Genomic DNA, 72089 nt, shown 5'->3' on the forward strand with positions numbered 1-72089 from the left:
CACAGTGAGTTGTAGGCTACTTAACACATACACAGTGAGATGTAGGCTACTTAACACAGACACAGTGAGCTGTAGGCAACTTAACACACATACACTTAACACACATACACAGGAAGTTGTATGTTAGCTTATACATACACAGTAAGTTACAGGCTACTTAACACATACACAGGGAGCTGTAGGCTACTTATCACATACACAGTGAGTTGTATGATACTTAACACACATACACAGTGAGCTGTAGGCTACTTAACACACATACACAGTGAGTTGTATGTTAGCTTATACATACACGGTAAGTTATAGGCTACTTAACACATATACAGTGAGCTGTAGGCTACTTAACACATACACAGTGAGTTGTAGGCTACTTAACACATATACAGTGAGTTGTAGGCTACTTAACACATACACAGTGAGTTGTAGGCTACTTAACACATACACAGTAAGTTATAGGCTACTTAACACACACACAGTGAGCTGTAGGCTACTTAACACACATACACAGTGAGCTGTATGATACGTTTAAACCACATACACAGTGAGCTGTAGGATACTTTACACATACACAGTGCGCTGTAGGATACTTAACACATACACGGTGAGTTGGAGGGTTCTTAACACATACACAGTGAATTGAAGGATACTTACACAAACACAGGGAGCTGGAGGATACTTTACACATACACAGTGAGCTGTAGGATACTTTACACATACACAGTGAGCTGTAGGATACTTAACACATACACAGTTAGCTTTAGGCTACTTAACACATACACAGTGAGCTATAGGCTACTTAACACATACACAGTGAGATCTAGGCTACTTAACACATACACAGTGAGTTGTATGCTACTAAACACATACACAGTGAGTTGTATGCTACTAAACACATACACAGTGAGTTGTATGCTACTAAACACATACACAGTGAGTTGTATGCTACTTAACACATACACAGTTAGCTGTAGGATACTTAACACACATACAAAGTGAGCTGTATGATACTTAACACATACACAGTGAGCTGTGCTACTTAACACATACACAGTGAGCTATAGGCTACTTAACACATACACAGTGAGATGTAGGCTACTTAACACATACACAGTTAGCTGTAGGCTACTGAACACATACACAGTGAGATGTAGGCTACTTAACACATACACAGTGAGCTGTAGGATACTTAACACATACACAGTGAGTTGTAGGTTTCTTAACACATACACAGTGAATTGAAGGATACTTACACAAACACAGTGAGTTGTAGGCTACTTAACACATACATAGTGAGTTGTAGGATACTTACACAAACACAGTGACCTGAAGGCTACTTAACACATAAACATTGAATTGTAGGCTACTTAACACATACACTTTGAATTGTAGTCTACTTAACACAAACACAGTGAGCTGTAGGCTACTTAACACATAAACATTGAGTTGTACGCTACTTAACACAAACACAGTGAGCTGTAGGCTACTTAACACACATACAAAGTGAGCTGTATGATGATTTACACACATACACATTTAGCTGTAGGCTACTTAACACATACACAGTGAGTTGTATGATTCTTAACACATACCCAGTGAGCTGTATGATACTTAACACACTTACACAGTTAGCTGTATGATACTTAACACACATACACAGTGAGCTGTAGGCTACTTAACACACACACAGTTAGCTGTAGGCTACTTAACACATACACACTGACCTGTAGGCTACTTAACAGATACACAGTGAGATGTATGATACGTTTAAAACACATACACAGTGAGCTGTAGGATACTTAACACATACACAGGTAGGCTACTTAACACATACACAGTTAGCTGTAGGCTACTTAACACACATACACAGTGAGCTGTAGGATACTTAACACACATACAAAGTGAGGTGTAGACTACTTAACACATACAGAGTTAGCTGTAGGATACTTAACACATACACAGTGAGCTGTAGGCTACTTAACACATACTCAGTTAGCTGTAGGCTACTTAACACATACACAGTGAGCTGTAGTCTACTTAACACATACACAGTTAGCTGTAGGCTACTTAACACATACACAGTGAGTTGTAGGCTACTTAACACATACACAGTGAGCTGTAGGATTCTTAACACACATACACAGTTAGCTGTAGGATACTTAACATACATACACAGTGAGCTGTAGGCTACTTAACACACACACAGTTAGCTGTAGGCTGCTTAACACATACACAGTGAGATGTAGGCTACTTAACACATACACAGTGAGCTGTATGATACTTAACACACATACACAGTGAGCTGTAGGATACGTAACACACATACACAGTTAGCTCAGGATACTTAACACATACACTGTTAGCTGTAGGCTACTTAACACAAATACACAGTTAGCTGTATGATACTTTACACACATACACATTTAGCTGTAGGCTACTTAAGACATACACAGTTAGCTCATGATACTTAACACATACACTGTTAGCTGTAGGCTACTTAACCCATATACAGTGAGTTGTAGGATAATTAAGACATACACAGTTAGCTCAGGCTTCTTAACACATACACAGCGAGCTGTAGGATACTTACACAGTGAGCTGTGGGCTACTTAACACATAAAAATTGAGTTGTAGGCTACTTAACACAAATACACAGTTAGCTGTAGGCTACTTAACCCACATACATAGTTAGCTGTAGGATACTTAACTCATACACAGTGAGCTGTAGGCTAATTAACACATACACAACAAGCTGTAGGCTACTTAACCCACATACATAGGTAGCTGTAGGATACTTAACACACATACACAGTTAGCTGTAGGATACTTAACACATAAACATTGAGTTGTAGGCTACTTAACACATACACAGTGAGCTGTAGGATACTTAAGACATACACAGTTAGATGTAGGCTACTTAACACACATACACAGTTAGCTGTAGGATACTTAACACACATACACAGTGAGCTGTAGGCTACTTAACCCACATACATAGGTAGCTGTAGGATACTTAACACATACACAGTGAGCTGTATGCTGCTTAACACATACACAGTGAGCAGTAGGCTACTTAACCCACATACATAGGTAGCTGTAGGATACTTAACACATACACAGTTAGCTGTAGGCTACTTAACACATATACAGTGAGCTGTAGGATACGTTTAAAACACATACACAGTGAGCTGTAGGATACTTAACACACATACGCTACTTAACACAAACACAGTGAGCTGTAGGCTACTTACCACACACACAGATCGCTGTAGGCTACTTAAAACATACACAGTGAGCTTTAGGCTACTTAACACACACACAGCTAGCTGTAGGCTACTTAACACATACACAGTTAGCTGTATGATACTTAACACACATACCCAGTGAGCTGTAGGATACTTAACACAGACACAGTTAGCTGTAGGATACTTAACACATACACAGTAAGCTGTAGGATACTTAACACACATACATAGTTAGCTGTAGGATACTTAACACATACACAGTGAGCTGTAGGCTACTTAACACATACACAGTGAGCTGTAGGATACGTTTAAAACACATACACAGTGAGCTGTAGGTTACTTATTCAATAACAACAAATGTATAATAAAGATGGAACTCAATCAAGGTTACAATTCACCGCGTGGCATTATTTCCGTTAAAACAGTTACGACAAGACATGATTACCTAACATTGATTGATCATATACGTATACTCTAAATACTCCAAAAATAAAACTGATCGTATACACAACAATAGTCTAGAAACGTGAAATGTATAAAAAGATTGGTGTAAAAGACAACATGGTCGACCTTCACATGTGCGTGCTTTACAATGATTAAGGTAATGTTTTCGATGCTTTGTGAAAACAGTCGTATTATATTGCAGAGGGTACACCTGCATACGAACAAAAGGTGAACCTGAAACATTGGGGAGGGACACACCGGTAAAACCGCACACTTTCTACATGTACATTATCTATAACAGAGGGAGAAGGTTTTTATAGGCTTTGCCTACTGTCCAATGCACTTTAAGTCTGATTGATTTAATGAAATATTTTGAATTGAAGTTAACACTCTATATGACGAAGAGGCAGAGGACCCCACACCCTCTATGACATAGAAACATATGACCGTACACTTTATATGACATGAAGACAGAGGACCGTACACTCTCTATGACATGGAGACAAAGGACCGTACACTCTTTATGACATGGAGATAGAGGACCGTACACTCTCTATGACATGGAGACAGAGGACTGTACACTTTCTATGACATGGAGACAGAGGACCGTACACTCTTTATGACATGGAGACAGAGGACCGTACACTCTTTATGACATGAAGCCAGAGGACCGTACTCTCTTTATAACATGGAGACAGATGATCGTACACTCTCTATGACATACAGACAGAGGACCGTACACTCTCTATGACATGGAGACAGGGGACCGTACACTCTCTATAACATAGAGACAGAGGACCGTACACTCTCTTCTGACATGGAGACAGATGACCGTACACTCTTTATGACATGGAGACAGGGGACCGTACACTCTCTATAACATAGAGACAGAGGACCGTACAATCTCTATCACATAGAGACAGAGGACCGCACACTCTCTATCACATAGAGACAGAGGACCGTACACTCTTTATGACATGGAGACAGAGGACCGTACACCCTCTTTAACATAGAGACAGAGGACCGTACACTCTATATGACATGTAGACAGAGGACCGTACACTCTCTATGACATACAGACAGAGGACAGTACACTCTCTATGACATGGACACAAAGGACCGTACACTCTCTTTAACATAGAGGCAGAGGACCGTACACTCTCTATGACATGTAGACAGATGACCGTACACTCTTTATGACATGGAGACAGAGAACCGTACATTCTATATAACATAGAGACAGAGGACCGTACACTCTCTATGACATGGAGTCAGAGGACCGTACACTCTCTATGACATGGAGACAGAGGATCGCCCTCTATAACATAGAGACAGAGGACCGTACACTCTCTATGACATGTAGACAGATGACCGTACACTCTTTATGACATGGAGACAGATAACCGTACACTCTCTATAACATAGAGACAGAGGACCGTACACTCTCTATCACATAGAGACAGAGGACCGTACACTCTCTATCACATAGAGACAGATGACCGTACACTCTTTATGAAATGGAGACAGAGAACCGTACATTCTATATAACATAGAGACAGAGGATCGTACACTCTATATGACATGTAGACAGAGGACCGTACACTCTCTATGACATGGAGACAGAGGACCGTACCCTCTCTATGACATGGAGACAGAGGACCGTACACTCTCTATGACATGGAGACAGAGGATCGCCCTCTATAACATAGAGACAGAGGACCGTACGCTCTCTATGACATGGAGACAGAGGAACGCCCTCTATGACATAGAGACAGAGGACCGTACACTCTCTATTATATAGATACAGAGGACCGTACACTCTCTTTAACATAGAGACAGAGGACCGTACACTCTCTATCACATAGAGACAGAGGACCGTACACTCTTTATGAAATGGAGACAGAGAACCGTACATTCTATATAACATAGAGACAGCGGATCGTACACTCTATATGACATGTAGACAGAGGACCGTACACTCTCTATTACATGGAGACAGAGGACCGTACACTCTCTATGACATGGACACAAAGGACCGTACACTCTCTTTAACATAGAGACAGAGGACCGCCCTCTATAACATAGAGACAGAGGACCGTACACTCTCTATTATATAGATACAGAGGACCGTACACTCTCTTTAACATAGAGACAGAGGACCGCCCTCTATAACATAGAGACAGGGGACCGTACACTCTCTTTTATATAGAGACAGAGGACCGTACACTCTCTATCACATAGAATACCAATACCAATATCATAAAAGCACCATCATTGATATATGTAATCACGAAACGAACAAATGCGTTTGTTGACCTCGCTCCAGGTCCCTTTCTCTATTGTATTCTATGTTTTTATCCTCGGTTTAGATTGGCAGTCAATCTCCAGAATATTGAGGATTGGTACTTTTCATGTTTGATTTGTTAAGGAAAGACCGGTAACAACGTATAAGCTAAAGCAATTGATTCGTCATTCAATTAATCGATCGAGATCTATAAGGATCTAGAGATTATTTTCTATGTTAACTTTATTAACTCTTACAATGGCGCGAGCCAGGTGTGATGAGCTTTTTATTAAAGTAGTTTACTAGTAAATCCCGTTTTGGGAAGCGGACCTTAGTGTTGACGTTCCCATGAGAAATAAACAAGAGAAGTATTATTAATATTTTTGATTTATCAGGCAATTAAGTGACGCCCCTGTTCACATTTCAAACACGAATATATGTCATGCTATCAACAAATAAAGTCCTTTTTGGGTTTGATACAAAAAAATACATTTGTTGCAGAGAAATTTATATGTATCGCTAACCCGCCGTTTTTGGAACATTCTCTTGCTTAAAATATTTGTATTACTGTATATCAGGCAATGTGTCTCAATGTCTTGGACCTTGAATATATATGATAGCACGTTCTTATTGGGAGCTTTGTTTAAAGCACGCAACACAATATCTAGAACCTGTTATATTCTAGTACCATCAAAAAATAGTAAGAAGTACACCACATACCATATCTCAGCAGTTCATTGTGTTGACTCATTCTAGAAGTTGTTCAACGTGGACTCAATCTAGAAACTGTTAATGTTGACTCAATCTAGAAACTGTTCAACGTGGACTCAATCTAGAAACTGTTAATGTTGACTCAATCTAGAAACTGTTCAACGTGGACTCAATCTAGAAACTGTTAATGTTGACTCAATCTAGAAACTGTTCAACGTGGACTCAATCTAGAAACTGTTAATGTTGACTCAATCTAGAAACTGTTCAACGTGGACTCAATCTAGAAACTGTTAATGTTGACTCAATCTAGAAACTGTTCAACGTGGACTCAATCTAGAAACTGTTAATGTTGACTCAATCTAGAAACTGTTCAACGTGGACTCAATCTAGAAACTGTTAATGTTGACTCAATCTAGAAACTGTTCAACGTGGACTCAATCTAGAAACTGTTAATGTTGACTCAATCTAGAAACTGTTAATGTTGACTCAATCTAGAAACTGTTCAACGTGGACTCAATCTAGAAACTGTTAATGTTGACTCAATCTAGAAACTGTTCAACGTGGACTCAATCTAAAAACTGTTAATGTTGACTCAATCTAGAAACTGTTCAACGTGGACTCAATCTAGAAACTGTTAATGTTGACTCAATCTAGAAACTGTTCAACGTGGACTCAATCTAGAAACTGTTAATGTTGACTCAATCTAGAAACTGTTAATGTTGACTCAATCTAGAAACTGTTCAACGTGGACTCAATCTAGAAACTGTTAATGTTGACTCAATCTAGAAACTGTTAATGTTGACTCAATCTAGAAACTGTTCAACGTGGACTCAATCTAGAAACTGTTAATGTTGACTCAATCTAGAAACTGTTAATGTTGACTCAATCTAGAAACTGTTCAACGTGGACTCAATCTAGAAACTGTTAATGTTGACTCAATCTAGAAACTGTTAATGTTGACTCAATCTAGAAACTGTTCAACGTGGACTCAATCTAGAAACTGTTAATGTTGACTCAATCTAGAAACTGTTAATGTTGACTCAATCTAGAAACTGTTAATGTTGACTCAATCTAGAAACTGTTCAACGTGGACTCAATCTAGAAACTGTTAATGTTGACTCAATCTAGAAACTGTTAATGTTGACTCAATCTAGAAACTGTTCAACGTGGACTCAATCTAGAAACTGTTAATGTTGACTCAATCTAGAAACTGTTCAACGTGGACTCAATCTAGAAACTGTTAATGTTGACTCAATCTAGAAACTGTTAATGTTGACTCATTCTAGAAACTGTTAATGTTGACTCAATCTAGAAGCTGTTCAATGTAGACTCATTATAATTATAGTAGCTGTTAATGTTGACTCATTCGAGAAGATGTTGAACTCGGAGTCATTCTAGAAACTGTTCAATGTAGACTCATTATACTTATAGAAACCGTTAATGTTGACTCAATCTAAAAACTGTTAATGTTGACTCTATCTAGAAGCTGTTCAATGTAGACTCATTATAATTATAGAAGCTGTTAATGTTGACTCAATCTAGAAGCTGCTCAATGTAGACTAATTATAATTATAGAAGCTGTTAATGTTGATTCATTCTAGAAGTTGTTCAACGTGGACTCTTTCTAGAAACTGTTCAACGTAGACTCATTATACTTATAGAAACCGTTAATGTTGACTCAATCTAAAAACTGTTAATGTTGACTCTATCTAGAAGCTGTTCAATGTAGACTCATTATAATTATAGTAGCTGTTAATGTTGACTCATTCTAGAAGATGTTCAACTCGGACTCATTCTAGAAACTGTTCAATGTTGACTCAATCTAGAAGTTGTTCAATGTAGACTCATTATAATTATAGAAGCTGTTAATGTTGACTTAATCTAGAAACTGTTCAATGTTGACTCATTATCATTATAGAAACTGTTCAATGTTGACTCATTCTAGAAACTGTTAATGGTGACTCAATCTAGAAACTGTTCAATGTTGACTCATTCTAGAAACTGTTCAATGTTGACTCATTATAATTATAGAAGCTGTTAATGTTGACTCAATCTAGAAACTGTTCAATGTTGACTCATTATCATTATAGAAACTGTTCAATGTTGACTCATTCTAGAAACTGTTAATGTTGACTCAATCTAGAAACTGTTCAACGTGGACTCAATCTAGAAACTGTTAATGTTGACTCAATCTAGAAACTGTTCAACGTGGACTCAATCTAGAAACTGTTAATGTTGACTCAATCTAGAAACTGTTCAACGTGGACTCAATCTAGAAACTGTTAATGTTGACTAGATCTAGAAACTGTTAATGTAGACTCGTTCTAGAAGTTGTTCAACGTGGACTCATTCTAGAAACTGCTCAATGTTGACTCATCATAGTTATAGAAACTGTTAATGTTGACTCAATCTAGAAACTGTTCAATGTAGACTCATTATAATTATAGAAGCTGTTAATGTTGACTCAATCTAGAAGTTGTTCAACGTGGACTCATTCTAGAAACTGTTCAATGTTGACTCATTATAATTATAGAAACTGTTAATGTTGACTCAATCTAGAAGCTGCTCAATGTAGACTAATTATAATTATAGAAGCTGTTAATGTTGACTCATTCTAGAAGTTGTTCAACGTGGACTCATTCTAGAAACTGTTCAATGTAGACTCATTATAATTATAGAAGCTGTTAATGTTGACTCATTCTAGAAGTTGTTCAACGTGGACTCTTTCTAGAAACTGTTCAATGTAGACTCATTATACTTATAGAAACCGTTAATGTTGACTCAATCTAAAAACTGTTAATGTTGACTCAATCTAGAAGCTGTTCAATGTAGACTCATTATAATTATAGTAGCTGTTAATGTTGACTCATTCTAGAAGATGTTCAACTCGGACTCATTCTAGAAACTGTTCAATGTAGACTCAATCTAGAAGCTGTTCAATGTAGACTCATTATAATTATAGAAGCTGTTAATGTTGACTTAATCTAGAAACTGTTCAATGTTGACTCATTATCATTATAGAAACTGTTCAATGTTGACTCATTCTAGAAACTGTTAATGTTGACTCAATCTAGAAACTGTTCAATGTTGACTCATTCTAGAAACTGTTCAATGTTGACTCATTATAATTATAGAAGCTGTTAATGTTGACTCAATCTAGAAACTGTTCAATGTTGACTCATTCTAGAAGCTGTTCAATGTTGACTCATTCTAGAAGCTGCTCCAAATGGACTCATTCTAGAAGCTGTTCAGTGCACATTCTACTGAACTTTTTCTCTCTCTAGACAAATACCCCATTACATTAAGGACGTCTTTATCGCCACTTAACTGTGGATGTTTGCCTGCATGACTTTACTATCATGATAAAGATCTGTGTCTGCTATCGATTATTACTGATTTTAAAACCTGCATTATTTTTTAAATAAATGCGTTTCTAATTGTTTTATTTTCAGCAATTGATTTTGCTGTTTGCGTTCCCTTTTTTAAAGACAATTAGTTAAAAGCAACAATTAATCTACGAAACATTTGTATGTTAGACAGAGGACAAAACAAACATCACGTTATGCAGTCATACACACATTGCTAACGAGATACTAGGTTGGTTTCTGCGGTTAGACGTATAGAACACATACTGGCACGTTTTATGGACTAAAACTGCACGGAACGTTGGGCAATTTAACCATAACGGTATCGTTTTCCCGCTTCCGGATTCTGCATTTTTACAATGGAGTGCAGACACGGTTCTGAGGAAGTTTCTAAGTCACTGGGCTAGTTTTCAACACCCCCAGTGCCGAAAATGGCATTGTTTTCGTGTCATTGTATGTATTATGGAGCCACTCAGGTCAATAAATCCGGACTCCGGTTCGGCAGTTAGTCCTGTTTCGTATCATGTGATACAGAAAACATGTCATGTGATATGGCACACACGGGTAGCCATTGTGCTTTGGCGCCCACAATTTGGATATGGACACTCGAAAGATTAATATTTAAGTGACTGTTATATTTCACAGCATTATAAGTCTAACGTTTTACAAATAAGATACGAGTGTAGTATATAAAATCTACCAGGCCATATCTTGATGTACTTACCGACCGTCTCTTTAGCGTAATAATTGTGATATTACACTCTGTAGTGTTTAGATATTACTACGAGCGGTAGGGGAATTGCAAAAAATATATAATCCTCTTGATTTTCCCCAAGTCCCCTACTTTGCCACCCAATGGGAAAATGAATGATAAGTCGGAAAATATTTTGTATCTAATACGTCTTACAATTAAAGAGATTTTCTTCATGTTGCTTCTATTATCAGTGGTAGATAGCTGTATCCCTTTTATGTCGTACTTCCTCATTACAAAGCATTACTACGACAGTGTGTGCACATTCTCATCCACCCCCTAACACTCTAGTGCTAGTCCTATAGCAGTGTTTCTCTAGCTGGAGTCGCACCCTCAGATGTTGCGTACCACATCACGCCGGTTCGTTGCAATTCAGTGGATTAAACCGTAGATTTTGTATATCTTTAATCAAGAGTTCCATGTCAGTAAGGCTTTGAGGGATATTTAACTTAATTAAAAAACGATGTTTTAAGCCCGAAATCCGGGAGAGATCTTGCCCGCCGTGTAGATGTAAAGCAGCGCTTGCCCGCTGTGTTACGACACCGGTGGAGATATCTGTCCTGTCTACCACACTTACATCGATAATAGTGACAGATCAGTGCAAAAATAAGGCTACAGTTTAGCATTACCGTTTTCTCACACGTTTTAAGACAACTCTCACAGCTGTTGTGTTGCGATTCATCAACAATTTTGAATCTTGAGTGTTATTTGTTGTTCGGACAAAGCCTACAGATAAGACGATTTCCGTGTTTATGAGAGGCGTACGTTAGCACCACCCTGATACGCAGGTGGAACTTTCACAGCTAGGGTGTGATAGGGCAACACACAAACCTTTGGTGTGATGGAGGGCAGGCTACATTACACAACATTCAAACTGACGGTTCGAGGTCAATGTATGTAAATATGTTGAACACAAATATATTCTGAACATTAACTGCTGGTTTTCTCCGGTTAAACAAAAATTGGTACTGTAAGAGTTCCGAATAAAAGGCGTTCTGCTGTTGTATTTGGTCGGACTAAACGGGTGTTTACTGGTGCATTGGGTCGGACTTAACAGGTGTTTGATAGTGTATTGGGTCGGACTTAACAAGTGTTTGCTGGTGTATTGGGTCGGACTAAACAGGTGTTTGCTGGTAATTGGGCCGAATTAAACAGGTGTTTACTTGTGTATTGGGTCGGACTAAACAAGTGTTTGCTGGTGTATTGGGTCGGACTAAACAGGTGTTTACTGGTAATTGAGTCGGATTAAACAGGTGTTTGCTGGTGTATTGGGTCGAATTAAACAGGTGTTTACTGGTGTATTGGGTCGGACTAAACAGGTGTTTGCTGGTGTATTGGGTCGGACTAAACAGGTGTTTACTAGTGTATTGGGTCGGGTTTAATAGGTGTTTGCTAGTGTATTGGGTCGGATTAAACAGGTATTTGCTGGTAATTGAGTCGGATTAAACAGATGTATGATAGTGTATTTGGTCAAACTAAACGGGTGTTTATTGGTGTATTGGGTCGGAATAAACAGGTGTTTACTAGTGTATTGGGTCGGACTTAATAGGTGTTTGCTAGTGTATTGGGTCGGATTACACAGTTATTTGCTGGTAATTGAGTCGGATTAAACAGATGTATGATAGTGTATTTGGTCAAACTGAACGGGTGTTTTTTGATGTATTGGGTTTATTAAAGAAGTTTAAGTTGCCGTGTAGCCGCCGACTGAATCTGGCATGTGACTAGCAGTCACACGTGCCGTTACTCTTACGAAGCCTCAGTCACTATAAACATATAACGTGTCGTAACTGTAATTAAGCTAAAGTCACTTAAAGGTCACACGTGTCGTAACCTTAATTAAGCCAAAGTCACTAAAAGGTGACACGTGTCGTAACTTTAATTAAGCCAAAGTTACCATAAAGGTAACACATGATTTGCTGCTACGTATTCAATGTCACCATAAAGATGAGACATGTCGTAGCTCTCACTTAGTCACAATAAAGATGAGACGTGTCGTAGCTCTCACCTAGTCACTATAAAGGTAACACGTGATGTGCTGTTACGTATTCAATGTCCCTATAAAAATGAGACGTGTCGTAACTCTCACTTAGTCACTATAAAATGAGACGTGTCGTAGCTCTCACTTAGTCACTATACAGGTAACACGTGATGTGCTGTTACGTATTCAAGTTCACCAAAATTTCACACGTGTCGTAGCTCTCACTTAGTCATTATAAAGATAACACGTGATGTGCTGAAACGTATTCAAGGTAAAAAAAATTGACACGTGTCGTAGCTCTCACTTAGTCATTATAAAGATAACACGTGATGTGCTGAAACGTATTCAAGGTCACCAAAAAATTGACACGTGTCGTAGCTCCCACTTAGTCACTATACAGGTAACACGTGATGTGCTGTTACGTATTCAATGTCCCTATAAAAATGAGACGTGTCGTAACTCTCACTTAGACACTATAAAATGAGACGTGTCGTAGCTCTCACTTAGTCACTATAAAGATGAGACGTGTCGTAGCTCTCACCTAGTCACTATAAAGGTAACACGTGATGTGCTGTTATGTATTCAATGTCACCATAAAAATGAGACGTGTCATAACTCTCACTTAGTCACTATAAAATGAGACGTGTCGTAGCTCTCACTTAGTCACTATAAAAATGAGACGTGTCGTAACTCTCACTTAGTCACTATAAAATGAGACGTGTCGTAGCTCTCACTTAGTCATTATAAAGATAACACGTGATGTGCTGAAACGTATCAAGGTCACCAAAAAAATTGACACGTGTCGTAGCTCTCACTTAGTCACAATAAAGATGAGACATGTCGTAGCTCTCACTTAGTCACTATAAAATGAGACGTGTCGTAGCTCTCACTTAGTCACTATAAAGATAACACGTGATGTGCTGAAACGTATTCAAGGTCACCAAAAAATTGACACGTGTCGTAGCTCTCACCTTAGTCACTATAAAGGTAACACGTGATGTGCTTTTACGTATTCAAGGTCACCAAAAAATTGACACGTGTCCTAGCTCTCACTTAGTCACTATACAGGGAACACGTGATGTGCTGTTACGTATTCAATGTCACTATAAAAATGAGACGTGTAGTAACTCTCACTTAGTCACTATAAAGATGACACGAGTCGTAGCTCTCACCTTAGTCACTATAAAGGAAACACGGGATGCGCTTTTACGTATTCAAGGTCACCAAAAAATTGACACGTGTCGCAACTCTCACTTAGTCACTATAAAGATGACACGTGTCGTAGCTCTCACCTTAGTCACTATAAAGATGACACGTGTCGCAGCTCTCACTTAGTCGCTATAAAGGAAACACGTGATTTTCTGTTACGTATTCAATGTCACCATAACGATGACAAGTGTTGTAGCTCTCACTTTGTCACTATAAAGATGACACGTGCTGAAGTTCTTACTTAGTCATTCACTATATAGGTGAAAAGTGATGTTACTAATCACTACAAAGGTAACATGAAATGTACAGTGATGTTTGGTATACAGATATCCGAGTACTCTCCTGCGAGACCTGCCTACATTCTGTACACACTATGTCTAGTAATGGTACTCAAGTGATTTCCAGGATTCATCCGAATTATCCTACAGTAACAGTGATAAAGGTATCACGTGAATTACAAAAATATAACTATTACTTAGTCTAACCCACCATAATGGTGACACGTCAATGTGCTGAGTCAACACACAATACCAGTCACGATCAGATACTTTTTTGTTCACAGGGAGTAAAAATATATGATTTATGAATTAAAGGGAAAAGAAGTTCTGAACGAATTTGGCGATAATAGTATTTGGAGACCTTTAAATATGTATTAAAGTGATCGAAATGTTTACAAATGATTGTAAACGGCAATATTTAAAACGTAAACAAAACCTGAATGGATGCTAGCTTACCGAGTCATCATTCAAGTATTCAACATTTCCTTAATTCCAATGAGTAAATGCAGACACTGGTATGTAGTATTATAGATTTATGTGCATACACAATTAATATTTTTGATAAATTGAAGTCATCAATCATGCTAAATATGACTAAAATGTGTTCTAATAACGGTAGATACTTTGATGAACTATATTGAGGTAAGATAATGAGGGCCCGATAATGAATGACTTCTGATGAAGGGAATAAATACCACAGTGATCATGATATAATATATCTAAATAGATAATCAAGTTGACGTAATTATAAGAATATATATATGTCCTTCTGTACATAAACATCGGGACCCAGACAGCGAAAGTCTGGTAACCTAATCTGGAACCGTTTTTTTACGGATGCGTTAATGCTGTGAATTTGGATTAAAAACTGGTAAAATAATGACAAACGTTAGGTAAAAAAATGGTTTGTACATAATTTGATTTTGTTTCCAGAAAATGTATCATTTTGAAGTAAGAATGAGTTATTTCATCGACGAAGCGTAGACTGAACTTTGTCGAATGTATCTGTTTTGTATTTTGATAACAGAAGCTGTCATATTTGGTACACAAAACCACTTGTTTTCACAGTAGGGAAAAGAAAAGAAAAATGTAAGGCGGGTAGATAATGATAGAACTACGTGTTAATGTGTATCTATACCGGAAACAGTAACAGTGTCGGAATCAGGGCACTATATAAATGGTCTAACCTACATGTAGATTAACCTTTACGATACCCTCAAGGAACAAACGCCATATACATCATAATTATGCTTATTTGTATTGTATGTATAGTATATATCATTATGTGTATTGTATGTATAGTATATATCATTATATGTATTGTATGTATAGTATATATCATTATGTGTATTGTATGTATAGTATATATCATTAAATGTATTGTATGTATAGTATATATCATTATATATATTGTATGTTTAGTATATATCATTATTTGTATTGTATGTATAGTATATATCATTATATGTATTGTATGTATAGTATATATCATTATATTTATCACATAGAAGCAAAGATGATGATGATGAACCCATACGGTATCTGGACTGGTTCTTAATTAAATATATATATATGTACAGATGGCCTTTGTGTAATATGTATGCATTAAAACTGACAATTGTTTCGCTTATAAAACGTCGACATTTTACCGTTTTTAATTTCCCTACTTTAACATCAAATGACATTTTTAAACGGAAATAGGAAGTACATCCCTAGTTGAAAATCCAATGTAGGGAGACAGTATCACAATTTCCGCATAATCTAATGTTTAATAATAAAGTGATGAATATTGTATGATTATAATTATTATTGACAGAACAGTGTGTTCTTTCAATATTAAAGTATTGCAAAGCAATCCAGGGATTAATTCAGTTGTTTTTTAATCAATGAGTCACATGTGTCCATTTTTCTGTACTTCAGGAAACCGGCTACCTATTTCACTACTGTGAAGTTTTTCAAGAACGATATCTCTTGCATGCAATTACTATGTGTATATGGTTTTATTACAAAATGTCAATTTTTAATCGGTTTATAGATAATTAATTTTACACAATTTCAGTATTTATGAAATTGATATACATCAATGCAATACTAATCTATGTTAGTATCATTTTTATTGACATTATTTTGCCAAAAAATGTGTCATTATTTTTTTTTTTACAAAATTCACTCCTTTTTACATAAATTTCCATTTAAAATCCTTAAAATTCTGACAACCTATATCTTTTTTGTGGCAGAAAATGTTCTTTACTTAANCATTATTTTGCAAAAAAATGTGTCATTATTTTTTTTTTTACAAAATTCACTCCTTTTTACATAAATTTCCATTTAAAATCCTTAAAATTCTGACAACCTATATCTTTTTTGTGGCAGAAAATGTTCTTTACTTAAAAGCAATATAACTACAAAATTTGAATAAATTCTACTGAGAAATGGCGACACAATCCTATTACCTTATTTAACATGAAGTTATGAATTTTGTTCTAACTAAACGCCAGGAAAATTCTGTTACAAAACTGAAAGGTTCTGTCTAACCGAGTGATCCGTATGCGCATGACCGGAAATGCCGGGAGTAACGACCTCTCGATCGTGTCTCCATTGGCCTTCTTCATTCCAAGCAGGTTGCAATTTTGGACCCGTCACCCTTTCGCATGATTAGGAGGAGGTGGGACCTTGTAACATACACTAACAATTTTCTTAAAGAGAAGTTAACAACGGTTTGGTTAATTTATGATTTTTTTTTCCCCTTTGATCTCGGGACAAAAAAAATCACAAAGATCGATAATATGGCCTTAACTGTTGTCTCTGGGAAAATATAAGCGCTAAATCGCAAAGCCAGTCCCATAATGTACAGGTAAGACAAAGTAACTCTAGCAACGTAATGTAAACATACCGGAAGTAAAATGTACGTTCCAACATGATTTCTAGATGTAAACCTGATGTATCGGTTTAGATTTTTTTTTCTGTTTAAGATATAACGATACATGTGAATTAAATCACTGAAAATAAAAGGTGACGGCAATGCTAATGAGGATAAAGACAGTTCCTGTACAATAAATCATCCCCCTTTACAGTCTAGTGTAACTAAAAACGCTAAATACCTAGAAGTTTTTGTGTTTAATTTGTTTCAGGAGGAAATTTAACATAACAGATCACAAGGAATACAATTAATAAATTAAATAAAAGTTGTTTAAGTCGAGGTTTTGTTTTAAAGGAAATTAAGTTATCACGTTTCTTAAAAATATTGAATAATTAAGCTCATGCATACCTCTTCGATTTTTGTGATCTTTGTGACCAAACAAAATGGGCGCTGATTCTGAAGCGGAGGAGGGTTAACTGTGGTTGTTCTACAATAATCATTACAGTGACCAATGAAATTCAAGTATTCAGTACATCACTTTAAAAATCTGGTCAAATTCCTTGAGCAGCTATCTCAAGCATATACAGACAGTATTCTTGAACAAAAATTCGGTCCAACGTTGAGGTGATGTCATGGCTTAAGGTCATGGTATCCAACATGTCACGTGCTTTTACAAATATATTTACTTTTGTCATTTATTTGCGTTCAATTTCATACGCGTAGAATAAAATGGAACTAGTATAATTGAAAACTTTCATACATATGTTTCATAAGTGCTGAGGATACATACTGACGTATTGTGTTACACAGGTAATTTCTCGAATCAAGGGGAATTTCACGAAACATACTAGGACTCAGAAAAAAATGAAAACATCAAAACGGCATGTTTTTTTTTATGAAAACGGAGATGTTCGATAATTATGGATTCAAAATATTTAATTATTCCTCTTTCCATCTAATAAAGGTCCATGCAAACCTCTGTTTTCTTATGAAGGTCGGTATCGGTCTCTCCATCTACAACGATCTGTCTCTGCTGTAAAGGTCGACCAAGACCCCTTTCTCATCCATGTGAAGGTCTTCGCAGTTATCTCTCCTCTTCCTCCTTGTCTTTCATCCTTTTTGAGGTCAGTGTCGATATCGCTCTCCGTTGTAAACGTCTATGCCGGACTCTTTTCTCCATGTAAAGGTCTCCACCAATCTCTCTCTCTCTCTCCCCTCCCTCCTATTATGCTGTACGCTGACCTTGTGTCGGTCTAGCTGTAGTGATGTACGTAGGTGATAATAATTCTGTTTCGGTTAGTTTGTTTTGAGTTAATGCGGAATGTTAATTCGCCACTTCCTGTCAAACAAGGCTGGCGGTAGTCTAGCAATATGTCCTTTCAGAGTCTGTTAACAATTCTCGCAGCGTCTGGTAAATGTTTCTCGCCATCTGGTAACCTCGTACGTTTCTGCTGGTCTGCCGAATATTGTCTTCATATCGACTGTCCACAGACACATCCGTCAGTGTGTCCTTGCCAAATTGATGTCCTAAAACAAAAACACCGAGAAATATAACCGGAAGTTGACTAAACCTGATAAACACACGGATCACGGAACTAGCGGGAAAAACATGCCTACGGACAAACAAATTTCTATTTTTGCTACCATTCCGAAACAAATCTATGAAAACACAACGAATCATTAATATCGATCACGACAGTTTAACTGATTAGCTTATCTGGAGCAGTATATACTGCTAAACATAAGTTTTGGTATTGTTAACACATGTATAATCACATTTGGTAATATCACGGACTTAGATAACAAATCTAATTCCGTGGTAATATACATGTAACAGGGGGAACATTTTTCAGCATAGTACGTCGCCCATCACTTATTTTTCAATATATTCTGCAATAAAATAAATAGTCCTTCCCCAAGAAGTCCTGAGCGACATCAGGCTAGTTTAAAGAGGTTTCCTTAACATCAGTCCGGAGTAAAAAGGCACCCAAAACACTAGTCATGGTAAAGGAGGTACAAGTTGCATCAGTCTGGAGTAGGGAGGTACCCGTAACATCAGTCATGGTTAAGGAGGTATACGATACATCTGTCCGGAATAAAGTGGTACCCGTAACATCAGTCCGGAGTAAGGGAGTACCGGTAATATCTGTGCGGAGTAAGATGGTACCCGTAATATCAATCCGGAGTAAGGAGGTATACGTTACATCAGACCGGAGTAAGGAGGTACCAGTGACACTTGTCCGGAGTAAGGATGTTCCCGTAGCATCAGTCCAGATTTAGAAGGTATCTGAAACACTTGTCCGGAGTAAGGAGATATCCGTCACACTTTTGTCCGGAGTAATGAGATATAATGACATAAAAGTACATTGCAATTCTACCACGTGACCTTTGATCACGAAAGTAAGTTTTTTCCTCTATCTTGACTGGGTACTGCGTTACGTCATCAACATAAACAAAAGTTCGGATCGTCCCCAGCAGACGATTGGAGCCTCATGGCTGACGATAGAAAAAAAACATTTCCAGTCCCGCTTTATGGTAAAATAATAATTTTGACAGTCACTGTATTCGTTGTCATCTATTGGAAATTTAAATCCTCAGTTTGGACAGATTATATTGCTGATATCAGTATTTAATCACAGTGATAATTTATATTTGACAACTTAACGAGACAGGCGACACTCAGATACAATTTACCTTAACGAGGCAGGCGACACTCGGTAACAATTTAGCTGTTTCCGGAAAGCATCACACATATCTTCAAACAATTTTGATTTAACACTCATAATAGATATCATCATGTACGTACCTGCTGAACAAATAAAACTGATTAGGGGTGGCCAAAAAATGTATGCATAGTACATGTGCGTAGTAGAATGTTTAATATATAAAGCGGTCCTATAGTACAGGTATTGTGGACACATTCAACTGTCGATTTTTTCTAGACAGTACGAAGGCTTAAGTAGACGACAGCCATCGTGACCATTAAAATTCAGAGGACACCGAAGGAGGATATGTATACTGAAGATAGTAGGATATGTATACTGAAGATAATAGGATATGTATACTGAAGATAGTAGGATATGTATACTGAAGATAGTAGGATATGTATACTGAAGATAGCAGGATATGTATCACTGACGATAAAAGGATATGCATCACTGCAGATAGCAGGATATGTATCACTAAAGATAGCAGGATATGTATCACTGACCATAGAAGGATATATATCACTGAAGATAAAAGGATATGTATGACTGAAGATAACAGGATATATATCACTGAAGATAACAGGATATATATCACTAAAGATAACAGGATATGTATATTAAAGATAATCGGATATGTATCACTGTAGATAACAGGATATGTATCACTTAAGATAGCAGGATATGTATCACTGACCATAGAAGGATATATATCACTGAAGATAAAAGCATATGTATCACTGAAGATAACAGGATGATAACCGGATATCTATCACTGCAGATAACAGGATATGTATCACTGAAGATAACAGGATATGTATCACTAAAGATAGCAGGATATGTATCACTGACGATAGAAGGATATATATCACTGAAGATAAAAGGATATGTATCACTGAAGATAACAGGATATATATCACTGAAGATAACAGGATATGTATATTAAAGATAACCGGATATCTATCACTGCAGATAACAGGATATGTATATTAAAGATAACCGGATATGTGTCACTGCAAATAACAGGATATGTATCACTGAAGATAACAGGATATGTATCACTGAAAATAACAGGATATGTATATTAAAGATAACCGGATATCTATCACTGCAGATAACAGGATATGTATCACTGAAGATAGCGGGATATGTCTCACTGAAGATAGCAGGATATGTACCACTGAAGATAGCAGGATATGTATCACTGAAGATAGAGGGATATGTATCATTGTAGAAGGATATATATCACTGAAGATAAAAGGATATGTATCACTGAAGATAACAGGATATATATCACTGAATTTAGAAGGATATATATCCCTGGCGATAGAAGCATATGTATCACTGACGATAGAAGGATATGTATCATTGCAGATAGCGGGATATGTATCACTGAAGATAGAAGGATATTTATCACTGAAGATAGCGGGATATGTCTCACTGAAGATAGCAGGATATGTACCACTGAAGATAGCAGGATATGTATCACTGAAGATAACAGGATATGTACCACTGAAGATAGCAGGATATGTATCACTGAAGATAGCGGGATATGCATATTGAAGATAACCGGATATGTATCACCGAAGATAACAGAATATGTTTATTGAAGATAACCGGATATGTATATTGAAGATAACCGGATCTGTATCACTGCAGATAACAGGATATGTATCACTAAAGATAGCGGGATATGTATCACTGAAGATAGAAGGATATGTATCATTGCAGATAGCGGGATATGTATCACTGAAGATAGCGGGATATGTATACTGAAGATAACAGGATATGTATCACTGCAGATAACAGGATATGTATCAATGAAGATAGCGGGATATGTATCATTGCAGATAACAGGATATGTATTGTGAAAATAACCGGATATGTATCACTGCAGATAACAGGATATGTATATTGAAGATAACCGGATATGTATATTGAAGATAACCGGATCTGTATCACTGCAGATAACAGGATATGTATCACTGAAGATAGCGGGATATGCATATTGAAGATAACCGGATATGTATCACTGAAGATAACCGAATATGTTTATTGAAGATAACCGGACATGTATATTGAAGATAACCGGATATGTATCACTGCAAATAACAGGATATGTATCACTGAAGATAGCGGGATATGTCTCACTGAAGATAACAGGATATGTATCACTGAAGCGGACAGGATATGTATCACTGAAGATAACAGGATATGTATCACTGGGATATGTATCACTGAAGATAACAGGATATGTACCACTGAAGATAGCAGGATATGTATCACTGAAGATAACAGGATATGTATCACTTAAAATAACAGGATATGTATATTAAAGATAACCGATATGTATCACTGTAGATAACAGGATATGTATCACTAAAGATAGCGGGATATGTATCACTGAAGATAGAAGGATATTTATCACTGAAGATAGCGGGATATGTCTCACTGAAGATAACAGGATATGTATCACTGAAGCGGACAGGATATGTATCACTGAAGATAACAGGATATGTATCACTTAAAATAACAGGATATGTATATTAAAGATAACCGATATGTATCACTGTAGATAACAGGATATGTATCACTAAAGATAGCAGGATATGTATCACTGACGATAGAAGGATATATATCACTGAAGATAAAAGGATATGTATCACTGAAGATAACAGGATATATATCACTGAATTTAGAAGGATATATATCCCTGGCGATAGAAGCATATGTATCACTGACGATAGAAGGATATGTATCATTGCAGATAGCGGGATATGTATCACTGAAGATAGCGGGATATGTATCACTGAAGATAGCGTGATATGTCTCACTGAAGATAGCAGGATATGTATCACTGAAGATAACCGGATATGTATCACTGAAGATATCAGGATATGTATCACTGAAGATAGCGGGATATGTATCATTGCAGATAGCGGGATATGTATCACTGAAGATAGCAGGATATTTATCACTGAAGATAGCGGGATATGTCTCACTGAAGATAACAGGATATGTATCACTGAAGATAGCAGGATATGTATCACTGAAGATAGCAGGATATGTATCATTGCAGATAGCGGGATATGTATCACTGAAGATAGCGGGATATGTATCACTGCAGATATCAGGATATGTATACTGAAGATAACAGGATATGTATCACTGAAGATAGCGGGATATGTATACTGAAGATAACAGGATATGTATCACTGCAGATAGCAGGATATGTATCACTGAAGATAGCAGGATATGTACCACTGAAGATAGCAGGATGTGTATACTGAAGATAACAGGTTATGTATCACTGCAGATAGCAGGATGTGTATACTGAAGATAACAGGATATGCATCACTGAAGATAGCGGGATACATATCCCGCTATCTTCAGTGTTACATATCCTGTTATCTTAACATATCCTTCTATTTTCAGTGATACACATCCTGTTATCTTCAGTATGTATACTGAAGATAACAGGATACATATCCTGCTATCTGCAGGATATGTATACTGAAGATAACAGGTTATGTATCACTGCAGATAGCGGGATATGTATCAATGACGATAGAAGGATATGTATCACTGAAGAAAACAGGATATGTATCACTGCAGATAGCAGGATATGTATACTGAAGATAACAGGATGTGTATCACTGAAGATAGAAGGATATGTTAAGATAACAGGATATGTATACTGAAGATAGCAAAATATGTATCACTGCAGATAGCGGGATATGTATCACTGACGATAGAAGGATATGTATCACTGCAGATAGCGGGATATGTATCACTGAAGATAACAGGATATATATCACTGAATTTAGAAGGATATATATCACTGACGATAGAAGGATATGTATCACTGACGATAGAAGGATATGAAACACTAAAGATAGAAGGATATGTATCACTGAAGATAACAGGATATGTATCACTGAAGATAGCAGGATATGTATCACTGACGATAGAAGGATATGAATCACTAAAGATAGAAGGATATGTATCACTGAAGATAACAGGATATGTATCACTGACGATAGAAGGATATGTATCACTGACGATAGAAGGATATGAATCAGTGAAGATAGAAGGATATGTATCACTGAAGATAGCGGGAAATGTATCACTGAAGATAACAGGATATGTATCACTGAAGATAGCAGGATATGTATCACTGACGATAGAAGGATATGAATCACTGAAGATAGAAGGATATGTATCACTGAAGATAACAGGATATGTATCACTGAAGATAACCGGATATGTTTCACTGACGATAGAAGGATATGTATCACTGAAGATAGTAGGATATGTATACTGAAGATAGCAGGATATGTATATTGAAGATAACAGGATATGTATCACTGAAGATAGCAGGATATGTATCACTGAACATAGCAGGATATATTTCACTGAAGATAGCGGGATATGTATCACTGAAGATAACAAGATATGTATCACTGAATCTAGCAGGATATTTACATTGTTTCACTGAAGATAGTGTATAAATCATTTATCAGGATTCTTTAAATTAGTCAGGTTACTTTAGAAAATATTCCCTGATGAATAATTACAAGGTAAGATTACTGAACCACTGTTCCGTTATACTTTTTCGTGATATTTGCAGTGTTGACATACTGAGTACCACATCTGAAGGTGAGTTGTTTATCGTGTTGTAAGAGTGTGACCATATTTTAGATACACTGGTTCCGCACAAACCTATTAAACAGCCTGGACGCGGAGTTCTCCGATCACTCCGGCTGTAAAGCTAGTGTAAAATCTATATAGTGTCACTTATCAGTTGTAAAATTTTGTCAATAGCCTCTCGCGACACGGTATTAAAGGAAGTACGCGAGGGATTTTAGACATTGCCTACACTTCAAGAGGTTTAAAATAATACTTAGAGACCAGCATGGCGCAGAATGGGGCTAAGTGAATTAAAGCTGTCTTTTTAAGTAGTGTTTAAAAAGTTAAATCCGGAGTGACTTGGGTTAAAATAAGTATGAAATTAGTGAAATAAATATTTAGGACACAGTTCGACTTTCCTGACTGCTTACTAATTACAATATCTACCTGCCGTGTGTGCAGGGGGGCCTATCATACAAACATACTGATCTGTAGTAAAATGGCCAGCGAAACCGAACATGACGCCCCAAAAATACATTCACTACAGCCGGTTTGATAAGAACGACAAATGTTTATGTCAAAAGCAAGGGGAGAAAATTACAAGTAATAATTTGACCATTTGTACATTCTTAAAATCCCACTGCTGCCACCAAAATAATGACGAGTAGAGGCATAAATCACGCGGCGTGCCGCGCAGCTCCCTGACAGTTTGGGGGCGGGGCTTAGCTGGGAGTTATTGACGACTCCTGTCCACGCTGAACCACCCAATCGTACTCCACGTAGTCCACTGTTTACTACTCTCCTACATGTGGATGGCCCGCCTGCCACTATACAAGTGGAAATTAGCAGTTTTTGTGCATTCATTGGAAATTCTTATACCTGTCATACAGGTGCTCGCGTTCATGAGCCACTTCATATATATAGTATATACACATATCTTACCACTGCCGGATTTTACTGTATAATTATATCTGGATTTATACGTACGTACATGCTTGTGTTATAATGGATGATATGAATGAAATACAGTAATTTGCATTGCACTGCTGTGAAAAATACAGTAATTAGTATCTCAGTGAGCAATCAATTACACCGATATTGGGATTTATTTCAACAATAGTTTTTTTAATTTTTTTATTACAGAGTGTAACAAACATCGTTCTGAAAATGTGTAGCAAAAATGTCAACTTTCACTCTTATGCGTTTTCTTTACCATCGAGATGACGACTCGTTTTGAATGATTTTGAAATCAATTTTCAAGTCTGAAATACTATGGTGGAATCGGTTTCATTTTGCCTAAGAACCACGTGGAGTTGTTGTGTAAAACAAGGAATTAAATTGTACGCGTAAAACAAACAACCTATTTTTTAAGTGAACTTGTGTTGGATTTATGAGCTTTAAAGTCATGTTTCATACGGTAAATTTGACAGTGCTGTTAGGTGTACTAGTGTGCGTTGTACTATCGAGAGAGGTATCGGATGGACCGCAGAACGTCCTATTAAACGAAGCCGTCAAGACATTGCTTGGGTTCAAAGATGAGCATCCCAGGGACCAGATTTCCTCCCCTTATGGCGTAGGTCAGGAGGCTCCTAAATATATGTTGGACCTTTATGACAGATTTCGAAATTCTCAAATATCAAAAGGCCATCTCTCTGGGAACACAGTGAGGAGCATTCACGCCGAAATAGGTACGTATCAAACATAGTGTTAATTAATAAAACATAACAAGTTTGTTGATAAACCATATATATAAATTTATAAAACAGTGTAATGATTTCCAGTTATAACGTCACAAGATCACCACAGATACAATGCCACTACCATCCACAGAAATTACACCACACGAGCCTTTCTCCCAAACTGTAACAATATCAGAGGTTTTGTAACGAACAAACAGTTTTAAAAGTGAAACCACTTGCATGTCAAAATTTCACTTAACAAACTCCAGTATGTAGTAAGCATTGAGGATAAATACACGAGATTTCACGTCCCGATAAAATGAAATACGCGTTAAGGGCAATCTTCTAACATCGTAAAGTCAGTTTTAATTGACTTTCCACAGCTTTGATATCCCCAGTACCTAATCGATGATTTTACCTACAAGATGATCGATAACGCTGGGAGGGGGTCCCGCTCTACACACCAAAAGTAGTCGACAGGCAAAAGTCTGTTTCAAAAGTAAATTATTTAAACTACATAACAAAACTCGCAAGGAAATTATGACGCTAAAATTGATTCGAAATTATAAGCATAAAAAACGCATAGATGATTAGTATTTATTTAGTTGACAAGGCCTATATAAATAGAATCTGTTTCAGTAGGATTAGCGAACATGTATATGCATCCTACTAAATAAACCATCACAATAGTAACAGAAGAATACGAACAATGTTGTATAACTAGTAAAGATTGAAAACAAATTGGTTGTACTATAAAGGGCAATATAATTAACGGAATGAAAAACACGAGCAGTTCAATTTGACCTCACGTGTTGTTCATCTGTCATCGTTAGAGCCGACGTTACAGCGTCATGGTTGGTTACAACTTAAAACATCCATACCTTCATTCCAGGACAAGGAATGTTATATACAGCAAAAAATAAGCCCAATAAAAATTATATAAAGTAGGTAATTATATACAAAGGTGGCGCAGTATTAAAACGACTGTCAGGTGCTTTAGGACGAGCTATTAAAATGGTTGTTATAACTCATGCTCGGATACTACTCCCGACTTCAGGTTTATATAGAGATCATCGTGAATGTTTTACATTATTCAAAACATGTCCAGCTGGCTACAGAAATATCTGCTTTGTCCGTAGTGTATGCATGTGTGAACTTTAATACAAAAAAAATGTTTCTAAATACGAAGTATATCTTTTAACATAAGTTCTTTTAACGACACAGGGGTGAACACCGAAACAGGTTGGCATGTTATTCAAATCAACAGCTGTGTAAAAGTGAAATAAAACTGCCAGATTTTCTTTTAACGAGAGAAAGAGGAGATGATATAGTGGACGAGAACTGGTGTAAGGGCTCATCCAAGACACTGACTTGTTTACGTCCAGACTCGGACACCAGATCTAATGTCAGTCCCGCCAGACCTTACTGCATGACCACATGTGGTCAAAAGTCTGGCTACTGGTCTGTTTCGATACATGTCAGTAAGTTAAAATCAGACAGTGTTATCACAGTTGTCGTCTTAGTCCTGATGAACCCTCACAAACAACACACAGAAAATGTTAACTCATTCATAAAACTATACTGAACTGTTTTAATTACTATGAATGACGTAGCACGTTTTCGTAGTAGCGGGGCACGTTTTGAAATTAGCCGAAAAACCCCTGCCGATAACTCACTGTTTTGAGGTAGATTTCGTGCATAGATTCAGTATATTTGAAGTATTTCACCCGAACGTGCCCGTGTTAATTGTGTTCACTGAGATCACATAGCTGACGTTCATTATATAGTTGTCACTTGTCAACGGGACGAAGGTTGTTCACGAGTCATCCATTTAAAACTGTTCTCTATGCTACCCAAACCTCACGAGGCACCCACTTAAAACTGTTCTCTATGTTTCCCAAACCTCACGAGTCACCCACTTAAAACTGTTCTCTATGTTACCCAAACCTCACGAGTTACCCACATAAAACTGTTCTCTATGTTACCCAAACCTCACGAGTCATCCACTTAAAACTGTTCTCTATGTTACCCAAACCTCACGAGTAACTCACATAAAACTGTTCTCTATGTTACCCAAACCTCACGAGTCACCCACTTAAAACTTTTCTCTATGTTACCCAAACCTCACGAGTAACTCACATAAAACTGTTCTCTATGTTACCCAAACCTCACGAGTCACCCACATACAACTGTTCTCTATGCTACCCAAACCTCACGAGTCACCCACATAAAACTTTTCTCTATGCTACCCAAACCGTTACAGGCGACATGTTACAAATACATGTAGCCTGTCAGACGTGGAAATATAAAAACAAAAACTTATTGCCACAGCAATTTCATTCAAAGAATGTCCTATCTGATTTTAACTGATATCTTATGTATCGGCAACACTTAATCAGTAGTAAAAAGTTAATAGTAATATTCTGAAAGTTATTTTGAATTATCATTCCAAGGAATCTTGTAGCAGAGTTATTTACATTAAGATGTGAATGCTAAATCGTATACCAATTTCGTCCTTTATGTATTGCTGTATCATATCGTAGTACCACATTATATTGTATTGTTACATTTTATATTAAAATATACTGTCTTCGTTTTTGCTAAAGGTTAAATTCAATACTTTAAAAGTCCGATTCATGTCCATTATAAAAGGTTTACAGCTTAATATACAAAAACATACGGCTACATTTGTGTTTTTATAGATAAATATAGAAATTTATATTCACCAGTTACATATGGTAAAGCGTTGAAAGTATAAGTATTAAAACATGTCACGTGATTCGAGATGATGAGTATGATGATACTTGCCCTAACACATATGTATATCTCTGCTCAGGGATCACAGATAAGTTTAAAACATTTGTATTTATACAATTTTATTCAAAACCACTTGGTTTGTAAACGAAAAATACGTATGAACTTGGCACCCTGCTATAATGGTTGTGTTTACAAAAAAGGAGTATCGTCGGTGTCAACAGACAGCATGGCATTAACAATTGTTGAGCTGAGTATAATTATTCATATTAACCACTCTTCTGTCAATCCGGTCGTGTGATATTGAATAACTGTTATGTACCGAGGGTTATTAATACGAAAAATAATTATCTATATCACCAAGTGGACAAACCGTCCCACTGTACTGGTGTAAGCTAATCCCTAAATGCCCAAATTCATGTCAAGATTAATTTAATTCGCAAACAGACAAGACATCCGAATTTCAGTCTGTGGTAAGACTGATTTGTTTGTAGCTTTCAGATCCGTATTGACAGTGTTGACACCGTTTACAGTTGTCGAGGCTCCGTAGATATAAACATACAATAGCTATTATTTTAAAGGTTAAAATCATTTGTCTCTTTTCAAAGTTAAATGTGGAACAAATCTGTTTAAGAACGCTGGAGGTTTTGTCCGCGCTACCAGGCGACGTGCTGGAGACTTTAATAGATACGATCCGGCTAAATGTATAAATAGGTATGTATATAGGGTGGTATAACGAGAGGGAGGAGGTACCATGAATGGGCTGCCCGTGTGTCGAGTCGCGACAGTACTTACCTGCCGCCTATCTTATCTCAGCAATCGTAAAAACATTTAAACTGGAATTAACTAGACCCGATCATTTAGCTTACTGGGTTGTATACTAATACGACAAGCCGACGTCCGCACACACACTGGTTTGATGGACCAGCGTATTTTGATTTTGAATGTTTGTATCAATACGTTATGGTGTAATAACGACGAACAAACATGATCTATTTGCAATTTTCCGAATTACGAATTTAGGTCTCTATGCGAAGTCAATACACATCGGGCTTAAGTAAGCGTAATGTATACAGTTCGGGCACTTTTTCACTCGGGGGGAAAGAGGAAGGGATTTGTTCCAGCGTGCAAACTAGTCTTTTAAATCGAGCAAGTGCCATGGCATGATGCTATTTAATACCCCCATCCACTATCATAAAATTACCATATTAATGACACGGGGGATATGTGAAGAAAGTTGGTGGAGATGAGGGGGAGGGGGAGAGGGAGTGGGGGCATAATCCTAGGGAGGCGCCTTGTCGAAAGTGGCCTCTTACAACCATCCCGCTTTGCCGAACCGTTTGGCGCCAAATCTTTACAACCCATACATCTTAACATGGTGTTTACTCGTTTTATTAGGGACTATGGTCAGGAAAGCATCTTTGTATGTCAACAACGTGGCTACATAATCCTCCGGGCGAGGGCTGGGGAAGAGAGGTACCGAATGGCATGCCAATTAATAGTTTTTCTTTAGCACACAAAACTGATAAAAATGCGCGATAGAACATTCTCATGTGGATGCTAACCTGTTTTAGAAGGCACCATATGAAGTACCACGGAGTAAGGCGAAGCCATTTCGTCGTTCCCGGGGTCATTCAGTGCATTTTGTAATGGTTTGTTTAATTGTGAAAAGGCGTACATGTTAACACAGATATTCACAACAAGTGCTTCTTTTTAAAACCCGTCGATCTATAATTAAAGAATCAAACAGGTTTTATCGATCTGTTATACAGTGAGAGGTATATCTACAACGGGATGGAGGAGGAGGAGGAGAGATTGAAGGGAAACACACAAGCACACGCGATTTTTCTTTTATCCTCATACACTTTCGTATTCTAAAAACTATCGACTTTAATACGCCGTACGTGATTTGAGGGTAAGCACATTACCCACGACACTGTACGGTACCCAATGTACAATACAATGTTCAATATACCCACTGTAACAGATAGTGTGATATTGGCGCTCCTCCATACCCAACCTCACATAACATCGATGGCGACAAATTGGCATTGATTCTAGCAAACTGGCCTTTCAACACCATTATCCAGTTGAAAGCTGAAAAGGGAACTGGACAATGGTCAATTTCAGCCAACAAAAGACTGGGTTTGGGGGCCATATCCCCGACAAGCTGCCGGTATTTAGCACATTATTAACAACAGTCTTCAATGTACAATCGATAATTTAGTGATGGGTTGACCGTTCCCTCCAGGTATGATGTCACAGCTGCGACATGACGTATAAATTAATTCAATTAGTCTTTTCATCAGGTAAACCCTAAACGATGTGACGTTAGATACCCCTCGGCAAACACTATTTGTTCTTATACCTGACCTTCTGGATGCGTTTGGGACCCTTCGGGACGCATACTGTATAGACAGACGTCTAACATCCTATTAGGGAATCCCTTGGGGTTTGGGCTGGACACCGCCACCACAAGAAGCTGTCCCCTTTAGCGTAATTTCGGACAAGCTGACCTCTAAATACCTGTGTCTTTGGGATGTTTATTTAGGCTCATTATTTTATTGATATGATTAAGAAAAACTGGTATTCTGATGCAATTCAGCGTTTACGGATTTAATTCAGAAATTGTCATTAAAGTCGGTATTGCCTGGTTGGGAACACAAGTTGTGGAAAATTGTAAACAGAGATCGCCATTCCTGGTCAATTAAGGCTAATTTATTGTAATCCGTATCTACACGAAGATCTAGGAAACGAGAGAAACAGGCCGCCACCCATTGTGATTATTTACTTCTAATGTAAAAGATTCTTGGGCAGATGGAATTCAATTTACTGCTCGACAATTAAATTCGTTTTATTTATAGAATCTATACCGCAAAAAAGAAAGGACGTACATAGCATAGAAATTGACTGAAATGTATTCGAGAGAGCCATGCTCACTTGAATGTTGACTACAAAATCAGCACTCCATGCATATTGTACCGTTATAAGCTGATCTGGCAATTTTAACAATGAGGCAACTTTATTAATCAAAGTTCATTCGGGTTACACATTACATACATCAACCCTCGGTTTCTTTACAATGGCCTTCAATAAAATAAGACGTGACTGTTTGGCAATCAAACAATGGCTGTGTCACGTGGTACTGGTCGTATATAACCTTGTCAATACGCGTCTTTCGTTATCAGACGTATCTAGCCTATGTTGAACGAGCCGTACGACAGGAGTGCTCTACAGACATCGGTAATAAGAGATATCAGGTCGTACAACAAATCCTTGCAAAATTGTATGCTAGACTCGTTCACGATGATGGGTGTTCTCTGCAAAATGTGGTGGAAGAGACCCCTAAAATATCCACTGAAGTCAGCCCTAAAAGTATATTTATACGTTTGTACATTTGTTTCTATCTCACATGACTTTATTCACAAATTTACCGGAAGTATACACCATTGCTGTATATGTTACATACAACGGTTTTCACCAGAATCCCTCATTGTTAACAAAGATTTTCACCGGAAGCATACACCATTGCTTTAACCGTTGTATACAACGGGTTTCTACGGAAGTATACACCGTTGCTTTATCGGTTGTATAAAACGGTTTTCACCGGAAGTATACATCGTTGCTTTATCGGTTGTATAAAACGGTTTTCACCGGAAGTATACACCGTTGCTTTATCGGTTGTATAAAACTGTTTTCACCGGAAGTATACACCGTTGCTTAATCAGTTGTATAAAACGGTTTTCACCGGAAGTATACATCATTGCTCTGTATATATTATATTCAATGGTGTTCACCGGAAGCATAAACATGTCTTTCGAAGAAAGTTCAAGAACGCCCTCCGGAAATTACACATTTTACGATAATTGGTCTATGTTCTTTTATTATTCGACAAAATACTCAAGACTAAACAAATGTGAACAACTTGCCGAAAACATGAGAGACCCAGTGAAAAGATTAAAACTTTCTTCAATTTCAAACATAAATATTGCTTCTGAAGGACGATCCCCACTGTCTGCTGTCTCTGACATGCATGGTACACACATGTACTTTATGGAGTCGACTGTAGCCAGTTTGATACCAATACATGTCAGGTGCACGTGGCGTCACCTCTACATCATAGTGGTGCCCAGTAAAGTATGGCGGAACTCTGAGGGGTGACTCTACACATCTTCCAAACTATTCCCCATCAATGACAATCGTCAATGTTGAATATCCGCCATTATGTGTTGGCGACTCACAAATATACATGTTAAGTTCTGCGTTCAAGATATTGTAGCATGGTTATCTTGTCCATTATAGATATTCTTACTTTTTACAGAAAATCAATCAGAATGAGAAAAAATGGACAACGAACGAGCTTCTTTACAAATATAGTTTGAAAAAATTCAAGTTTGTGACAGGAAAATTAAAAGATGCAATGTTCTGACAATATTTATAATTAATCGAAGTAGACAAAACCTTTGTTACTCGGCCTCGGGGCAGACGACATGATTACAGCCCAGTCTGGACCATATATTAGGCATAGTTTGTCTGCCTTTGTAGCTTACCTCTTGAGGAGAATTATGCTAGTTTGGCTGGAGACAGCAAGTCTTCCCTAACCACAGTGGTAACGGCAGGCCGATTTTGATGTACAATACAACATGGCGGATCGTCAATTGAAAACTCAAAGCCCGGCAGTGTTGTCTAAACATTGTAGTCGGTACTCCCTCCCTATAAACTGCTCAACTTTTAGCGATCTCGGAGCAGCCCCCTTCTTACCCCTATGATCAGGAATATGTAATTACTAGAGATGGATAATTTCAATGCGTAATAACTTATTCAATTAAGACGAGCGCGCTATAAAGGGGGCAAATTCAAGTGCATTTTGTTCGTTCACAAACGTGTTTCTTGTATAAAAAGAAAAGTATAAAGCAACCTTAACGATAGGTACCTACCTGGTTCCCTACAGATAGATCTATCACCTGTAGAAACTAACCTTAACCTGTTTTCAGACAAAGATATTTATTCGTCTGATAATAGTGTTATGAGAATCTAGCTATAGACGAAAGCTAGTATCTTTGGCCGAACAGCAGTTGGCTTTATCTGTAATATTTATTATCACATGTATTTAATAATATCTGTCTAAATCGACAGTACTATTGACAATACACCACTCTCTAAATACCGCGGATAACCCCCACGTACAACTTTCGAGAGTTCATAAATCTTCTTTAAACAAAATTAAGCGTCGGTATTAAAGCAGATTCTGTTTCAGTATTCAAGCATATTCTGATTGTCAACTACTCCGTCGAACAGAATATAGGACATTGGAACGACCCGGGACCCTAGATTACGCCAAATTGGCATCACATTTTGAGACACAGCTGATGCCGTCTGATGGATGATTTCTCTTTATTTATTCACAGACCTTGTTTTTTTTTTTACCTTCTCGGGTCCTGCATTCCAAGCGTTGATCCGTTCTGTCGAGGAAGGGAGGAGAGGGTACGCCACACGATAAGATGGCGTTACTGCAATCCTTGGCAATAAGAGTATGGGGTAACGATCTTGCGTGACGTCTGTGGCGCCCCCTCGCGACAGTTTAACCTTCCACTATCTATCTTAATTTGTATCACTATTTTAGTCCATTGGGAATGCTTTCAGATTTTTGAAGTAGGTTTGGTTTGATGTTGTAAATTTCGCACCAATTTGGCCATTTATACTGTTTTGTTGATGGGCCGTAAAGAGCTTAAGTACTTGCAGGAGAAGATGAGCTTTGCATTATCTATCGTATATCGTAGAAATACACACCAAGTCGATTTCGTTATAGAGTACGACTCCAATTTGTTTTTTAAGGAAAAGATGAAATCCGTGTTGTATCTTGTATAATATTATGATCAATTATATTTTCTCCCTTTTTTAACAACCAAAAGATTGAAAAATAGTTAGAGAAGCGAACATTTTAGTTACATAAAGGCAAAATGAGGAGGCTTTTGAAACAGTTTAACAGGTGCGCACTGGTGATTATTCCTTTTATTAGCATTACCCGCATGTAGCTTCAATTAATCAATTTTTCTCCAACTGGAACATTTCCTCGAATACAACGATATTGCTTGCTTAATCATTTTTGAATGAGATGTGAGCGACCTAATTTCGGCAACTGTATTAGAGCAGGGATAGATGTTTGTACTGATCGACCTCGGTCACAAACCGTACCAGCCTTCGGGACACTAATGACTTAATATTTTTGATTCGTTAAGAAACAGAAGTAACATTATTTTGAGCTCTCCTAACATAACACGCAACCACAAAGTAAGAATTTTGAATAATTGGTCAAAGAAGTCAAATAACATGCACAGTGGGTCCATTTCAGCAAAGATTATTCCTCATTTGCGCTATAGATGTTTTGCAATATTACATGTAAATATAAATACAATATTTAATTCCATTACGAAAAGCGCATCATCTTAGTAACTTAGGAAGGGTTCCAGCAGCTGATTCTCTTGCTGTTACTGCCGGTCACATGACAAGTTACTATTTGAATATACCATTATAACCCAGTTACACGTACACTTTCAATTACTGCCAAATGTACATAACCAGTTATGATATAGATGGAAAACAATTTTGGTATGAGAATAAAATGAGAATAGAGACTAATGAAATAAGAAATATTTCAAATGCTAACATCATATATGCCTTCCTTTTTCAAACAAAGCCATGTTGTTAGACCGACTTTGGACACCGAGACATATCTCAACACAAAGGGCGAGTCGTTTATTACGAAGTTGATTACTGAAATTTACCATGTAAGTTGTTAGCATATGTTTATGTAACTATAGACACTGGTTATCAAATGGTTTATGTAACCGCGGATCGGCCCTGTCAGAGTACAACTAGCAGGTGCGAGCTCTGTATTTCCATTTAGGTCCTTGTCAACTTAAAGGCAAACCCGCTTAAACTATTTCTTTTCATTAAATCTGGAACATTTAACAAATGTATCACTTTATCATATCTTGAAGTCCTCTTCTATATTTTTTTTTACATGCCACTAAACAGATACTGTTTGTTTAATTATGAACTTAAAAATAAAACACGTTATACTAATTACCCGAATAGTTGTAAGACTGAGGATGTTTTGGTAAGTGAGGGCGTTATACCACGGCGAGGGGAGATAACCTAGTTTGGGCGTGGTGTACTGTCCAAGATTGTCCGTCTGCTCTTACTCCATAATTGTAATCTCAATCAAAGAGAATACCGATGATTTATGGAGGGCAGAACAATTTATCTCTAGGACGGCGTAGATCGTGAGTTCGAAGCCGATACTTGAGGGATCTAGGTACGCCAGCTATTTAAACGCTCGGAAAGGCTGAAACATTAATGTATTTAGAGATTGTGTAAATATGTATCAAAATTTGACTGAAATAGCATTCGATTTTTTCTGTTAGTCAAGTATAAAGTAGAAGAAAAAGTAAAAAAATCAAGGGTCTATAAGCTTTAATAGACCGATCAAAAATATTTCTAAGTGGATATAAGCTACCTTATCTGATGGGGTAGTTTCTTAAAGTCTCTAGCCCCTACATACATACATGCTGCATGCTTTGTCTTCACATAAACTACCAATATTCGTTCCCTCCGTACCAGAGGTGAAACTTTTTATGACAATTAAATGAAGAGCAATTTTCCAGTCCAGATGTTATCGTGCGGTCAGACTGAAGATCGTATGTTACAAGTAATCAGAGGCAAATGGCCGTACGTTTGTTTACTGGCGATTTAGCTAATCTCTGTCCGTGATTCCTATCTGTCGTATACATTCTGATGTAGCGACGGGGTAACTACACAACCCAATGAATGACAGACATTCTTGTCCAGATAATGACCCATAGATATCCCTTTTACAAAGTATCATAACAGTTTTATAGTTAAGTACTTAATCACTCGGCCTGCTGGTCAAGCCATGTCACTGTCGGCGCCAGTGACCAACGGCCATTGACCACTCGGCTCTCTGTTGTCGGTGGTCAAATGGGACTGAAGGACATTTCAAGAATCTTTTAAAAACATTATACAGATCTGAATAACATAGAAATTACCCGAGAATAACAGATGCTATCTAAAACCGTAATATCGTAATCTAGCGAATACACTGTATACTTTTTTAGCTACTGAAAGTTTTTCCAAATTTGCAAATTTATGGATGGAATCTTATGCGTTCGTTTTCTATATACAGCTGGTTAGCTTACATTTGTTTCTTTGTAGTCGATACACTAAACTCTAATTAAACGGATCAAAATATGGATAACATATTTTCTTTAAATCGAAAGAGCAAAACAACGACCTTATAGGATTGCACGATTTTGAGAAAATATAGAATGTACGACAAACTTAATTGCAACCAACAGCAGAGGTCAGTAAGTAAGTGTGTCGCTCTCCTCTGGTTCGGTATAAAACTACTCAACAGAGGAAACTCCATTTATAACTTTTCAGAATTATATTGGGTAAACATTGAGCTAGTAAATAAATTGTAAAGGAAGTGGTCGAGGAGAGTAGATAAAGACGGGTCGTTGTAGTCAGGCCCACATCAATGGCGGTCCTGGTGCCCCGATGTCCGGGCCACGGTGGCAGGAGTGTGAACGCCATTGAGAAGGAGAAGGCTCTACTGTGCACCATAGAGCCGTCATTACCGAACAGACTACGGTCGCTTACCTACCAATAAACTCTCCGTAATTACTACCCCTCCATCGCATTGTACACAACAAAGTCAAGCCGGCCAAAAGTAGGTACACACAAGCGTAATTGTCAACAGGTTTTTGGGGATTAGTGACCGACTTCCGGAAATATTTGAACAGGTGAACAGAAGGGACTATACAAATTCAAGAAAACGATATGAAAATGGCGTACGGCAGTGTGCTCAAATGTTACTAATGTATCACGATTATAAGAGGTCGATTCTTACTTCTAAATTCAAGGCTTCTCCGCCAGCCCCATGTCAAAGGATACAGCTATACTCTGTGGTGTTCCAAGGTTAGCTGACTGTAAAGGACTGTAAAGGACCATAAAGAATCGATCATCGATTGTGTTTCGATGTCTTCATATTATGTGCTCAACACTGTAAATAATGATGTGACTATTATATACACTGTTATTTTGCTATATTCCAAGGCTGGTTTAACATAGAGTAAGTGTATATTCGTTACCAGACAGGTATTACAGCTATACTAATACTAGCACACAGGTACAATGTATATCGGCTATACGTCATTAGTACTAACACAGGTATATCGGCGATACGTTGACGACATGCACGTTTTAATTTAGGGTCTTGATGTCTTTATCGTGTTAAAGCGAAGTTAAAGGTCGTATAGAAGTACCCGTAAAACGACGGAGAACACGCCCAATCGTAGAGACCGTTACCTCTGATGGCCTAGGTGGAGCGCCACGGGTAATACGAAGTTTGCGTGCCTGTGGACTCGCTTAGAGGCTCGAATGAACACACGAGAGCCCTGAGGTGCAGCTATGGGTTTCTCCATACAGAGGCAGTGACCCTGCAATACGTAGCTACCAATACGGCACCCGAACACTGTTATTATAATCTATTTAAATGACTTTCAACATGACATCAGAACCCTGATAAAGTAACCACGGCGGGTTAAAATGAGAAAAGAGCGGCGATATTTTGTGGAATATAAGTCGTTAAGACATGGTGGTCCTGGTCGCAGACACCATTGTTTTAATTCGATATTGTATAACTTTTCATGACGTCATTTTGTTTTGTGACGCTTAATTACATTCCTCATCATTATTTGCATGCATACACTATCTTGTATTTACAATTTATATATATTTATTATGCAGTGTAGAAACAGAAGCAATAATTTATCTGGACCTCTATTGCGATGGGAAACAGTTATTAAAGTCTTTTAAATGTTAACGCGTTGTATTCAGTTGTCATTGTCTCAATAAGTTGTTATAAAGAAGAAAAAGACTGTTTTTATTGGGACGTAATTCTGCCTGTTACAAACCTTGTCATAAAGCTGTTGTCTTAGTAAGAGTTGTCAACGTTTGAATAATGTGCTCAATCAGATGGTACAGGGGATGAGGTGTACTTTTCCTTTTTTCAACTGACATTGATCGAAAGTCCGGTCACTTGGGAACTTTACTACAGGAAAACTACATTTACTTTTCCGTGAAATAGGCAGCCTGGCTAATGTGTCCCTCAATACACTTAATAGTCATGGAAACAAATTTTGAGATCGTAACCAAGTAAACGGCAAAATTATCATATGAATTATGATTGTGTCGCCGCCCGATTGAGATATCATAGTATATGGTGACGGAGTCCCGAGTAAGGCCTGTAGGAGGTTAAACATTAAATCATACATTTCCTCCTTGATGAGCAGGACAGGTAGGCCAGGTGCGCGAGGGTGTGTGTATATATGTATATTCATTTTGACGACACACAAATGTAAAATGTCGCTTGGTTTATAACAGAAACACCTGCTTACTCTAGAGAAGGTCTAATTAAACTCTGGGTACCGCGACAACAGGTCACACTAGAGTGGCCTTCTATTAAAAGAAGCAGATATTATAATAAATGGAAGTTTCATAGACTTGTTTATACATGACACATTATCATTATGAGGGGCAGTTTAGTTTTTTTACCGTAGCTATAACGTGATAACGATTTACTAGTCTTAGATGCTTGCTATGCATGAAAAGTCGGCCTTTACTGGTAACAAATCAAATACAAGCCACCGAAACCAGCTGTAATTGTATCTAAAGGGTGCAAAAGTAATCTAAAAACGTATACATCTGTTTCAATCTGAATCTGTGCGTTGTTGTTTTTGGTGATGGCGGTAGTGTTATCGCAGTTTCTGTGTAAAACCTGCATGTGTTCCACATATCTTAGTGCGAATACCTCTACCGCAGATTACCAAGGGCTATTGTTTGTATGTTAATGGGTTGTCTATCTTAACTTAGAATTAATAATACAGCTATACAGATAGACACATTGTGAGGATATCTTCTGCTTCTGAAAGCAATGTACTCTGCAGACGACATCAGGGTTGCCCGCCCAACAATTGATAATTTCTCTATCTATATATATAGCCCGCATATACACATTTCAATCCATTTATTTCTTTGTTTTATAATACATCAAATGAAATATTCAGAATATCTCCTCTTTCTGAAGCTACTTAACAAATTGCCATACATATTTTTATCTACAGATTGTATCACAGACGTACAGGTCCCTTTTGTACATTACACATGATATACATTTCAATATGTACAATGTACATGTTCAAGTGAACGAAAACTGATTTTAAATGTGTATAATTCCCATGCTGTATTTCAGATAGTTCGATAATAAACTATATACAAATGTGATTAAGAGTAGACGAATGTCATTATAAAGAGATTTACCTAACGTTTTATATAGATATGTGAATTTAAAAGCTAACACATTGCTCGATACGGGAAAACAGTTTTTTCTCGTTTCAATTGGTTGATCAAAAGTAGTTTGAAATAAAAAAAACTGATAGGAATGTTGACGGATATTTTTTTTTATATATCATGGTAATATATTGCACGAGTTATCTTTATCTTAATGTTTAAAAAGGTTATTATTTAATTATTTTTTTTATAAATCTATTTACGGAGAGAAGAATTTGTTGATAATTGATTTTATAACTTGTCTTTGACAGCTGAGGTGAACGGCGAGGAGATGTTCGTCTTTAATCTTACCTCCATCATACCATCGGAAAGACTATTGAGTGCAGAAATTCACCTGTACAAAAGAAAAATGAAGAAAGCTAGACGACGGCGAAGAGACTTGGACTTACTCATGTATGAGATCGCACCACACTACATGAGTGAAAATGGTAAAATTACGATGAGGGCCGAAAGTTTTGGATGGCAGTGGTATGACGTCACAGATGCCGCACTTAGTTGCTTAGCAGCGCGGAGGGATACACCACATTTGTTTGCGTTGAAATTTCAAGTTGAATGGCAGAATGGTAAAATCAAAGATGTGGCCCTCAAAAAATTTATTCGACATCATTCCATGCCGTTCCTTATAATTTATTCAAACGATACTCAAAATAACGAATTAGATTCATTGGAAAATTTAGCGGAAAATATGCATAAAGAAAAGAAAGAAGATAGTGACTTTGTGAGTAGTAACACTGGCAGTTTAATAGATTTTTCACGGAGATTTGCAGACGACAAATTAAATAGCGAAATCGATTCTAATGATCATTCTCAAGATAAAACATCCAAAAGTGTACAGAGACGTCAAAAACGCTCCATTTTCAATAACAAAATTCCAGAGGACCCTGCAGACTATGACAACTTTCACAGGAAGTTCAATATTCCTCAAACACATCCCGACATATTACAAGCAAGACGGGAGAGTCGACACAAAATTTCAGACTCTCGTTTGATTCCATTCCCTGATGAAGACAGGAGGAAAAATAGAAGAAACAACCGCAAAAACAGGAAAAATAAAAGGAAAAATAGGAGACGAAAGAATAAGAATTCAAATCTACTTTTTCCAAAAGAGTGGGATAGATTTCGGGGAACTGGAACGGAGGAAAACCAACATGGCGACATTTGTAGCAAGAGGAAGCTTATACTTGATTTTGCAGATATTGGCTGGGAGGATAAAATCATCGCTCCAAAATCATTCGAAGCTCACTACTGTGCAGGGTCGTGTCCATTCCCACTTACCAAGGTAAATTAACTCTCTCTTTTTTTATAGTATGCATTTGTCAAAACGTAGGTGGACCATTTTAATGATTTAAATGGTTTTCAATGTTAAGACCAATATTTGTCGAGTTAGACACAATAACGGCGTTTAATGAGCGGCTAAAATGATAACACATACGTATTATTAGGCTTGTTCTCGATAAGTGCACGTGTAAGCGTCATGTAGTTACAAATGCGGAAAAAAACAATCTTTTTTCTGTCTATCATAGGTTCGTTGTTCTCACGATTCGTTTATGACCTTAGAGTAAAAGTAATATAGGAAATGAACTGTTGACTGAGAGGAGAAGGTCAGAAGGGCAAAGGTCAAGTTTGACGAGGACGTACAGATGGCTACTGTGGTTGATATCACCACCATTCCTCCCCCTTTCCTATCTATTCCCGTATCTTGTCAAAAAACGTTGTAACAACTACTGTCCGACATTCCACAGCATGTGTTGTCTTGACAAACAAGCGCCGGGCACGTGTCTGGGAGGTTCATTAACGAACGTGCGTGTTGGCCTGCATTCCGACCTCGGTCCTGATGAATGATACGTAATTTACAACAACAGTAGGTCAGATATAGCGTGTCTTTGATGGCTCGTTTTACTTATTCATCTTGATTCATTCAGGCATTCCGTCAATCGTTTCTGCTAGTTGAAAGGTCGAGGTGCCCCCGTAACATCGCAGATGTGTGTTTTAAAGATATTCTTACTACATTGCATTCACCTTACCAGATAACACAGACATGCGATACATGCATCAGATAGCTCAGACCAAGGTCGTGTGTTAGTCTGACCTAAGAACAAGGTCGTCCGTTGGTCTTACCTCAGACCAAGGTCGTGTGTTGATCTCACCTGAGAGCAAGGTCGTGTGTTTGTTTATCCTGAGAGCAAGGTCGTGTGTCTGTTTATCCTGAGAGGGAGGGAGGTCTTACCCGCCTCTTGCTCTCCGTGATATTTTAGAGTCTACCTGGTGAAATCGAACGGTAACTGAACGTGTATCTCTCGTTATTTCTTGAATGTAATATGTCCAGCAACAAGGCTGCCAAAGTTTTCCGTTGTTCATGGATTATGTAATACGCTGAGGTACTTGCTGTGGTAGCATCGCTATACCTTTGTATCAAATACCGATTGTGTGCTACTCTCAGTCATGTAGTTTTCATACAACGAAACGAGTAGAAAGATGCTGGTGAGAGTTACAGTCCATCCGTGTCCAGATTAACAATTCCACAGTTAAATTGTAATTGCTCACGGTTGCCCTGTTTACACGGCTATGCTCATTTGCGTGTATACTTCGATTTATAATACCGTCCACAAGATTTACACAGTATTACTAGATATATAGTCTACTCCTTACAGTTACACGATTACAGAGCTACTATGTTATCTCCCCAATATCTAGGAGGGATATCAGGACTGTATGACACAGATGTTATCTCCAGAAAATGGATATAAATATGATAGTCATATGTCTGTAATTAGAAATCCATACACGGTTTTATTTCTAAAGACGTCACATTGAACGGTTCATGTAGGCTCAACTTCCATTCAAAGTAATCGGTACGGTGTTTTAACTTCATACGACGTTACGTTTATACAAAACAACTGTCAGTGATAATTGGTTAGACTTATCCCACAAGTTAGAGCTTGACCAATTCGATAATTTGACAGGTTGAACATTTCGCCAAATTGCTCCTCTCCTGATGGGACAGTAGTCGCTGTCGCCTGTTGTATATACTTGTATCCAGTTTCACGCCATTTACAACTGTTGACAGGTCGACCTAGACACGATAAAGTGCGGCGCACACACCACATTACCGCCACACATTGATCAGATTTATGATTTCAGAAGCTCGCAAATAAACTGAACAATTTGTCAAATCAAGTCATTTTGGGATATATTATATCATAATTGATGAAATTGAAACGTGTCCTTATCTTAAGTACAATGTTATGCAACTGTCGTCTGCCATCGCACGCGCCAATCCGGAGGAAAGGTCTATTTCCGGTTTTGATTTCAGATACCTCTGGTGAATCTGTTGATGTGTTGATCTGTTCGTATTCATATATAACAGATGTACCTCTATCATTTCCTCTTTACCAGAAGTACCTATAAGGTACCAGGACAATTTCCCCAACGTACAGAGAATTCGTATTTGCGATCCATTGTATTATTATTTTGTCCAATCGTAATCGAAAACATGTTTTAATGCACCATGTTTTTATAAATCTTACTAGATATATGATGACATTAACTACCAGCGTTGTTATTGGGAAGATTCGAGACATTAATCACAAAACGCTCTTTCTTCAATTTCATTTTAGGATCGTTTTTTTCCCTTCAAATGGCCATATGACCCCTAGTCAGTTTGTCATGGCAGTATATATATAAGATTACCTATCGAAAGCGACAGCCATGAAATGTAAAATGTCCAAGCCGAATTTATTATTTTTGATATATGGTGACGGGAAATACCTCGAACCGCTCTGACGAAACGTCTCCGTAAGAGAGTAGATGAATTGGGCAACGTATATTTCATGGTGCAATGTTTTCGATACATCGTGCGTTCAAATTGGATGTAACTACGTTCAAATCTGTTGTTCCGTCGTTTTAGTAGGTTTCTAGGCTTCCCATCAATTTATATCGCTTTCAATTATCACCGTTATTGATGTTCCGAGACGAGCTCTCCCAATCTACATCGTGTCAGCAGCAAGATAACAACAATATATTTGCCAGGCCATTATGAGATTTTTCTCATTCGCCGAATACCGATATATCTCGAGAATGACCGACCCTGTTCACCAGCAAATCGAGAGCGAGCTCATTTGGTCAGTATGGTTTATGGTCAGTGGTTCATTCAATTTGGCGGTCGTATTAGAGACATTTGTGATACCGGTATATTATCAAGCGAGATTACAAATTCAATCATTGCAATAAGCAATGTTTAAGCTGTATGTATTGTAACATTTCACAATAACACGGCATATACAAGGGTACTAAAATTAACCAGAATCACAATATTTCTCTCTAACCCGTGTATGAAAACAGTAATCTATTCCTCTTATCTAAATGAAAATATTTCTTAAGAACCGTGTTATCTTTATTTTTATTTTAATCATTAAGAACCTTGAATGTCGCAAATAAGAAAACTTCCTCGAACTTGATCCCTTGTAATGTGGTCCAATAATAGTGTAAAGGGCAGGTCTATCCGAGTCCTGTGACGTAGACATATGGGAGACTTTTGATGATGTTTAGTTCCACCTGTATTCCTGTGACCCTTCAATACAGTGGTTGGATGCTGACAGAAATTTCTATATGTCGCGCACCTGCGCGAGGTGCACACACACCTACTGGAATCGGCCTTGGATTAATGTTGCCATTACATCGCCTTATATGGACATTCATATTTGTCAATGCCTGTGTTTTTATGATGTTTTGACATGTAATGTCTGTTTACGATTCATTTGATATTTCAAGGAACATGCACTCAAGCGGACGTTTTTGGTTATCATGTTTTCAAAAACGGATGCAAAGTTATCCTTGGATATTAAAAAGCAATGAATATCCAATTAACTTAGGTAATGCTGAAATTTGCGTCTATACTGCAGATTAAACTATACATAAAATGATACATCGGGAATCATAAATGAAATTATTATACAAGTTTTAAACGGATTTGTTTTCATTAGCTGTACATGAAATAGCCAACGAAAGCCGAGGGACCTTCGTAAATTACACCGGCGTTATACGAAGCCAAATCACACGGATACGAAGTTAGCGTGTTATAATTGGATTAGAATATATTAATATACCTTGATTTCGTTTCCGTTCAGATATTTTGACATCTCGCGTGGTAGTCAATCAGCATAGTAGTTGCCTTTTCACGGGGAGCCGCGATTTGAGCTTAATAGTTATATTTTTAATCCACGATATACCGATTTAATAAATAAAATAGATATTAAAGTCTTAAAGCGTTACTTCCATACACGATTATGGACATGAATTGAGATTTTCTTGAAATCTTTATTTTTTTTTATTTTTTTTTTAAAACCTGCCCCGAAGACCAAGACTTTAAGTATTAGACGGATTTAAGGCCTTTAATCCCGAAACCTCTCGTTCAATAAACAAACCTCAGTTTGATACTGAATAACTTGTGGTGCTATCGAAGTCAACTTTAAAAAATATCACACTTTAAGAGTCCAATGTTGGGAGGCTCCTACCTTATTTTCATTTTGAGCTTAAGCTTTTGTTCCTAGCTCTATGCTGACCGATATGTGTAATACGCGTGATAGAGCATACATACATACAAGTACATTTACAAACCGCAAATTAATTTTTATTAATTTTAATCGTCTCCTCATATGTCTAATTAGCTGTGATAAGCCTCGTATAATGCCATCAGTGTCGTTTAAGATCATTAACTAATTTCCTCTCTGACACAACCTTGGCACAATATAATAGCGTACGTTCCGACACACCTTCAGTCCGTATGCACACGCCCAAATATTAACGATCATTCTAATCAATATATAATTAACATCCTTCGTATTATAATTAATCAAACAGAATTAAGGTCGGATGTATATCAGAAGAAATGCGTAAACAATAGATGGTGGAAATGACAGGTTATTTAGTTACAGAAGAACATAGTCTTGATGTCTCTGATACTATACTTATACTGTGTATGTCATACAACGCCTGGGTATCATATTCAGGCTATTGTACTTGGGATCTGCTGCTCTAGACGTCTGTCGTACGACTGTCTACAAGGAGATATATACAAGTTTGGTTACCTTATGCCCCTAAAATAGAGTGGCAGGATTCATTCTTTTCAATCTCTTTTAAATATCCCTGTCAGTACAAAACCACGATTACTACACTGTATATCTGCCGATAACGTTTGATAGAGTAGTTTTTTTTTTTTTACATAAAATCGAAGATAATTAAACGATTCTAACGTATATGTAAGGGTCTTGTTTCTAGGGCAACGTGTTAAGTGCTTAGATTTTAGATTATACCATTGTAATGTAAATTTCTTACGTATACTACATTCGTCAGATTTATTCATCATAGATTATTTGAGTGAATGAAAGAAATTAGCCATGGATATTCGAAGATAATGTTTGTGTTTGAAACAAAAAATTGAAAACATTCTATTTCTATTACATATTTCCACCTCTTGCACTGTGATATTCACGTTTAAAGACCTAATACCATTTATAAAAATGAGATATAAACCCGGCTCTGGGATTGTCGCAGATAGTTTTTTCTGTAAACAACCAAGTTATTTTCTTAAGGAATATATACTTAGAACTAGAGAACTGGTCCATCATTAATATAAACTAAGAATATTGCCTTGGTTTAGAATTTATATTTACAAAGAATTATACAATTAACATTAGTGTTTATTTACTAAGAAACGTAAAATTGGTCTAGAATTTAAATATATTATGAAAATAGAGAATTAGTCTAGTGTTAATATATACATGTATTAAGAAATATGGAATTTGCTTAGAATTTGTGATATTAAGAAACATGCAATTACTCATTAATATTTATAGATGTATTATCTCTAAAAATATAGAGTTGGCGTAGTATTTTACTGGAATCCGATGTTGCTGGTAATTAGCAGGAAAAGGATAGTAAAATTAGCCGATACCTTTGAATGATGTTATTCACCACGAGCTTCTAAATAATATATCTACTCGTTCATTGGTTTCATACTTTATCGTTCGTGTTGACTCTCAATGGGAGTTGATGTGAGTTCACTTTGATACACACAAATCATAATGTTTAGTTTGATTTGATGACAGGAATTGATTATTATGTAAAGTTTTCGATAGGTGCAATATGATAGTATATCTGTTATGTCAACTGAATATCACGTTCGCGATCAAATAAAAATAGCAAATGGGAGTACTAGAATAAAATGTAAAGCCTGAGAGCACTGTTTAAACCAATATATATTGATATAATTCTGGATTATTCATCACTTTGATATTGCTAACGCTGCACAAGCTGTTAAATAAGAAGGCCCTATAAATAACAATGTTGGAATATCCCACTGTCTATATCTGATGATGTTAGGCCAATGATGTAGTGAGATACTTTCCCTATCTACTGTTAACTGGGCAGGTGAAAATTAAATTCTACATGTACCAAGGGTTGATACAACTTCCCTGTAGGTATCACTTCCGGAAAGGTTAACTGTTAACAACCTTAACATTCCAGACATCACGGCTGGGGAAAATCTGAAGTGTATGAATGAAGTGATTTGTGCTAGCTAAATCTGTGACAGCACTTTGACTATAAGACTACTAGGAAAACCACAATGCTGAAAACGAAACCCTATACACAGGCGAGATCAGAGGCCGGATAAATATATCAAATCAACGCAAATTTGTTTGCTATCAGAAAACTACAAAAACACTTGAATTCTCTGTGATAGTAATCTAGAAATGTTTACAAAGGTTTTCATTAAGCAGCACGGGTAAACATCGGGGTAGGTTGTCGAGGGCAGCCCGCACGCCCTATCACCATACACCAAACTGTCGCCAGTAAATTAGCTGGGTCAACCAGCTTTGTTTGAAGTCGTGGACCTAACCCACGAACACGACTCTCTGTTAACTAACTGTGGACCAAATCAAACTTAAGTGAGAGGAAAACTATAGAGTCTGCTCAATTATACTTAAACTGCTCTAATCATCATTGCGATGATTCCTGAATTAATACATGTAATGAGACTGGATACAGTAAGCGAACATTCACACACACGCTGTAAGATTTCCGGACAGTTATTTTCGGAACAGGCTATTAGAAAGCATTATATATTTCCTGTATCACGTTGACCACAGAAAATATATTTTAAGTGCCATTCATCCAGAAAATATCAAAGTTAAGCTTGGTTGATCCTCCGCTTCACGGTAGTGAACACTAATAACATAACCCTTACACCAGTGTGAACGTCCCATACAAATCTAAAGGCCATTACATTGTACAAGGGTCAGTATTGTTGGAGGAACAGGGAGAACTTTTGCTCCCGCAATCTCCTTCATATCGACGTTCAATGGAATCCTGGGGTTTGGACCCTATGACACCAGTCACAACGTAAACACATCTCTCAGCCTGAGTACACTAAAAGGAAGTCGGAGAACTGAGAAAGTCGGAGACATCAGCTCCACTACACCAAAATAACGTTCTCTACAAAAAGGCAACCACTTGTACAAACACATCTTTTTCATTCAGTTTTAACAAACTGCATTGCCATAAGTTGCAATGGGATTGGGCAAAATTTTACAAAACTTAACGAGTCTCTTTCTATAATTTCTTTATTTCTAATAGTTTTATAATGTAAAAGTGTATCCAATTTAATTTTACACGGCCTTGAACCGCTCTACTTTTGTACTGTAACGTATGTTGATGTGTTTTGTTTATACAAGATATTCCACATCTATAGTTGTATTTAGTAAATTGCCTGTTTCCTGTTCGTGTAACTAAGTTGTCCAACGCTCTTCCACACGGAAACTCTCCATCTCACTTTAGAATTCACAATGAACTCACGCCACGTTTTAAAGCATATTTTACAAGTGTAATAATATATCGGCAGTACGGTGATTGTACCCCGGTCCTCTGCTGATCTTCTTAAAGCGTAATAGAATTTCTTATTTACACGGACTGAAAAACTTACATTTTGAAAAGATATTTAAAAGATTAATATGAATTGTTCATGCATACAATTGACTTTTTGAAACCAGATATCATTATATACCATGTAGATTTAAGCCGTGTATATATTAAACGTGAGATGATTTGTACGGGATATAATTTGTATTGGGGAGACAACAATACGTTATGGTGACGGTAGATTGATGCTATGGTAGTACCCTCTTAGATTTGTAAAGCTTCACACCTCACACAACACAGTTGCTCATTTCATTCAGTTCTTTAACACGGTGTAATATGTTTGCAGTTATATTATAATGCCCCATTGCATATTTAAACGTCCAGGTACGCTTACGTTCTTCAGTTTTATTTAAGTTGTAATTAAAAATCATTTTCAATAATATTTTTTTAACGACAAAAAAAAGGAAATTTAATTCCTGTTGGCTGCTTCACGCCTTGGAATATAGAAATCGTACATTTTGAGAACAGCAAATAAGGAAAATGGCATATATAGTTTTCAGGAAGAAGTCTTACTATGCTTTCGACAAAACTCCAGTCGTTTCCCTGAGTACGTAAGGTGAGGTTAAACTCTAGGTACATTAGTATTAAAGGATTTTTAGGGTGGTATCGGGTATGTCAGCCCTCCTATAGCCGTCACTTTGATTGCCCCTTTCTATCGACTAGTCGATGTGAAACGAATGGGAGTGGACGAGACATATGTCTTCACCTAATAAGCCAGCACACATGAGAAGGGGAGGGCCACACAAAATGGCACTTGGTTTAGAATTAGAGATATTAGTTTAGACCAAATCTCGAACCTCTCTTTTGTGTGAGTGAGGTTGCCTATTAGCTTGTCAATGTCATTTATTTTACAGCACACATTTCCGATTTACCTCGCTGTATTTTTTGTGTGTATAAAATCACGTATGATTTAAACGGTATAAAATGGAGAAGCAGCGATACTCAAAGCGAACTATTTTCACCTAACGACCCATACGTGTGAAACAATTGGCATTTCGTTGGTTGGTCAACAATTGATAAAGCGATGGCCTACATGGTTCATTCCGGTTCGGAGGGAGATAATTCCTTCCCATGTGCCATTCTAACAGGATTGGTAATCATTCGAACTTCCTGTCGACCCTGTCCCCCTCCTTCTCCCAAACTGCACTACATTCAAGCGTACGGGTGCACTCTTTTAACTTAAACAAACTTGTTTTAATGTGGTTAAATGTTGAAAAACTATGGTTTTATGCAATATGTAACGCCTGAGCTTATGTTCTTGTGAGTCAGTTGGATTAAGAAAATCCTTTTTGATACACGCGCTGTAATTGGTATCACCAAAAGACCCCTCTGATGCACGCGCTGTAATTATGTCTAACTCGAAACAGATTGCTATAGAGTATGACCCATTCTGTATATCTAACGAGGTTTTGATAGACTGAAACTCTGCACGTGTCGTTAGTATTTGATCAGGAGACAAAGAAATCATACATACGTTTTCTCCGATTCGTTTGTTGATGTGTATTGCATGAGCGCACAAATAGTTTTTACTTCCGAGGGAATTAAGGATTGACGATCCACATGCATTGTTTTAATATATTTTCATTACATGTTATTTTATTTTTAAATGTCGTTTACCAAAATTGAGCTTCGTTACTGATATAGTACATGTATTTACTACATTGCTGAATTTGTGAGGTGTACTTTTGTTTTCAAATGAATGTAGTAGAACTTAGGTAGTTGAGTAGAGCGGATTTATATCAATGTTGTAATCAAATAAGCAATCAAGCTGCAATGGCACCGTTAAATAATTGATCGAAATTGAAATATTTTGTTCTATTATATCATTGCAGAAACTAAGACCGTCCAATCATGCGACGATCCAGAGCATGGTGCACGCCATAGGAATCCACACAGACGTGCCAGCCCCGTGCTGTGTCCCTGAGTCTCTCTCTTCCATCACACTCCTCTTCTTCGACAGTAACAGGAACGTCGTGCTCAAGAACTACCCCAGCATGTCAGTCAAGGCGTGTGGATGTAGATAAGCACAACTGCATTTCGAATCTATCAATGTCATCTAACTAACGAGATCTCATGATATATTCAAACATTCAAAATGTAGCGCGAACGTTTGGACATGGGTGATGAATCGTACGTTTATGACAAAAATGACAGTAGGATACAAACGAAGGACATTGAAGACGTTGTTAAAAACAGATTGGCAAAAGAAAACAATTCAAATGAATTTTGTAATCGTACATTATTAATGGCGAGTTATATTCAACCAATCTAAGGGATTTCGAAAGGAACGCTATGTCTCTTCAACCCAGTATTGCGCATGCGTATTTCAGGCATTGGTATTGAAAGTAAAGTGAGCTGACGCCATTTTGCTTTTTCTGTTGTACACATATTGCAACACGCCTACCTACTGTGTCATTATATTGACCGCTGTCTGAGATCTACCAGGACTTGCTGATTCTCGAGGAGGAGGAGGATGTGCAGTACATCATGTTGGCATTTACTATGCTATTAAGCATGCATGCAAGAAACAACATGTATACGTTTGTGTTAGTTTTAACACTAAAACATTATTGGTCACCGGCATTACATAACAATCATACGGAATTGCAAGTGTTTGCCGTGACCTTTTGATGGGAAGATGGCGCGGGACGCTTAATTGTACAATTACTTCTAGAAAGTTAATTATTGATTTTTTGAAGATTGTCGTCATATTTTAACCTTGTAGCACTTTTGCTGTTGCCTGTATAGACGACGGTGAATATAATATTCGAGCCGTGACCCGGACTCATACGTTCACATTACCTTTTAAAACTTCAAAAATGTGTCATCTACCTCATTAAAGCGTCGCTGTGTTGTATTACTGATGACGTCATTGACACGTTTACGTTGATGTTACCATGTCGACTGTGCAAGGACAGATCAATATGATTAGAATAAAAGCGATCGTACTAGGACATGGACTTGTAAATACACTTATAAGGAAAATGGTCAGTGTTTAGTTTATATAGAACTCATCATACATTACTCTATTCCAAGAATGGCATCAAAATTATTCTTTCAAATTGTATTTATATATTTTTTCTTAGAAAATTAATTCGTTACAATGTGTGTATGAATATTCATTTTGAACGCCACAGTTGACCCAATAAGATATCATAGTTTATAATCTAATATTTCATTATTAATGGGATGGAATAGAAAAAATGTTAAATTTTCGATAATAGAAATCATCATTTGGCATTTTTAGACGCAAGTGTTGCTCATGAGATATTCATCAGTGCTCACAAAGAAATCTGCTGTATGAGTAAGATAAGGATAACGTCAGGTTAATATGTTTGTATGTAAGTTCCTTGTAAACAATACAGAAGTCGTTCGTTTGTAAACTCATTTTCACGGCTTCCAAAAGATATTCTCGTGTAAATTGCACAATTGTCCATTATTTTACGTGATATTGTTTTTTAATCCAACCGGAAGTATATATAGTACTTGTGTACCGCTCAGCCACTCCTCCTTCTTACGCCACAATACATCATTTTAATCGCAGGGATCTTATGCGTGTAAGCCGTTCGAACGATTTAAAATATTTGTCGGTACATACATTGAACAACACATTGATTTTATAAGAGCAGTATTGCTTTTTCTATATATTTCAATACGTTCGATAAAATACTGTTTTGTACCTAATTCACATTTTAATTGTAGAACTATCTCAATTATAGCGTCGGTAAAACTATAGAAATCTAGCAAGCCGGTTACGAAGGACTGATATGTCCATTATAAGATATGTTATGCGTATATATATTTGTGTGGTATTTGTTCCCTGTATAACTCCAATCGACAGTGCTATTGTTCTATGTATTTGAGATTGTGAGACACTTGTAGACCTAAATCATTGTCGTGAGCCTTTGTAAAACTCCATTTCATTTTATTTATTGTACATAGAATGGTTACTATAATGTAGAGAACATATTTTCATTACGATTAGTGTATTATCTTCGTCATTACTTCTATCATCTGACATGTCATCTGAGATTCATTTTCATTTAAATATCGGAATAATTTTGTAAAATAAAATACAAAAAACAATATTTTTTAATTCTTTGTTTTTATTTATGAACTTCCTGTTCATAGAACACATTTAGATTTAATGTCCGCATGGTTGAAAACACGTGTACCCTTCGATGTTTTTATTTACGTAAAGGTTTAATATCGCCAAAATCAATAAACAACTTACACAACATCTAATTTTGAAAAAAAAATCTATTCTCGGGGAAAAAGGATCACCTAGCTTTAATTGAATATAGTTAGCAATACCTTTATAAATTATCAATGTGTTTTCCAGAAACTGGATACAACATTTAACTGCTACCGGGAATAGTCATTGCATCGTTATAAAATATAACTGTACCGGAAGATGTGATCCATGGCGACCAGATCTATAGAACTGCTCACATATTGTACTCTTTAATTATCCTTTTCCTCCATCGATTTGACTATAAACTGTAGTGTATATTATCTGCTGTAGAATTGACCTGCAAACAAACGCTTGTCGGTTTATTAACGTGCAAACAAAGGACATCCGAAATGTTTGTTTTCATTTCATACTGTTGCACCTCAAACGAATAATTAATTATGCTATTAACGTTTCCAAACTTAGTAAAATGTCATGGCAAGGTATGTTTGTGGCTGTGTACGAGCAGACTTATATCCTATAGAAGTAGAACTCGTGTCACACACCCCAATTTTACGATATAAACTTAAGTTTTCAAATGTAGTTCTCTCATTGTAGAATTGTTTTATTATCTTCTAATTTAAAAAATATTCTGTTAAGACACTGAATGTTGCTCTATTAAAATAGTCGTTGTCACACTTTATAATAACCCTTTTCCCAAAATCTTTTACATACATTGATTGGCTGCGTATGTTTTTATTTAAATGTTAAAATATTTGAAAACAAGAAGTAAATTTCTTATTAAATCTTAATTAGATACAAATCTTTTCATTGTTATTTTGTATTTTAAAAGTGTATCATCCAAAACAAGCATCTCTCACCTGGAGTTGTTTTTACATTAAATTAAGTATTTCCACCTGAAACTTCATTTTGTTCATATTCAACATTAACAATGTTTAATAAAACGTATTCAGTCTTTGCTAGGTAAAAATGATTATCAAAATCCTCCAGATGATTGATTGAAGCTCGGTCAGGCGAGAATTTAGTACTCCAATCTGACAATGGGGAAATGTAATATAACGTATCGTATTATCGCTTTCATTGCACCGTTCGACCTTACCAGCTGCGATTGTTTATTCAACCTCCTCTTAGACACGGGGTAGAATAGGAAATGCCAAACTGGAAACCTTTTATTATACAGGACCTTTAATTAGGACCGACAGACAACCTTTACCGTGTAGAGGGTATAGACTCTAAAACAATAATAATTGTTTTTATATGATTATATTGATTAAGAATTGAGTCATACACTTGTCGTACATGCGGCCAATGACGAATCGTTGTACCTTTTTAACATTTGATGTATTGGTTAGATATTTGATACGTTATATCGAGACTGTCACCTCAGTATACGGCGTGATTTGAGGACTTCGATTTAACAGGTTAATTCATCAGATTTATATACCTTGGTTAACATTCATATCTAATGTTGTCTTTTTAACAATAATAAAACATAAAGTCTGTTTAAAAGGAATCAAAATATTTAAGACTGGATCTGTTTTACGTAAATAATAGTATCTATGTCGATAGGAATACTTAAGATTGAGCGTGTCATTGGACCGCTCGACGTCCGTCTGATTGATTGTTACTCGTTAGTAAGCCGTTATTGTCAATGTTAACATGTGGGGCTATAAGGCAGTAACCTGACGTTTATAGGCTTTTTATATAGCCAGGCAGAATTATGTCATCAGGAAGTAAAATACAGGTAAAAAAGACAATTGCGGAATTCCTTTTAAAGAATCATTCCCACGATGTTAAACCGCTTAGGTTATACGTACAAAAGACAACCAAAACGACATGAGCAGCACAAATATTGTATTTGACTACGAGAATTAATTTGTTTTCACAATCTATTACATTGTATATAGCGTCTTACAAAATGTACACCTATAACATTTGCTACTGACCCTCCCTTTCAGAGATGGCTATTCCATTCATTATTGAAGCATACACGATGATAACTTATTTGAAATAAATATTAAATTTTAGAAATTGATTTAATTTCCTTATTTAAAAAAAAAAAGCATGTTAAGGCAAAAATAGAAAACAACACAAAAGAGATAATTGCCAAATAGCTAAAAAACAAATCAAACATCAGTCGAATTGGACAGGACCTAATGAGACCAAGAAAAATCCGGAAGCAAAGCAACGTTTAAGGATAAGAGTTTCTTTTACACACGTGGCGCGCGTCACGATGTCTCATCGTCAACTACAGGAAATTATGCAGGTCACCAATGATCTAAGGTAGAGCAGTGTTTAATTATGGTAGACTCTGAAATCTCAGAAATCTGTAAAGCTAAGCTGTATCATGTGATTTTAAAAATTTAATGAACGGGATACAACTTAACCCTGCATAAGTATAGGGTTGGGGGTCGAGCGCTGTTGAAAAAGCCGGTTCTGACATAGGCTAACAGTAAAACTGTGCAGTTGAAAAATATATTTAAACCATTGGTAGGGTTGCCACAAATAAGATTTGCCAAAACCAGAATTAAATACATAATGTTTGTATAACATTTTCATTTAACAAGACTTAGGAATAAGATTTCAAGGTTCAAATTGACATGTTAAGCCAGGCGGCTACCCTTGAGTCGAGAGTGCAACAAGTGCTTCTTCCTCAAACTGCGCTGTAATGGCTCAGCAGAATCAATTATTAACAGAAACGACTTACACAAGAATGTCAAGAATGGTAAACCCATTTCTAAACAATTTCTTTTGACAAACTTACAAGTGTTTAAAACCTTACACTATCTGTGACATAATGCTGAAAAAATAAATGAAACTGCAGAGAGGAGAAGAGAGTTCCTGATTGATTTGAATACGCAACAAATATGTAGGAAAATTGTTACAGAAGAACGCTTTTGTATGGGAAACTATGTAAAGAACGATTGGTGGCTATTTTAATTTTTCCGATGTCCATCTTCCTATCTTCTCAATGACGTTGTAGAGTATAATCATGTTTTCTTGTTAAACAGAAGAAAGCAATACACATTTTGATATTTTAGAAGGATATAAAGGACGTGAAATTTAACGAGTGCTTACAAATATTTGAAAATGTTCACCTTGTCTAAATTCTAAATAGCACATTCCTAACATATATCGGTGGTAACAGAATACTTCTGCTTTATGTAGGAAACACAAATATGTCCGAATGTAACACTTTTACAGAGTACTTTACCAAACCAAGTATTCGGTGACGGGTTACACAATTTGTTACGTTTACATATACATGTATACAATTATAGAAAACAATAACACCAGAATAATATACTGTTCCAGATGTTAAGATACATCGGAATGATATGACACTGTTGACCATAACGAACAGACCATGTTATAATGACATAGCAAACTGAAAGAAGTACTTTATTCGTCAGATAATAGAATGCATTCAAGGAATGCACTTCATTTTTTTGAAAAAAATAACTTCTTTATAAACAAAAGGTAAAAAAAGTATTATACACTATCTGACGCACTTCCGTCTGAATAGCTGTTGATTGCCGCGCGTGTCTCATGTGCGTGTATTGTCGGAGCAGACGACAGGACTGTGAGCGTTTTTCTGAAAGGGAAGTATAGTAGATCCTCCAGCTGTATCTGCTCAATCTTTAAACATTTTGTTTAATGTACATCGACAATAAAGATTTCTGTTTGTTTTTTGTTAGGCACACGTCGCCACCATATTTGAAACAGAGAGACCCCACGCTGCGTACAAGCTACACACCAATGGCGCACTGATGGAAAGATAAAAACGTACACAACGTCAACAACTTTTGTATTGTAAAGAAGGTCGTGATGATGTAGAGATATATACACGTTAAAAACGTTATCATTTGTTGTGTTAAAAACGATTTAGTGATTAACAGATATATTATTACATTTTTTCTTCTTAAAGGAATTTTTCTATTTGTTGCCACCTTTTCTCTGATGAAATAGATAAGTTGTTTAAGTACGTGTCCTGTTAAAGACGTAATTGGCTACACTAATATATCAAAACAGATATTTTGCCGAGTCACAAATGACAAACAGAAAATGCTTCTTTCACAACTTATGTCGTTATATCGATACCTCTGTTTGCTCCTTTAGACGGCGTTAATGTACATGGAATTTTCCAAAATATTGGTTCAGTTCATTTTTTTTTGCAAAACATTGGTTACATCGTTTACAGAAATTTGATCGTGTCAAATTACTACTTATTAGCATATTTTTCATTTTTTTGCAGTTATTCTAAATTATGGTTGATACTCTATCCACCTGGTAATTATCGTATATGATACCAAACCACAGCTACAAAGTCAAAGACGGAAAGAATGAGGAATCACGTAATCAAACGGAAAGACAGCAAACCCGAACAAAAACAAGATAAATGTACACTGTACCATTAGCACAAGTCATAAGGAAATTATCCCTATGTGATGTACCCTCAGATACTTATCATACGTGTGTTTTGTTTTTCGAGACGATTCTGGAGATTCAAGGATGTTGTATGGACTTCCATGTTGTTCTTGTCATTCCTTTCTCCGAACTTTTGCTGCTATTTTGTTATAACTTTATTTTAATGGAGTGATTTTGAATTTGTGGTAGATATTCAGAATTTCCACTTAAGTGTATTAGGAAAGGTTTTACACCCATTTCGGTGTATGAGAGAGGAGATTTCGTTCAACGACGGGAGATATCACTAACAAGGTAGCGCACGCTTCAGTGTCGAAACTACCTCGACACTAACTGTTTATAGCAATTTACATAGTTAACCCTACTACTTTATAGCCTCCCGAGAATTAATAAGGACTGTACTAACATGTGTATATTCCTCGTAGACGTCATTAGACAGACGACGAGAATGACGATAAACGGGAGAAGAAAGAGGGGTTGAATGATCGTCCCGTCATACAAATATCGTCACATCTAATTATAATGGCTTTCAAACTGACGTTATCGCATATATCATCGCCGTTGCCATCACAAAAAAAATATGACTTTTTTTCACGTGTACCCAAACAGACCTGGTCCTCCATCAGATTTCTCCTGCGGTATGAAATAGTATACGTACAAACAATGTCCCACATTGGCTGGTTTCGATTTGGAAACGCTGATTACCACGGCGTGAACGGTAGCTACCTGATCGTACCTCCACTGGAGGTCACCGGATGGCTGTTAAACAAAACACGACTTTTACAGTAATTTGGTTTCAGATTATCATTGTTACTCGCTGGTGGTAATCTTCCGGCCTATTTCTGGTTGTAATCATACGGCCTATTTCTTTAAAATGGGTTTGATTAAAAATTCAGAACTTTTTTACGCACAAAGTCATATTATTTTCAAACAAATTGCTTGATTCAAAGATAAAATAATGCAAGTAATTGGTTATTTGGCCTGATTCTTACTCGAGGAATAATACATTAAATAGTCAAACACTCCACAAACAAGTATTTCATTTATAGGAGGCACAGTATTATTCTTTGTGTATTTGTGTTCCAGGAAGTTTTGTGCTCCATGAAGAGGACCACTACTTATCTCAACTCTTTTAGGTTGTCCGCATAACTTCTTTTACATGTAACTGTTAATCTAAATTAAACATTACTAAAAAAATTACAAGGTGTGTTACAGGGAAAGTAATTAACACAAACTTGAAGATTAGAAATATAGATGTTTTATATAGTTTGGTAATGTATTATTGCTACCGGAGAGATAGCCAATAAACAAGTTCGGATCGCGATGCTTTTCCGTGTACAGTATACAAATCTATACAAGTCTTTACGAGGTTTGTACACTGGCAATAGTTCACATTAACTAATAAACACACTCTCGTGAAACACAGTCCTGTTTCATCGGTGTCAGGGGTAATGCTTAAATGTACACTGCGAACATCATCGGTTTTATAACCCCATTTCTCAAAACATCCCATAAAAATGCCTGAGAGCAATATCTTAATTTTATGTTGATTACGGGCAGTATTAGTGGCCGTTTTATTTCCGTCTTTATTTCATAGCTTGTGAAGGGCACCCTGAAGAACCATCAAAGATTGCTGTTCTCTTTGGCTTTCAGTCACATATGAAACATCATACACAAAAACAGTGCTAATAAAACAGAGAAGTGCGTCCAAATAGACATGTTTGTATCAAGAATGTGACATTTAGGATAATAGAATACCGAAGAAGATTATGATATAATATCCAGAAACATAATTCATCCTGAAAAATAAATGTAAGACAACGATCGAAATGCATATCCAGATAACAAGGAAAATGGCTTTTATTTTAAAACATTTTTAATTTTAGCCTTTCATAAACACAACTCATCATAAAAAAGCTTTAACGAAAGTAAAGGGGCGAAGGAAACAATTCTTCTTACCAACGGAATCCTATCGGGGGTATCAAAAGGTAAATGAGTGAAGAAAGGTTTGTTTTCTTACTACGGGAAGTTAATCGCGTATATCGACAAGAAAGAAGTAAGGAAACAAATAAATGAACAAATAAATTCTTATCCTAGAAAATGCCTTGCTTATATACCTCTTTACGGATATATTTATTCGCTGAGGTATTTATGTGATACAATTTTCTGTTCATTTAAATATCTAACTATATTAAAAACATTCTGATAAGTGTTCCATATTCGTTAGAAGTTGCAAAAAATAAATAATCACATCGACACTTAGTTCTAATTGTATCAATTTATTTAATGAGCCGATAGATGTTGTAATACATTTTAAATAGGTCTGACGTTAGATGCGATACGTTGTTTTCAGTAAGTTTGGCGTTTGACGTTTGGTGTATTTTGCAAAAAAGGTGTGATGTTTGACGACGTTTTGTAAATCAATAATTAATTAATTCTTTCAAGAAATATCCGTTAGAGACATGTGAATTCTTAAATGTAGAAATATTTAACGTTATGCACGTCCCGTCCCGTGAAAGCAGCTTTCTTTAATTCCAAATACATGTCACTATATTGGGATTGTAAGTATGGTGACTTTGCATGTTGTTTAATATTTTTCTTCTGGTTATTTTCGAATGGCCGATGATACTGTATATATATAAACAAACATAGAAAATAGTCAATCATTAACTTAAAAAGGTCTCTTCGGCGACAGTGTCAGTACAAAATCACCACAGGTAGGGAGAAAACTAATACCATGAAACCACTTTTATTTGCATTGGAGTGTAAAATTGAAAAAGATTAATGTTCAATGAGTTTTCATTTCTATTTTGGCTTGATGACATATTTAGGTGGCTCCACACTTTCGCAATTAACCAGCAAAATTCGTTGAAACTTTCATATAATGGTTATGCAGCTACGTAGAGTTGATTTTATGAAAATCTAAACATTCCGATAGTTTGGGGACTTTTTTGGAAAAAATACCAAAAAATTGAATTTTCGTCAATTTTAATATTTTCCGTTTTTTGTGTGTGTGTGGCATTGTTGGGAACAATAACAATAATAATAAAATGAAAAGAAGCATTTCTAATTAACCCTAGAAATATTTTATTTATCGCAAAATAGGCAACACATGTTACACAGTGTTTTTTTTATTGAATTTGTACGGATAAAAGTGATTATCTACAAGCTAAAAGCAAACAGGACACAAAGATCTATACATATAGAATGGGAAATTGAACAAAATATACACAATGGCCTTATAATTAATTTATTTCACATTTTACTATCACTTCGATCCGGGTGAGAGTTATCTTCCTTGAAAAAAATCGGAAATTTTTGCAGAGGGGTGACATTTACACAATGACAGTTGACTCTGTTTACATATAACAAAAATGATGGAAATAAATAAAAAATATGATATCAAAATTATCAATTTATTGTTCTTTAATGGAACCAAATTACCCTCAGTCATGTCTACACTTTGGCCATCATTCCCCAGTCCGCTAACTCCCGGTATATTTATAATTACATGTCAGGTACATATGTGACCAGAGGCTACCGCATGGTATGCCGTTCTCACGTGCACTCACACATGCATTTCAAAGGTATCTTGGTATTTTTCAAAACATTATTTTCACAGAGTAAGAAGACTACATTTGTAAACACGATTATAACAGCGAAAATCGTAACGACCTCGAGCTTATGAACTCGTGTAAGCACGTGATATGCACATGTGAGGTGGGTACGTCCGCATTCCATGCGTTCTTGAGGTCGTTTGGTCTCATGTCACTGTCTTCCCGTGAGTCTGTTTATGTCTATGATTGGAAAGTTTTATTCCTAAAGTACGTGTGATTTCCTGGTAAAATCTCGATATCGGGGGGTGACATATCATCGGCACGCACGTCTACTGTTGTTTACCAGGGGCCTGTTCGTTTATGCGGAGCAAACGGTTTGACCGTTTAAACGAAAACGGCCCAGGTGTTACTATAATTTGCACTGCTATATCGAATGCCCGCTTTGCCATACGGAAATGACGACACGGTGTACATGCACATTTCGATCAAGATAATTGAGTCCGAGCTGTACTTTTTCCGGAAGTACGTCACGAAAATGGACGCTGATGACGATGTGTGCAGCCACCTTAATTCGACTTGAGCTAGGATGTACGGGCACTGTGTGGTTGTCACAGACCCGACATCTCGTGTTATTTGACGGGACAAAAACACTGCCATATGGACGACTTGGCACGTGGTAGTCTCGCTGTTATTGCACTTTATGGTAACGTTTTATGCCCGAGTGTTAAGGTACAGGTGTGGAATTTGTCGCCTGTCAGTAACCATCTGGGTGTACTCGGACGGGCAGAGCCGGGGTAAGGCGTTAAAAGCTATTACGGCACTATTAAATACGATGTGTAATTCGATTTACTTCCATCGACACAACAGCTTGTGATTTCATTGTATGTGACTTTTGGTCGCAATTCTACGACAGATCAAAAGATCTCCAGGGGGTGGTAAGACATCGGACGACATCGCCTATTTTCGTTAAGATCACTTGTTAGCTTAAGTAAAACACCAACCCTGTTTAAACCTGTTTAATGTTAAGTCTGTATTAATGTATACATTCTCAGATGAGCTTTTTCAATTCCAGGACACTTCGAATATAAATTTATGAAAACCAATCTCAACATTTAGAACACGTTACTGGTAATTTTTCCGTGACCCAGTGATGCTAACTATGCACTGTACATATTATGCACGAGGGAACCCTGGACGTAATTAAGGTGCCACGGAATCGGCAGTGGTTGACTCGAACACTAGTTTGTGTTACATTGTTGTTACATAAAAGCTGTATCAATAGCGTTTATGGTACTTGAAATAACCTTGTGTCACACCAATTGCTATCTACTTCAGTCAATAAATCCTTTTGTAGGTGCAATTGTATTACATAGCCGAGTTACATTCCGATGCATTGTAAACGTTACTGTGCTATCCTTACGTACATTATGTAATGTAGTGATATTGATGTCGGAGGCCATCGGCAACAAGACGTATCGTCAATAAACTAGTAGGCAAGCTTGTCGTAGAACATTATTTTCTTGTTTTTATATTTAATTAGTTTTGATTTATTGGAAACATTCAAGATGAACTCGCGGGATTATGCAATCGAGGGTATCTTTTAATGGTATATGGAGATATTTCAATCTCTGGCAAGGTTTGATCAAGTTCTCTAGTAAATGCTGTTTGTATTCCACGAGTACGTTCCCTTCCCTTTCTCTGTTGCAGTGTTATCCACTATTCTCTGTAATTGTTTAATCCTTAGAAATACGAGGTATGTAACTTTTGTCGTTATTAAGGTTTTGCGTTTCTACCTATTGTCCTTCTACATTGTATCTACACCTCATGGAGTTATATAACTTTTCTTGATTCTGCCATTACTTTGCCCCTTACTGGACAGTTCTCAGTATAAATATCATGGTTCTGGTTGCTTAGATAAATATAACATACTTTAGTTTATCCTTTTACTTAAGAAAAAGTGTTTTTTAGTATTTCGAGTTGTGTCGATGTGATCACTGCCTTTTCTGGGACTTTTTGTGGTTTTGGAACAGTTTTTTTGATTGATTCTTTCAATGTTTGTTTCAAAATTGCCAATCATCATTTAAAAGAAAAATGAATAAAAAAAATGGTAATTACTATATTTGCATATTGCTTTCAAAACAGATCTTGATTTATTTTTTAATTTCATTTATCGTATATATACCGTGTTTTACGGTAGTCTCTGTTTCAACGTTACAATTAAAACATATGTCAATAACGTAATGACCACTCTTGTTTAGGGGCGAGTAAATTTGTACTGCTGCAATAAACTAATCTTTCAAGTTAAGATTAAATCTATAGCGCTTGATACATGTAACAATCTCGTACAATCCACCTCCCCCCTCCCCTTAGTTTCTTTTATGTTCCCAGAATATGACTGTACTACTGTTCTTTCTTCAGTAAAATGTTCACCTGTTTTCACTCAGTTAATCTGTCCTCATTTCCATGTCTGCAGTTATTATTCTTTCCGTGGTATTATTGCACTGGGAGTAGAACCAGAGAAAGTTTTTCAGTATATCGTATTATTCTTTCTTTTTATTTGCGTACATCATCGGCATTTAAGCAATTTCGTAGTTAGAAGGAGTGAAAAGCTGCACTGTTTTGACTTCAGACCAATTTCAGAAACCACTTTATTTGCTGAAGTCAACCAAAATGGAATGATGATAAATAGTGGTGAAAGTCACTAATGTTTCACCCGTAGGAATCTCACTTGTTCAACTGTGACGTTATCTGTCATAGTCAACGTGATATCACTTGATAACAGCTAATGTCACAATAAGATGGCGGTTTCAGATGATTGGGTCATTCCAATGTCATTCAAGGGCCACTTTAAAGCGCCATCCCAATGAGGTGTGAGGACCTGGACACGGTTGAATGATAAAGCACCCAGCATCACTGTTGTGATAACAGGCTACCCTTAGGCTTGGATATGACATTGGGGTGTGAAGTCTATAATCTAGATCGTTTATGTTAAAACCTACTCCCTCCTTCGAGATATAAAGTCATGATGTATAAACACTTACTGAGTAAGATATCGAAAAATGCTACGTCGGTATGTGAATCACCAAATTTCAAGTTGTATCCTGAAGACTAGAATATAGCTTGTTTAGATCTCAGGACTCTTTTGATTATAGTTCGTTATATATTAAGATATATAAGTTATTTTAAGTGTGTATTGAATATCAAATATTTTTTAACCAAAAAATCTTTAGAAAAATTGAGTCGTTAAATTCTCATCAAATCAATACATTACATTACGCCTCAACACACAGCGTTACCAGCACAACTACTCCATTGTCTCTGATTGATCATCAGGTGGTGCTCATGCAGTCATTTGTTACACACTCATTGAAGCTCTTTCTGTTGTTTATCATGTACATCACTTGCGATAAGAACACAAAAATGCAATCCTGATTTTGTACATCATTGGATAGGTACCAACTTCGTTCTATACGTAGAACCATATACAGGATAATCGAGCCACCGCTGTGTCAAGAGTACTTAAAACTACAGAACAATTTTGACTTCTATAGATTCAGAAAATGAACAGATGTATTCCAATTAAGTGTTTATTGAAGGTTTCGCGAACAAAGCATAGCAATAAATGAAAAGATATAAGCAAAAAAACACCTAGGGTCACGTTTCATTACAACTACAACGACCCCACAAAAAGTAAATGCATTCAGACGATGACCCATTTTGTCGTAGTGATAATAATAGTGTTTCTTTGTTTTATGGTTTGAGATATTAGAAATAGTCATGTTGTTATTATAATGGAATGATTTTATTCATCATAGTATTAATAGTAACATAGGGAGTATTTAAAATAAATATGAAACGACAAAGAAAAACACTCATTTACATAAACTTCCTGGTCATTAACCATTAATTTCCATTCACTTATCTTTTAACTGGGATGACAAAAACAGTCATTAGTGATCAAATGTCAGGTTTTAATTAAGATAATACTTTCTATCGTTGAGAATCTTTGCTTTACCATCTTTACATATACGGAAAGAAATATTGCCCATTAGTTATCTAAAAAAGCAGTTATTGTATCTTCGCTTAGATATTAGCAGAAAGGGGTTGTCAATAACATAAAACACAAAATGCATCAAAACAAAACAGCAATCTATTGATTTCCCAAAACATGTAATGGCACTTCGGGATTTCGATTATTGATAAAAAAAAAAGCTAAAAAAAGGACTCATCGGTGATGCAAGGGGGCATAAAGTTGGAAATCTAAATTGGTTAAACAGAAGGGGAGTTGCGTAAACTTTCCATGGTTAAATTAATGAGGCATGGCACTGCCACGCGTTTTCGTATTATTTCAAAATGTAATATTCACACAACATTAACAGAGTCTGTGTTAAAATAATGCACCATCTAAGCAGTACCATTGGGACGTTGCGTTCGTGTAGTTATGTGAGTATATTCCTCTATCTTGTCAATTAAGAACATGAAATAGACAGGGTCTGTCGTTTTGTTCTGTTTGAGAATATGTCAATATTTTGCCATTTGCTATCTTTCATTTTTCTCATGGGATATTTTTGAATTTAATATATCTTTCTCATGTGTAAACACTTAATAATAAAAGAGAAAAATCATCAAATAGAAAACTAAGCATGTTCGCTAATTATGATTCTAATTACAATTGATCAAAATGCACTTCATCCGTTTGTTATAGCTTATATTGTTAAATTTCACTAGATGTTTTTTTTAAAGTATGGTCATTACTGTTTCCTAATGACAGTGTAAATGTGGAAAATGTACCGAATGACCTGCTAGTCTGAATTGGAAGGTTTTAAATTATTACAATTCATGTAACATATTAATCGTAATCTAATGCCACATACAGGAACTAGGGTGATATCAAAAGAAAGATATCATTAATTCATAAATGATCGCATTGGCATTACTGAGTCTGTATACTTCATGACCGTATAGTTCAAACGATTGTTATCCATAATGATGTCATATTTTAATCTGTAGGGAGTAACAAAACGTACATCTGAGTGGTTAATTATCAATATTTACTCAACAATATCATATCGGCCATTCATTGCTAAAACCAAATATAAACAAAATAGAATACTACAACCACTAGAATATGTTCAAACAGCACAATTTGACGTCAAATAAAAGATGATACCACAACTGAAAAATCCAGAAACTTTGATGGTTGTACGCATTTCAATTTATTTTAAGTAGAATGCAGAAATTGTAGGTGGTGAGTGTATTTAACAAGCTTTTCAAGATGCAAGAAACTAAAAGAAATCTATTTAACTTCAAACTAAGGTAAATATTAAGGTGTTCGATTTACGAGGTATTGTAGTGTTGTGTCTATTTGTGAATTGTAATGTTAGCGATCCCACATAAAAGGCCATAGAATAATATAGGTATATCCCTAAATAATGTTTGATAGTAAAGTGTCAGTGCTATATTATGACTACCTAGGGCACACAGATTAGTCAATTATTCTCCGTCAAATTAAGCATGTTCGATCACAGTGTAAATAGAAAAAGAATAAAGGGTATTCCGAATATCACTTGTCGCCCCTTCCTGGTCCTCACAAAAACTCTTCACATATTCTGTAATCATGAGAGCTATTTTAATTAATAGTGTGGTTGCTAACTCAACAGATTAAACCTGGTTAGATCTACCTTTTACAAGAAAGTGCGTGTTACTCCTAATAAGCATGTTTAACTAAAACCTATATATGCTCGCAACATCAAAGCTTCCAGACCCTATCCCCTGGGTAGCTTAGCACAATAACAAAATCACATATGTCGCCTAGCACAATGACAAAATCCGATGAGCTTTCGCGAGTACAGTACATACATTGGCACAAGATGTCTAGGTATGTTTGTAATTGTTGATAGTAGGGAACCCGCCGTTTTCGACACAGGGCGATGCATCCACCTCAAGTCACTGACTCCAGTTCAATTCACGCCTTCTGTGTATCTGTGTAATTTAAAAAATGGCTGTCAATATATTCAAAGACTGGCTGGGTACGTTTATTTTCGTTTTGAGAACCTCCTTCGTTGTTATTCTCAACGAGAATTTTCGAGTCGAGAAATTGGCAAGGTTATCTTAGATTTAATTTACTGGCGAAGTAGTCTAGAGACTAACTGTGATTGAGAATCTGTACGGGTCTTACATGTACCTTGTAAGAAAACTAGAAGAATATATTATAGGTAGATAGACGTAGAAAGACCACCACTTCAACGCACAAAATCAAAGACTTAACTAAAATGCAATATGGAATGACAGCAAAATTCTAGGTGATACAAAAACCAAAAGAAAAACAGCAAGAACCTGATATGTGCAAGAAGGCAAAACTAGCATTGTTTATGCTAAAAAACCCACTTGTTTATTTGAAATTACACAAAACATTAAAGGAATAGAAACGAAAAATATTATGCCGCAATATGCTACGTATTTTGGCCATCGAACCTTGAACTACTGGGCGAGGTATTTTAGAACGTTTACATGAGATACTGGTTGAAATATTTCTGTCAGAAAATTATGTTAAGAGTTTGATAAACACATTTCTCCCTTTGCTGTATTTGTTGGTATGTTTCGGAACACATTCAACATGGATGTTTACATTTTTGCCTTGTAGTACAATCCACTAACGAGCCCTAAAAGGGCGAAAATGGTCACGTGGTGCTGTAAATATTTACGATGTTTGGCATTCTGAATCAACTCACTAATTGCATTAATTAATGAAATGGTTCAATGTTGGTTTTCACGAGTGAATCCTGTTCACAACAAGAAACAAACATTTTAACGTTGAAACAAACATCTCGACCTTTGTGTCGACCTTAGTGTCGACGTTGGTTTTCGGAAACGTTTTATTAATTGTATTATAATGAGCTACCAATGATATAAAAGGGTATATATAATTGAAAGAATATCACATCAAAGAGTTAAATCATCTATCCTTGTGTGATAGATTTGTTATCATCATTGTGTGTGACATGTCTCATTTTCTTTTTAAATAAAACCATATCTCAAACAAAAGTTTAGTTAGATATGCGAATAGCGTCCTTCAGTTAGCGGAATGGTACCTTAAAGATAACTCCCGAGGTTTCCCTTCAACTGAGGTCTGGCCTCAATATTACAAACACTCCGAGTCAACAACAAGTTCGAGCTTCGTATCCAATTGAAGAACATAACGTCACAGAAGACTTTTTGTTCAACTGGAGCTTGCCACGAATTCCAGAATGGTCGCCACTTATGACCATGCAGTGGGGTTGAATTCGTGAGATATTTTGCTCTGTTCATCGATGATTATGCATGTTTACATCAAGGATTACATAGTAAAGCTAACAAGTTCTATATTCATGTACAAAGCTGTCAATACTTTCTTAATGCGTGAAAGTTAATGTAGGTAAATGTGGGTGAATTTGGTGATCTCTTTTCTCAATGCAGGTGCTGAGTTAATACGTGGCCTTGGGTTACAACAGAAGGGTGACATGTTGTGAGCTGCTTTATTACATCAAAAGTCTGCACTCGTTAATGTTTTATATTATTAAGACATTAATTTAAAATGAATTCAGATAGAATATTTCGATGCATTTTGTACCGTAGGTACCTAAATAAATGCAATACTTAGCATCATTTATATTACTTAGACATAAAGCGATGTATTAAATGAAAATTAAAATAGTATTTGTGTGGGATATTGAGTGAATTACTGGCGATCATCAGTAAATAATGACAGCGATTTTTTAAGATTTCAAGAATGATATTGGTTTTTTGAACGACTGATTTGTAATCTATGGCCGCACTCCTGTCTGAGCTGGTATTGCGTATGTTCCCTGGAATTACTAATATTCTAGTTATGTGGGCTGCTCCAGACCAGATATGTGTATATGTATACATTGTGTGTGATGTTTTCTTGTCTAATCCCAACAATGCTCTATACAGAATTATCTTAATTATTTCCTCCAGTTTATGTCGTTCTTACACCAGAGTGTAGTTAAGCAAGCTATACCTCAGCTTCGTTATTACACATGTTATCATCGACCAATGGTAAGATCAGTCAAGCCTAAACTACATGTAGTATCCATAAAAACAATGTTCGCATGCATGACGTCACAATTCCATTTAATTCGATATTAAGACATGCATACGGATCGTGTTGTCAACAGTTTAATACACCTATCAGTCATGATCAAGATTCAATTATATGTCTGGACAAAAAATGATCAAAACATAAAAAACACATCAATAAAAAGAACTTGCAAATCAAGCATAACCGTCAGTACATATCTTTATAACATAACAATTTTTATATGATAATTTTCTTCCTTGTATTTCAATTTTTGTGAGATGTTGTATTTTGATTTCAAGACTAAGTTTTGTCGACTAACAGGGGCCTTTTAACATTTAAAAATGTAAAGTGTATCTGTCGCTTTATGTTGATTTAATTGCATTCCTTCCCTAACATATAATACATTTAGATATCTAATATCAAAAAGTTGTAGGTGTTTAGTATAATGTACGTTAGAAAAGCCTATGGTAGTGATTTCCAAAAATGGGTCGACATATTTGTGATTTGACGGACTTTGTCACTGGTGAATTTATTTGGGCAGGAAGGCAGGTCTGCATAAATTTAAAAACTCATATGTCACAAGACGCCGTAAATTGATGTATAATACAATGTACGTATAATTTACTTCAACGTATCCCAATGTACAAATGTAATTGTCATTTCCATTGTACCAATTTCACGAAAACGAAAACTCAGCGGCTGCTTTGATGTCTGTTGAAGCACATTGATAAACTTTATCTCTGTTTAAAATATCAAAGTGATAAAACATGGAATATTTGTATTGTGATAATCTTAAGAGATGAACTATTTCTTGTTTTGTTTTGAAATCATTTGTGGCCGATGTTTTGTGTAGCTACTCGAATCTTCAAACGACGAAGACTTGTATTAAATATCATTGACAGAAGGAATGTGATGATAATTGATATTAAATGCAAAAGTAATTATTGTATATAAAAGAAATATCTTTTTCTGTTTCTGTCAAGTGATGAGGTAAAAATGCAAGCTTACCACACTATAATGTTATGCCTTCGCCAAGTATTCAATTACTAAAAATGAAGTTATAACTCGACGTAAATAGAAAAATATTTCCTTAAGATTTATTTTATTACTCATCGATATGACATTGAACCTGTACATACCCTTGTAAAAAGCATACAGCAAAATAAACATAGGAATGCCCACCCATTGTGGTTCACTTAACACATCACTTGGTCATTTACGGTAAGGTTGCTAGGAACGACCCGGCATTGTAACCGAGTGTAGTTTACAATCACTGGGGAGGGAAATGTGCACCTGTGTTACAGCTTTATAGGACTTATATATCCATGTAAATTGTTCACACAATCTAATTTTTCTTGCCTTTTTGATGTTTTGTCCTCCATTGCTGTCGTCAATTTATCCTCCATGGGTTTTATTTAATAGATAGGTCTGCCTTGCCCTATAATAGGGTCCCTTGGTGTAAACAGGACTCCATTGACCACCACACAGCACGGTATCACCAGTTTTATATGTCGCTTTCAAGGCATTAAGTTTCTGTAACACATAAAAATGTCACAATAAAAATGTAACAAAAAGTTTGTAATATTTTCTCGTTGGCTATTACAGATTTATTACGTTAACAGTTGTCGCAAATAGCGAGAGATTTCATAGGGCTGAATTGTGAATGCTTCTGAATATTTTAATTGTTCATTGTAGTGAAGTTAGTCTTCATATAAGAGGATGTCAATAAATAATATTTACCTCTTATTTAGAGCCGTTGCTGCAATGTTATTCAGAATGCAGATAAAACAACAACAATAAAATATTAGACCGTCTCACAACAATAAGGCATGTATCTCTTGTGTTGTCAAAGTTACTCAAAAAGTCTAGTAAACCTGATGTGAAGTTTAAACAGCTCATATGTAGTTAAATTCTCAATGTGTCACATAAACATCTCATGTGTAGTATAATTATCAATGTGAAAGATAAACATCTATATGTAGTATAATTATCAATGTGTCAGATACACATTTCATGTGTAGTATAATTATCAATGTGCTAGATAAACAACTCATGTGTAGTATAATTATCAATGTGTCAGATAAATATCTCATGTCTACTATACTTATCAATGTGTCACATAAACAACTCATATGTAGTATAATTAACAATGTGTCAGATAAACAACTCATGTGTAGTATAATTATCAATGTGCCGGATGCACATTTCATGTGTAGTATAATTATCAACGTCTCAGATAAATATCTCATGTGTACTATACTTATCAATGTGTCACATAAACAACTCATATGTAGTATAATTATCAATGTGTCAGATAAATATCTCATGTGTAGTATACTTATCAATGTGCCAGATACACAACTCGTGTGTAGTATAATTATCAATGTGCCAGATAAACAACTCATGTGTAGTATAATTATCAATGTGTCACATAAACAACTCAAGTGTAGTATACTTATCAATGTGTCACATAAACAATTCATATGTAGTATAATTATTAATGTGTCAGATACACATTTCATGTGTAGTATAATTAT

At 36.4% G+C, this 72089-nt stretch overlaps 1 protein-coding gene across 1 annotated transcript; it reads left to right on the forward strand.

The window, feature by feature from the left end:
- The first annotated feature begins 25286 nt into the window (after positions 1 to 25286).
- Positions 25287 to 53384, forward strand: LOC110443301 (bone morphogenetic protein 3-like). Its single transcript, XM_021487446.1, has 3 exons — positions 25287 to 26144; positions 40574 to 41601; positions 51131 to 53384. Exons 1-3 carry the CDS (start codon positions 25847 to 25849, stop codon positions 51320 to 51322), a joined length of 1518 nt encoding a protein of 505 aa, XP_021343121.1. The 5' UTR covers positions 25287 to 25846; the 3' UTR covers positions 51323 to 53384.
- The last annotated feature ends 18705 nt before the right edge of the window (positions 53385 to 72089 follow it).

Source organism: Mizuhopecten yessoensis, unplaced genomic scaffold (assembly GCF_002113885.1).
Source record: "Mizuhopecten yessoensis strain PY_sf001 unplaced genomic scaffold, ASM211388v2 scaffold716337, whole genome shotgun sequence".
In the NCBI taxonomy this organism is placed as follows: domain Eukaryota; kingdom Metazoa; phylum Mollusca; class Bivalvia; order Pectinida; family Pectinidae; genus Mizuhopecten; species Mizuhopecten yessoensis.

Coding starts and splice junctions, on each gene's coding strand:
- LOC110443301 (XM_021487446.1), top strand. CDS start 25,847: ATGAGCTTTAAAGTCATGTTTCATACGGTAAATTTGACAGTGCTGTTA. Junction 26,145..40,573: donor GAGCATTCACGCCGAAATAG/GTACGTATCAAA, acceptor TGTCTTTGACAG/CTGAGGTGAACGGCGAGGAG. Junction 41,602..51,130: donor GTCCATTCCCACTTACCAAG/GTAAATTAACTC, acceptor ATATCATTGCAG/AAACTAAGACCGTCCAATCA.